Source organism: Biomphalaria glabrata, chromosome 4 (genome assembly GCF_947242115.1).
Source record: "Biomphalaria glabrata chromosome 4, xgBioGlab47.1, whole genome shotgun sequence".
Classification (NCBI taxonomy): domain Eukaryota; kingdom Metazoa; phylum Mollusca; class Gastropoda; family Planorbidae; genus Biomphalaria; species Biomphalaria glabrata.
Genome location: NC_074714.1, coordinates 632,160 through 688,337, shown reverse-complemented (window position 1 = coordinate 688,337; position 56,178 = coordinate 632,160). Strand labels below are relative to the sequence as shown.

The 56,178-nt window shown below is 35.7% G+C and overlaps 2 long non-coding RNA genes across 9 annotated transcripts; one reads left to right on the top strand and one right to left on the bottom strand.

Annotated features, from left to right (window-relative positions):
* The first annotated feature begins 3,118 nt into the window (after positions 1-3,118).
* Positions 3,119-47,699, top strand: LOC129925833 (uncharacterized). Of its 8 annotated transcripts, XR_008777530.1 has the most exons (9): positions 4,303-4,461; positions 9,087-9,244; positions 12,524-12,596; positions 14,605-14,791; positions 17,788-17,978; positions 29,081-29,259; positions 41,243-41,399; positions 43,887-43,959; positions 44,075-47,699. It is a non-coding gene; the product is annotated as an uncharacterized LOC129925833 (long non-coding RNA). The 8 variants fall into 8 exon arrangements; XR_008777527.1 differs by lacking the exon at positions 12,524-12,596 and having other exon boundaries at positions 4,304-4,461; XR_008777531.1 differs by lacking the exon at positions 9,087-9,244 and having other exon boundaries at positions 4,305-4,461.
* A 3,702-nt stretch (positions 47,700-51,401) lies between these two features.
* LOC129925835 (uncharacterized) lies at positions 51,402-54,541 on the bottom strand. Its single transcript, XR_008777555.1, has 2 exons — positions 54,344-54,541; positions 51,402-52,186 (listed from the first exon to the last, which is right to left on the bottom strand). It is a non-coding gene; the product is annotated as an uncharacterized LOC129925835 (long non-coding RNA).
* Positions 54,542-56,178: the final 1,637 nt, after the last annotated feature.

The window sequence follows — 56,178 nt, the reverse complement described above, 5'->3', positions numbered from 1 at the left end:
TGACATTGTGTTGATGTGTATGTGTTTGTGTGTAGAGTTATTCCCCTTGGTAAGAAACCTCCTATTGTTGTGCGTGTTATGTAAGAGTGTGTTATTAAAAGCAGTGTTTCTCAAACTTTTTTGTCTGGCGGCACAGTAAAAAGAACTACAAAAGTTTCGCGGCACACCACGAAGAGCAACAGTTGTTTTATAATAAAAAGAAAAAAAAAATATTACCTGTTTTTAAGTAATATATTTAATGTTAAGGGTGTGCCTGTTGTTGAGAGCAAATGTGATCTAATCGAGGCTCCAAAGTCGACAAACAAACTCACATTTCATCGTCTATTGTAAGAAGTCTCTCTCTTTTCTTAGACTTGATTTCAGTCAGTGCTCAAAATCCAAACTCACAAAACCATGAAGATGCAAATGGAAGAATTATTTTGATTGCTTTTAAACTGATTGCATGATATAACTTGTTGATTGAAATCTAAAACACATCCAGGCTTTTCTCGGCAAAACTTGACTTAAGAACGGCATCGTTGCTTTAAATCAATGAGCTTCTCTGCTTCTTCGGTTGTCAAATTTGTAGCTTCATTGTTTCCAAATGGATAACTGACCCATCCAATCCATATTCATTACTTCCAAGTGTTGAAAATTAATGCCACAATGCTGACTGCAAGTGTGTCAAAGTGTCCAGAATTTCGGGGGTGATTTCTTTAGTTGAAGCACATTCATTGTAAGTAGGAAAGCAGTCGAAGACTCCTTTCGAGATCTTAATTTGCCACAAAGACAATTTTTCACCAAATGATTCAGTTTGAGGATGCAGTGATGATGGTTTCCGATGGTCCTTGAATTTAATTTGTCAAATAAATCAGAGAGAAACGTCACATTAACCACCAGATCTCGTCATGAATAGAAAATCCAACTTGAAATCAATCCCTTTTCTGGCAGCTTTAGGTAGTTCGTAAGTGTCTTAGCTTGTTTATTTTGTTGAGCCCTGATGTTTTCAAAAGTATTTCTTCGGTTGCGCTTTTACAGCTGGATATTTAGTTTCCAAGTGTCTCTTCAATTTGCTTGAAACAAGCGTCTCATTCGACAGAGTTGCATTGCAGATCAGACAGAATGGCAATGGTTCAGAAGATATGAAACCATATCTGGTGTAATCTTCTTTGTACCTTCGTTTGGTTCCTTGCTTTTCATTTAACGCTTTCGCAGTTTCATTCTTGCTAACGTATTTCTCCATGGATAACAATGAATAAGGCTTATTATTAATTTGTTATTATTAGCATACACCTAACCAATTTACTTGAAACACATCGCTTATTATTATCGTTACCAATTCAAGAACTGCTGAGCGTCTGCTAAGGCGGCCTACATTTGAGTCATTATAATAATATATGTATAGTGGACAATTCCATAGCCTGAATAGCTAACACCCCTTTCCGTCATAATGGAAAGATCCACTACTACTACTGGTCATTGCAAGTGGAGATGTCATCGCAACGTAAAATAAACATTCAATAGTAGGCAGACCTGTGTAACGCTGCACGTGTGGCGTTCTAAAAACTCCCGCGGCACACCTGCAAATCTTTGGCGGCACATTAATGTGCCGCGGCACACAGTTTGAGAAACACTGAGTGTAAAGAAAGGACAGTTGAGTCCAGGACAGCAAGAGAAAAACTGTGCAGTACCTTGAGAGTCCTCGAAGATGTAGCTGTACGAGCTAGAGAGACTTGTAGGGATTAGTTAGGCAGTTCTGTTGTGAAGAAAAGCATTTCAGTTAGTGTAGCCAATTGTGTTCATTGGCTGTTGTTGATGTAATTTGTCATTAAACCGCCACTTTGTTTATTGAAGCTCTTGTAGTCAAGTTGTTTTAGATGTGTTGTGTTGTTGGCAGTGTTTGCAGAAGGCCTGATAGAGAAGATCGTAACAATATAAACACACACATACACAATCCATATTAAGGCCACCAAGTGAAAAATAAATAAGCGAAAAGTTTCGCTAAATACTCAGAACGTGCGAAGTGTTTGGGAAACACTGCACTAGAGACACAATAGCGCTGACTTTGATCTAGGTTTTTCTTCAGTGGACAGTGACTTGAAATTCCCATCTTAAAAATTAATATATGAACAAGAACACATAAAAAAATACTTTTTGAACAAAAAAACTACAAAACTTTTTGACCAAACAGACAGAGTTGATATAAGCTTTGTACAAAAAAATGTGGGGGGGGGAGTATTTGAAAATCCCCACGCCCCCCCCCCCCCCATTTGAGAAAGCACCCAAATTAGTGTGTTTTTTACATAAAAAAAATATTACGCAAAATACAGAGGCCTCAAAAGAGGTCAAGCCCAACGATGGAAAATTCCTAGCTACGCCCCTGGTGGCCGCCTGTTCGAGTGATATGCACTTCAATGCTCGTCGTCAATGACGTCATCCCCCCGACGTCACGCATGAGGTTTGGCCTGGAATGAATGATCTTCATTTCAAAAGAAGTGTCCGAAACTTAAAAAAAACCCACATCACTTACACAATAGACCTGTTTTTTACAAAGCGTATACCAAATCTTGTCTGTAAAAAGTTTGAACATGTCATTTCACCCATTCTCATTATTGGATCAAGTTGAGTGAAACTTTTGCACAATTATTCCTTGGCGAAGAAAATACATGAATCAATAACAACAAAATTAACAAATTTGTACTGGGGCGTGGTGGCTGATTGGCTAAGCGCTTGGCTTCCAAACCTTGGGTCCTGGATCCGAATCTTGGTGAAGACTGGGATTTTGAATTTCGGTCCACCCAAATCTAATGGTGACCTGACTTAATTTGGGAAAGTAAAGGCGGTTGGTCATTGTGCTGGCCTCATGACACCCTGCTCGTTAAGTGTTGGCCATAGAAACAGATGACCTTAACATCATCAGCCCCATAGATCGCAAGGTCTGAAAGGGAAACTTTCCTTTTACAATATTGAAATTTATAGTTGCGAATGTGGAGTTCTTCCCCATACCATAGAAAAGCTTTTTAAAAAGTATTTTCATATTCTGCCTTTTTTATGTTCCTATTCTTGTCCAGATAGTGTATCCAGTACTTCTGAAAGACCTTTTTGTTCCAGGTAATTTGCATTGCTGACGAGGAGCAAGATCACTCAAAGTAATCTATGTGCGTATTCTGAAAACCAATATGTTCATTACAAACTTAAATTCCTGTATCTAAATTTATCTATCACAATGACTTTTTCAATGAAAAAACATTTTTAAACGAATCATCTGAACATGTTAAAAGTTAATAGCGTACACAAATTCTACGTTCAAACTATGTCAGCATAGTCTAGGGCCTGGCCTAGACTATTGATCAATATTTGTTTTATTAGTATTCCTTCTTACTTAGATCGATCTCAAATTACATAATTCGAGATAATTTAAAATTTAGAGCATTTAAAGCGAAGACCAGAAAGTGAGAACTTAAAATTATAAATACGAATTACAAAAAAAGATTACTTCTGCAAGAAGTTTATCTTATTGACGTCTGAAACACAAACATGGCAAGCTATAGAGTCAATATTTAACCATTTGACAACTAGAGTGGCCGGGATACGCCGCTACTGGTAGTCAACTAGCCGGAGGAAATTCCAGCTACACGTCGCCTCAGCGTGGCCCTCCGGAGGAAACGTCTAGTGGTGGAAACTAGATAGTCTAAGTAGCTTACGTGTAGCGAACCAGGCCCGGCCGGGCTTCCCTGGGTGAGCTTTTGTTTTGTTTTTTTCTCTCACTCGGGGGTTGGGATGGAAAAAACGCCCGGAACCCAGTCCAAAAAGTCCGTCACGCCGTTCCACAAGGGGGCCGTCATCAGTGTCCCGTTAGCTGGAGTGGCGGTCCTTGTACGGAACAGTGGCGGTTACAGTATTAGTATAGGAATATGAGACAAGCTCCCCTCAGTTAGCATTGCTCTCAGCCACTTGTAGCGAGTGGGGCCCAGGAACGGTGCGCTGTGTAGCCTACACGTCACGGTCCGGTCTGGCCCAGTCAATCGATATGGCCGTCTACCGTTGGGAGCCCTCAGACAGAACAGGGGTAAAGAGCCCCACGTCCAGGCCTGGTAGTTAGAAAAAAGCCTTTTTAACCACCAATGGGATAATGGCGCCTACGGCGCCGACGCCCTTCTGGACAACTAGAGCGTGACCTCAATGTCGAAGGCGCCGACTAAAGTCGCCGATTTTAGGTTGTTTCGTTTACGCACGCACTGCTAGTTTTTAAATAAAAATTTATACCTTTACTAACTCTGACCTAGAAGAGCGATAGTGAAGCTATTTTTAGATGTTTATCTAGATCTATATCTCTACAGCATGGAGTTTTAAGATTTTTTGAAAATTATTTTTTTTTGCTAGCCTTTAAAATGGAACATATTTAGGCTTATGTGTAGGCTTTGATAGAATAAGATTCTAATGGGAATATTAATGTTTATATGGATATAAACAATGATTGGGGTAAGTAATTTACTTAATTTAGAATTTCAATTGAATTTTTTAGTTTTACTTTTAGTTTTAGTTAGATCTAGGTCTCGACTAGATGTACATATATAGATCTAGGAGAATCTAGATCTAATAGATAGTGTTATAGTCTACTTTAACTTTACTAAGTATTGACTTAGGACTAGGCTAGGACTACTCAGGGTCTAGACTAATCTAGAGTTTCTAGAGCCATTTGTAATCCATTTGTATAAATTTGTTGAATTTGTCTCATTTGACAAATTTGAGTTCAGAACGATTTTTTTTAGTAGTGAAAATGAATAAAAAAAATTGATGCTAGGCAGCTAGATTAGAATTCAGTATTGAATATGTTAGATCTAGTGAAAGTGAAACGGAAGATTGGAAGGCAACTAGATCTAGATCTAAATATGACATGATGATGATATTTTAATGTTTTTGAGCTCTGCAGTGGACTGCAGGCCTATTTATGACTTAAAATATGATGAAAGAATCAGTCACCAGTGAATGATCATCATAATAATTAGATCTAATAATAATATCATTATAATCATTCAATGATGCTGAATGTGAACCCTAGGTCTATTGTATTTTTTTCTATTATAAAAAGAATGTTTTTAACTTTTTTGTTAGGTTTTATTAGATCTAATCTAATTAGTTTTTTCCTGTGAAATTAGTCATAAAATTGATTTTTTAAAATTCTGATACATCAGAGTTATAGTTATATATCCCTTCTCCAAGCCTGTCTTCGGTGATAGATAGTTTCTGACAACTGTTTAGTGGTGAAAGGGTTAATATAGACTAGATCTAAAATATAATAATATATAGATCTCTAGAGATAGATTAGATTGATTAGATCTAGATCTATAGAAATCTATACTAAACTGACTAAATGGTATAATAATACTATTATAATGTGTATAAGTAGATCTACTGACTAGATGACTACATTGTCTAGATCTATAACTAGTTAGTAGTGTAACTATAATTTAATACTATAATAATTTAATAAAGTATAGACTCTATAAGTACTATATATAATATAAAAATATAGTATAAATAATATTAATGGACCTCATTCACCAATCGTAAATAAACACATTTAGCCACGGCATAATATTGTAATATTGATAAAACAATAAAAAATATGTATCACGTGACAGCCACTACGGATGGCATACTTTGTATAGTAATAGAGGATATAGATAATCACATGGCTAAATGTTTGTTTACAATTAGTGAATAAGGTCCATTAACTATATTATAATTTTATTTAGTATGAAAAAATATAGTATAAAATAGTAGTATTTTAATTAAGTATAGTCTAGTGACTATAGTGATGGTATAGTCAGACAAATAGTATAGACAGATACTCAGATAGTTTGAGATAGTCATACTATTTTAGTATTATAATTAAGTATAGTCTAGTGACTAGTCTATAGTGACTATACTCAGACTAATAGTATAGATAGATAGTGTGAGATAGTCATAGAATAATTCAAAATAGTTGTTAACATTGACATCCTCAAGGGCTTTGAGTCTTAGATAATTAAAATCTTTCGTGTCGAAGCGACAATAGAAATCATTTAACTCGTTGGCCAATGTTTTTTTGTCTCTTGTAGCAAGATTATTTTTAATTTTGACTTGTGCTCCTGCCATTTTGCTCATGATGCCCCACGCCTGTCTCATGCCACTTGTATTAATTGAGTCTTCCAGCTTGGTGCGGTAGTTTCTCCTCCCTTCCTCAAGAACGACGTTGAGATTTCGTTGAGCAATTTTCCTTGTCTGTCCATCGCCACTCATAAATGCTCTTTTCTTTTTTATTATTTCCCATTTTATTTTTGCAGTGTCCCATGGTTTATTGTTGGGGTATATCTTGAAGCTCTTAGTGCTGACACACATGTTTTCGCAGAATTTGATGTAATTTGTCACTGCGTCGACCCATTCTTCCAGATTGGAAGTGGTCTCTTTAAACAAATTCCAGTCAGTGCAGTCTAGACATCCCTGTAGTTTGAGAATATTGTCTTGATTCCATTCTTGTACGTTTTTTTGAATGATTTTTCCTTCTTTAAGTTTTGTACGGTAAATAGGCAGCAGTTGTATTGTTTTGTGGTCCGATGATCCTAGTGGTGGCTTTTCACGAGATGTGAATGCTCCTTTGATGTTACAATAACATAAGTCCAGAGTTCTGTGCTCTCTTGTCGGACATGAAATGTGTTGATAGAAGGTGGGTAGGTCACCCTTCAAGGTGCATTTATTAAAATCACCCAGTTTAACTACTGGTGCGTCAGGTGTCCTCGTTTAATGTTAGCGAAAAGGCCTTGGCTATGTTTTATCACGCTCACATCTGCAATATTTTAAGTTTCAATATCACTGCCTGGTATGGCAATCTGAGCATTAAAAATAGGAATAAACTTTATAGAATCCTAAATGCTGCTGGCAAAATCATTGGCAAAAAACAAACCCCATTGGGGCAGTTGTTTGAGACAAACATCTCTAAAAAAGCTAACAAGATCCTCGAAATAAAGAATCACCCTTTGTGTCAGGATTTTGTGATTTTACCATCACAAAAGAGATACAAGACACCGATAGCAAAGACAAACAGACACAAACACTCTTTTGTTCCCCCGGCAATCAAATCATTAAATAAGAACAATCTGGTATAAACTTTGTCACATGTAAATTATGAGTGAGTCTGGTGTGTATGTACACTTTGGTTTCTTATAGTTATAATGTTTTTTGTTTGGTGTAATGCACAAATTGTAAGACAAATTTCCTTATGGATAATAAAGATTATTATTATTATGATAATAATGACTATTGTGATTGTCTAGATCTATAGTAATATATTTTATATAAATAATAATAAATTATAATAGATCTTTTATAAACTAGATCTAGAGTAGTTTATACTATTTGGACACCTATAGGCCAAAATTTGACTTTGTTTGACTTTGAAAGCGCGTTATTTGACAATGGTTCGACATAGAAAAGAAATAAGTATCAAAATCTTCTTTAGTTTAAGTTTAAGGAGAATAAGGATGACTACTTATATTTGTACCCCTAACCTATGTTTGTTATTATATTTAATGCAGACAAATTTGACCCACATTATTTTATTCCGGAGACCATTTAATTTATTTCAGACAGTCTCTATATTTAGGCATCAATAAACTCTGATTTTAATTCTATATTAACATTAACTAAATTTTTGTTTTTTTGTTTATTAAATTAATTTAATAAATTTCTAATACAGATGATCTTTTGTAGTATAGTACAGGTTAGGATAGCCATTCTTGCCTAAATAGCTGAATCCTCTATATTCTCTCTCTATAAATCTATCTAGTAGGTCTAGATCTAGGCATTTAACTACATTCAATGTACCAAGCTCACTACAAACATTTGCCCATTTATTCTCTATGAAAAAAACAAACAATATACTCTCTCCATAAATCTATCTAGTAGGTCTAGATCTAGGCATTTAACTACATTCAATGTATCAAGCTCACTACAAACATTTGCCCATTTATTCTCTATGAAAAAAACAAACAAACAAATATAATATATAAGATCATTAACATTGATGTCCAAAACTGGCTGTCTGAAATAAATTTTGGTAAAGAAAATCGTAATTTAATTCCAACACCCTATTATTTTTGTTGTATAAAATAAAACAACTTGGCTTATGAATCAAATAAAACAGCTCCAAAAAACAGAATAAGTATTGCCGGGCTCATTAGCATAGACTTAGCAAACCAAAAAATATAGTCTTAACCCTAGGAAGAGGTAAAGTCATCCGGGTAACATAGGGAAAAACAAAAACCTCATGTAGACATTTGAAATTCTTTTTTCTTACATAAAAAGACAACTAAATGGAAGGAAATTGGGTCAGAATCATTGGAAATGGACATGCTAGTTTCATATTAAATATCAAAATAAAGATTTAATGACCACACAAACAGCTAGTGTCCGAATTCATGTAATGTCCGGATTAAATAAACTACTCTCTATATAATTATATTAGATCTATATTACATTATTAGTATATATAGATTCTAGTTTCTAGATCTATCTCTCTCTATATATATATATTTATATCTCTAGATGTAGTATTTGTGGATGGCTGCCTGGTCGTGCGGTTTGTGCACTGGACTGTCGTTTGAATTTATCGAACCATGCCCACTCCCATCCCCCGTCCTCCTGCTGGTGGTCTTCACGTCTGACCGAAACTATGATATCTAGATCTATATGGTGACTATGACTATGAGTAAACTAAGTGACAGTCTACTAGAGTCTAGATCTGAATCTAGATCAAGTATTACAGTTAGACTACGGTATTAGTGACAGTAAGAAAGCCAAAGTGCTGCCTGTAATCCTGTATTGTTGCATGATGTAGAATCTTAGTGCATCTAGAAATCCAGTCCATTCCTGTATGATTTATGTATATGATGATCAAGTCATGTATATGTATCACATATGATGTCAAGATGATGAGATTTATCACTACATCTAGATCTTATTTAACCTATTTAATACAAAATAGTTATTTTGAAAGAAATACTTAAGACATCGTAAAATATGAATAGAGCAAATATTTTTTTTGTTTTAATGTCATTATTTTTCAGTCATTTTGCAGGAAACACTGTCCATCCATCCATCCCAATGGCACTACAACCCATGGAGGGCTTTAGCTGGCTTCAACACATCCCTCCATTCAGATCTCTCCTTAGCCTTTTATCTCCGTCACTATCTGTGGGTCTTCATACAATTGATATATCTCATGGTTAGTACATGTCCTCCACCCTGTTTCATCTTGTATAGCACCATAGATTTTCCTTAGAATTTTACGTTCCCAAGTATTTAGTATATTTTCGGTTGTCTTTGTCAGCATTCAGGTCTCACTTGCATACACTGCAGCTGGTCTTATGGTTTTGTATATTATTTTCTTGTTTTTTCATATTGTTTTGTTCTTAAGTAAATGGTGGGTGCTATAAAATGCCCTGTTGCCTCCTGCTTTTCTTTCCTTTATTTCTGTTTAGTAGGTCATTTTTTAAATCAATTGTACTTCCTAGATATTTGAATGCTTTGACATTTTCAAATTTGTGATTTATGATTTTAATATATGGTCCTATCTTTTTGATTGTCTTATGTCATTGCGATGTACTTGGGTTTACTGTCATTGACCTCAAGTCCTGCTGGTCGAGATGCTTCTAGTTGTGTGAAAAAACTAGCAATGTCAGAGGTTTCTTTACCCAATAAGGCAATTCATCTGCATAAGCAAGGTATTGTAGAGGTTAGCTATATATCGTCCCTGTTGGTTGTGGAACCATATTTTCTCTCCTGAAGTATTTAAAAAGTTAGTAATATTTCCCCTCAAGTTTATGTGTTTATTTCTTATAACTCTCCAGTGTCAAATTGAAAAGCATGCAAGTAAGTGAGTCACCTTGTCTTAATCCTCTTTTAATTTTAAATTCCAGTGAGTGTTCTCCTTCTATCATGACTTTACTTTTTGAGTTATTTAAAGTCATATGTATAAGTCTTGTCAGTTTGTTAGGTATTCAAAAATTTTGTAGAGTGTCATATAGATATTTCCATTTGATACTGTCATAGGCCATTTTATAATCTAAATAGAGTTGGTGGATAGGTATGCTGTATTCAAGGCATTTTTCTATTATAAATCTTAGTGTGAAGATGTGATCAGTTGTGGATCTATCTGATCTGAAATCAGATTAGTAGTCACCTAAGATTTCTTCTGAGTATTTTCCAAGCCTCTTAGTTATAAGCCTAGACAGGATCTTATAAGTCACATTTAGTAGAGAGATTCCTCTGTAATTGCAGCACTTTAGCTTGGATCCTTTTTTGTGTATTGGGATTATAAGAGCTGTTTCCCATTCTGTTGGTATTACTTCTTCTTCCCAAATTCTGGATATTAGTCTGTGTATTTGGGAATCTAAGTCTTTTCCTCCATATTTAATTAGTTCTGCTGTAATTTGGTCCTCTCCTGGTGCTTTGTGATTCTTCGTGGTCCTAATTATTTCTGATGTTTCAATGAGTGTTGGTTCTCTAAGGGATCTGGTCCTCCAATGTGACAGTTCATATACTTCATTGTCCCCTCAAAGTATTCAGCCCATTCCACAATCAAAGAATTTAAATAATTCAACCGTTTTACTAGAAATAGTTTTACCTTTCAGCAAAGGAAAATGTCAAAATCTGTTTTCACTTGCTTGCCTGGAAAAATGGGAAAGTTTTGTTTGAAAAGATTTAGCATTCACATACATTTCATGTGCATTACCTCCGAAGAAAAAAAAGTTTGAGTCTTCCACTCTTCATTAGAAATATTAGTAGCAAAGTCATAGTCAATGTCCTTCAAGGAACATAACAATTTCTTCCTTGAAATCCTATATTCTTCTCAATATCTTGTCCATGCTAAGCCAGCGGACACTACTGTGGTACCGAACATTGGAATGTTTTATTTCCAAATCTTCAAGTACTTCTCTGAGTTTGAATCTTTAACTGGATCTTTAAAATATTGCAAATAAGAATTTATGCTACGTTTAGTTTAGGCTTTTTAGAATGATGTGTAGAGACTATTTCTTTCACCGCTTCATCATAACTGATAAGAATCAGAAATTTCAATAATTTATATAGATATTTAAAATTAGTTATTTTTTATATATTTGCATTCTTTATATGTATAATCTATGAGCTCACCTAATTTCTGTAGGTATGCGCAGGTCGCATAAAACAGTTAGGTGGGCCTCATGTGGCCTGTGGGCCGTAATTTGCACACCTCTGATCTAGTATATCCGATCCATGTCTCTTATCTATGAGTATATGATCTATTTGATTCTGGGTGTTAAATCGAGTGAGATCCAGGTTACCTTGTGAATACTCTCATGTTAAAATTTAGTGTTGCAGATAGACATTCCTTTTCCTGATGCAAAATTCACTAATCTTATGCCATTATTGTTGGACTATTCATGTAAGCTTTCTTTGCCAATTGTTGGTCTGTATGCTGGTTCTTTTCCAATTTTTGCATTAAAATCTCCTTGGATTTATTTTGATGTCATGCTTTGGTGCTTCATCATACATTCTTTCCAGTCCATCATAGAAGGCTTCTTTTGTGTTACCATCTGCATCTTCAGTAGGGGTATGGACATTGATGAATAATATGTTGAAGAATTTTCCTCTCAAACGTAGTGAGCAGAGTCTATTACTTACAGGTATAAATCCAATGACATTATCTGCCATTTTCTTTTTACAGCAAAACCTGTACCTAAGTTAATGCTTCCACCACTATAAAATATAGTATGTATATACTCCTTAGTTCTGAGAATGTCTTTCCACCTGGTTTCCTGTATGGCCTCAAGAGGTATCCTTTATTTCTTTAACACTTGAGTAAGTTGGGCTAGCGCACCTGCTCTATAAAGGCTTTGCATGTTGCATGTCCTTTTCCAGGCCGAGGCCGTTTTCCTTTGAGATCTGTCCAGGTTTTCTTGTGAGTAGAAGCTTTCATAACAGTATTTGTTTTTTATATGACAAAGTAGTTAGGGCTGCCCCTTTCATCTCTCTGGATAGCTGCCTTTATTTTCAGGTAAGGTGCCATAGAAGCCTTTGTGGATCCCTCCACTAATTTCTCACAATTTATTGAATTAGAATTAGAAAAAGCTGAAAAGAAAGAGAGGGATAAACTTGAAACATATATTGGGGAATAAGAGAAAGAGCAGCTCAACGAGCTCATCAAAAAGAATTAAAAGACTTAGAACTCAAACAAAAAGAAAGTGAGGAATGAATAGAACTAGCAAAAGTAGAAGCAACCAAAGTAAACCCTAATATATCGACCCACAAACATCTCCAAATTCCATAACTTTAACATCAAAGAGGAAACTCTTGAAAATTACTTGGATCAATTTGAACACATAGCTTCAACCTACACAATGTTTAGTGAAGAAATGGCAAAAGAATAATTATTCTGTCTGGGAATCCTCTCTCGATATTAATTGGAAAAAAAAAATATTTGTTTGGTTTTGTATATTGTAATAATTCTGATTCTCTCTAACAGGCCTTCTGTAAACACTGCTCAACAGAACACATCTAACTCAAGAACTTGACAACAAGAGCTCCAAAATAATGTGGTACTTTAATAACAAACAAATAACATCAAATACTACACAATGGACCTCATTCACCAATCGTAAACAAACACCATTTAGCCACGTGATGCTTATCTCTTCTATATAATTTACGATCTCATGTTTAATTCATGATGGTTGTCACGTGACGTTTTTTTTCATAGTTTTATCAATAAGATCACGTGACTAAATGTTGTTTGTTTACGATTGGTGAATGAGGTCCATTGGCTATAGGATACACTGACTACAAATGCTTAATAAACTCAAAATTGCCATACTAAGCTCTCTCTCTATGTCATTCTGGACTTGTGACTGCTTCACTCAAGGATTCACTGTCCCTAGACCGACTTCACGGTAGACTGACAGTTTGGTCCCAAAAAAATCACATGGGTCATATTTATGTGTAACATTCATACCAGTACTGTCCCTTGTACACCAACACAGTACGCTGAACTGTTTTACTGGCCTGGGTCACATTTGTCAGGTTATCACACACAGTTAACCCTATCGCATCTTTCAGAAATAACCATTTCTTCAACCAAGCCCAAACTTCTCGCTGGATGGCAGAGGATGAGCTTGGTTAAAACTTGGAACAACATCTAGATGACAGGATGGTTGCCTGGTTGCTGGTCTTAATGGTCCTGGGTTCAAACTCAGCCTGTCATCATCTCCTGCAATCCTTAGGCTTGGATAAAATACATTTAATATTCAAATCTGAAGGAATATCAGAAACATGTAAAATACACAGCCTGATCGATTACCATATGAACAGGCAGGCATCCATCTGTATTTCTAGTACTCAATTCAATATAATATATCAAAAACTATAGCACTATTTTTAGGCTATATTTTAGATTCTGTAGAACAGAATATTACATATTACACAGCACTATATCTAGGCTACAAAGCACATATTCCAAAGCACAATAATTGAACTCAAAAACATTTAATAAATGAGTTGCCTATCTCTTTAAATAAGTCTCAAGTGTCTCACATTAATGTGATCTCTAATAACACAGCAAAATCTAATCTGTTTTTTTTTTTAACTATCACTCAAGAGGATGCTACATTTGATGTCATCTGTATTTTGTTGATGTTGCTGTTCCTTTATCACTGCATCTCTTTGTGTCAATGTTCAGATTCATTTAGTTTTATTTTGTGTACGATTGCTGATGCAGAGCTATAGCGAGTATCACAAACTTTTTTGACTATTTTTATTAGAAGAGTCCACTTTCTTCTAGACACATTACATAAGCAGCAATGTTTTCATTAGCTTTTTCACGTTTGACATTAAGAACTCTAGCAATTGTTATTATTATTCATATTGTCTGATTTAGATCAATAATATGTCTAATCTGGGTCTGTCGAGTTTGTGTTGATCAGAAGATTGATTGTTTCTGTACACATAGTATTACTCTTATTAACAGACTTACAGATCTTGACATATGTTGGGAAGCATGGCCCAGAGGCTAAGTACGTTTGTTTTGGCTACCTATTAAGTGGGCTCGAGGTTCGACACCCAACTTGAGCAAAGCACCTAAAGGCATCACGGAAAACCTTCTCCCAGATACCCCCCCCCCCCCCCTCCACTGGTCCACAAATGAGATTGGAACATAGCGCTCTGAGCATGCTATAAGCATGAAAGTAGCGCTATATAAAAGCTATTAATTATAATATGTATATTCCAAAGAACAATAATAAATAAATCTGTGTGTGTCTATGTGCTATGTAGCCTAGACTAGATATAGTGCTGTGTAAAATGTAATATAGCCTAAATTTTTTTTTATCAGAATCTAAAATATAGCCTCTAGAAATTGTGCTGTAGAGTTAGTTTTTGACAGAGTGTGAGTTAAATTGAATAAATAATTAGTTATAATTAAGTGACCATGTATTCTCTGACCCAGTTTCTTGAGTTAATAGCTTGCCTTATTTTTTTGTCAGCAATAAACATAAATATACATAGGTTTACATGAGTTAACTTAAGTTTTCTTTTTGATTTCCTTCCTTCAAGTATCTGCACTATTCAACACATTCAGAGAGGAAGCAGCAGCTCAAACTTCAACATTTTTGAGTCTTTCAATTTTGCTGTTGTCACGTTCTCCACTGTTGGCTATGGAGATGTTTCCTCTGACATTTGGCTGGGCTGACTCTTAATGATTCTAACCATTTCCCTGGCATTTGTTTTTATACCTAGCCAGGTAATCATACTCAAGTCTCATAATCTAGTCTAAGAATTTTTAGGATTAGTTCATAATCTAGCTAAGTATTTTTACAGTTATTTCATAATTTTGCTATGTTATTTTATAGTTCCCCTTTCAGACCTTGTGATCTATTGGGAAGATCATGTAAATGTCATCTGTTTCTGTAGCCCATAGTTAATGAGGGTGATATGTGGTCAGCATAATGACCTACCGATTTTACTTTTCCACAACTAATGTCAGGTACCCATTAGAACTGGATGGAATCATGAGTGCCATATGATCCCAAAATAAAAATCCCAGTCTTCACCAGGATTTGAACCCAGAACTTCCCCTGGTTCGGAAGCCACTCAGCCACCATGTCTCAATGTAATGTAATATAGTTGGGCATTATCAAATAAATAATCTTAATGTATTTCATAATCTTATTAATCAATCATATACATATTTCATTATGAAGCTAAGTTAATAATATTTTGTAATGTCTCTTAGTTATACCTTGTTCTTTAACTATACACAAATAATCTAGAAAGGTACACATGGGCATGTATTTGACTTGGCCATTTGACATTATAAATATTTATTTTCATCAGTATTTAAAACTAATCTTTGCCTTTAGATGTGGGATCTAGAGGCTAAGTACGCTTGAGATTGGCAGCACGGAAAACCTTCTCCCAGATAACTACCCCCTACTGGTCCACAAATGAGATTGAGCCAAAGCGCTCTGAGCATGCTATATGCATGAAAGTTGCACTATATAAAAGCAATAAATAAATTAATTAATTAGTTGAAAAATTTGATTTTAGTTATCAAAAAAAGTGTTTCTTTTAAAGTTTTTTTTTATGTTCCTTGAAAAATGAAGTTTATGTAGTAATCCAAACCTCCTCTAGGGTGGTGGGGATCCCAGAGTGCATAACATATGACCAGAGAACCATGTAATAAAAATTAGTTACAAACATACCTGGGAGCATGGGTGCTGAGTCGTAAAATGCTTGGCTTCCAAACTGAGGGATCTTGAGTTCAAATACAGGTGAAGACTGTGTTTTGAACTTCTGGAATCAAGGATGCCTTAGAGTCCACTAAACTCTAATGCCTACCTCATATGGGTTGCCTGAATCAGCAAGGGAAACCAATGACTTAGCAGAGTAATTCACTGATTGACTTGCATGACTAGATTGACATTAGAATTGCAAAGTAATTATCTTGTCTTTTGATGGAACATATATATATATATATAAGCCCTTCGAAGTATCAAACGGGGTAAAACAAGGCTGTGTCCTATCACCTATTTTGTTCAGTATCATGTTCTCCGCTATGCTGACAGATCCATTCACAAATAGAGAAAACAACGGGATAAATATATCATACAGATTTGATGGTGGCCTATTCAACCCGAGGCGGCTTAAAGCAAAATCAAAAACAAATGCAGCAGTAATCAGAGACTTGCTATTTGCTGACGACTGTGCCCTAAATGCCTGCTCTGAAAACGATCTGCAGAGCATCGACAGTGACTTCTCAAGAGCATGCTCAGACTTCGGCCTTACCATCAATACGAACAAGACTGAAGTCTTATATCTACCTGCTCCTGGGAAAGCCTACATGGATCCAAGCATCACTATAAATGGACAGGATATAAACGCAGTGGACAAATTCACATATCTTGGCAGCACACTCTCCAGGAATGGAAAAATCGATAGTGAAATCGATCTGCGTATCGCCAAGGCCAGTGCATCCTATGGCAGACTGTCTAAAACTGTCTGGAACAGACGTGGCTTCACCACAAACACAAAGCTAGGGGTCTATAGAGCTGTCATCCTCCCTACATTGCTCTATGCCTCAGAAACATGGACAGTGTACAGTAAACATGCAAAGAAACTGAACCACTTCCACATGACATGTCAGAAAAATACTAAATGTCAAATTGCAAGACAAAATACCAGATACAGAAGTTCTTCTAAGAGTGTGTCTGCAAAGCATCCACACAATCCTGATGCAGTCCCAGCTGCGATGGGCAGGTCACATCTACAGAATGGAAGACCACCGCATCCCTAAACGACTCTTGAATGGCCAACTAAGCGAAGGAAAGCGCTTGCAATGTGGTCAAAGAAAGCGCTTCAGGGACACCCTCAAAGCTTCTCTGAAGGCGTTCAGCATAGACCCAGGCACCTGGGAGACAGAGGCACATGACAGAGCATCATGGCGTCGCGCTGTGAAAACTGGCGCACAGGTTGCTGAGAAAAAAAGAACAACGCTGGCAGAAGAAAAACGCCAGAAAAGAAAAGCAAGGCAAACGACACTAGCTCCAGCTGGAATAACCTGCCCAGTGTGCGTCCGAATATTCCGGGCTCACATAGGTCTCACCAGCCACATGAGGAGGCATAAAACCCCAGTGCAAAGCCCTCAGCCCCCTGGATGACAAAGTGGTCATCATTGAACCACGATGGACGAACTATGTTATATATATATTTATATATATAATATAAGTGTTTCTCCAGTACTGGTGACAAAAAGTGTCACTTTAGGCCAAAAATTAAAGTGGAATGTTTTGGTTTTATTTTAAGTGTATTCACTTCTTTACTCATTGTACTTTAAGAATTTATCAATCAAAAATGAATAGGAATACATACATTTCCTCAGCAGTGCTGGCAAAAGGGGGTACCCACCTAATTCTAATGGGTACCTGAAATAAGTTGGTCATTTGCTGGCCACATGACACCCTTGTTAACCATTACCACATAAACAGAAGAGCTTTATATCATCTCTCATAGATTGCAAGTACCTATCTCCTAAACTTCACTTTTGAGATCTGAGTTTAAAGCAATAAGAAACAGTTGTAATAAATATAGTTTGTTAAGATGTTGACCATTTGTCTATATTTCAAAAGAAATTGGACTGAAAACTTAATTAGTTGTAAAGAAAAAATTTAACCCAAGAAACTTAAAAATGTTCAATTCAGCTATCAGAATGCTTAACCTTATATATCTTTTTTTTTCAAGAATAGAGATGTAATTCTGCTGTGTCCCCGTGAGTTGGAAACCAGTAAGCAAGTCTTCTAATAGAGGTCTGATAGAGTCATGTACATCAAGGGATCAGCACTAAAAGATGTGGACCTGATGTGGTGTCAAGCTGATGAAGCTTTTGCTTGCTTCTTTTGGCTGTTCGTTTAACACAAGACAAAGTACAGACTGTAAGATTTTTTTCCATTTTATGTTAGATTTTTGTTTTAAATTTCTTTTTAAGATTGACTTCATGTTTCTTCACTCAACCTCATGTAAGTACGACTGTCTAAAACTTTGATTCCATGAGTGGTACTCAGACATTGGTCTTTGAATGAAGCTTGCAATAATCTCCTGGTTAACTGAAAACACAGATTGCAGTCTCACTTCGAAACTGAATGATGCATATATATATTGCATATATAAAGACTGTTTCTGGGGTTACTGGTTATTGCCCTGCTTGTTACAGTCCCTCATTGTGTTTATATAATTCACTAATTTCTCTTATAAAAATGTGGACCCTAGTGCTTCACATATGCTATATGTATGCATTGTTCATTGTTTCAGCATTTAGCGTCACGTTGAAACTGGCAACAAAAAAATAACTAAGAATTAAAGAAGCAAATTTGTTCAACCTATTATCCCACAATATTTTTCTTTCTCTCTTTCTTCCACTTCTATTGAACATGCCAAATATTAAAAAAAACAACTCTTTGGTGTTTAAAACAAGAAACACTGTTTTTGTGACTGTTCTAAAGCCTGAGCTGGATTATGTACATTAAATAAAAATAAAATTCATGAAGATTTTCTAGTTTGTATGAGACTTCATTGAGTTACTGAAATTTTTTCAATTTTATGCTTCAGACTTGTAGCAAGAGCACTAAATTATTTATGTAACTACACTTGAACCACTGAGACATGATCTGACACCATTCTCTCTTTTTACTTAGAAATATAATAAACACAATAGTGAATTAATAAAGGAAATTTCACAGAAGTTAATTCATCGCAGACAGAACCAATTACCACAAAATAACCAAGACTGTATGGCAGTGTAGAACAGCTAAAAAGTAAACAGCACATTTTTTTCTATGGGACAGGTTGTGGTGACTAAGTGGTAAAGCACTTGGCTTTCAAACTGAGGGGTCTCGAGTTTGAATCTGAGTGATGACTGGGTTTTTAATTTCAGGATTTTAAGGGCGCTCCTGAGTCAACAAAACTGTAATGGGTACCTGGAAATAGTTGGGGAAATGTAAAGGCCATTGGTCATTGTGCTGGCCACATGATACCCTCATTAACTGTGGGCCACAGAAACAGATGACCTATACATCATCTGTCTTATAGATCACAAGGTCTAAATGAGGAAAAGTGGGCAGCTAAAGAGCTTAAAGCTCAGCAACAAAAATGTGGCTAGAAGAAGAATGAATTAAAGCTCTCAATTTATAAGGTTACATCCTGACAAGTTGATTTTATAAAGAAACAATGTTGTAATACAGAAATATAAGATCACAATATAGTTTCTCAATACATTGAGCCTCTAATAAGAAAGAAATGTAACAAGCAAAATTAAAAATAAACAAAGCTTATTAAATAGCTGCACATTTACAGGCACATATCTCAATACTGTTAGTTCTATTTCACTTTTCACATTCTTCTTCTAGCCAGCTTTATTGCTGCTGAGCTGTGAGCTCTTTTGCAGACTTTGCCAAGGAAAAAAAGTGTGCTGTTGGTTATGTTGGGCTGTAGTGGAAGTAGTGTCTGCCTTAGGTGGATTAGGGAGGGGCATTCAAAGAGGATATGGTTTACGGTTTCAAAGGGGTGGGCGCAGTGTCTGCAAAGGGGTAGTTGTGTGGAGTTTATTTTTTCAGGTGGTAATTTAATAGTGGTGTGTGTCCTGTTCTTAGTTGGAAAATTGTAGATTGTTCTTTGCGGGGGAGGAGGTTAATACTGTCCAGTTTGTTAGGCGTAGTCATTTCTTTGTACATGGCTCTGCCTGTGTTTCCTGATGCCCATTGGTTGAGCCACTCCTCTTTGTGATTGTTGACTAACATTGACCTTAGGGTGAGGTAGTTAACAGGTCTATCTGGTTGTTCCATAGATGAACCTGCCTTTGATAGCTTATCTGCCTTTTCATTTCCCATGATGCCAATGTGTCCAGGGATCCACTGTAGTGTGATATTGATATTTAATTTTGATATCATCTGGTGGATTATCACAATGAGTGTTGTCAACTCTCTTGGGCTGTTTGAGGTGCTGCTGTTAAGTGCTTGCAGAGTAGATTGAGAGTCTGTAAAGACAACAATATCTGATGGTGGTTGCACTCCTTCATATAATTTGTTTTGTCTGAAGTGCTATGGTAATTGCCTCAATTTTGGCTTGGAAGTTTGAGCAGTAATCGCCACAGGGTGCGCTTATCTCAAAGTGTTTATTTTTAGGGAAGACCAGGAAGGCACCAAGACCAGCATTGATGGTAGCTTTGAAAGCCGATCCGTCTTTATAAATATGGAAAGCTGTTTTTTGATAGCTTTCGATTGTTTCAAGCGTGCCTACTTTGAGCTCCAGTGGATTTGATTCTTTTGTTAAGGTGTTATTTAGTAAATGTGTTTTGATGGTTGGTTGTTTGTAGTTTAGTCCGGGTGTAATGTTTGAAAACCTGGTAATTTTTTCTCTGTTATTGGGTAGGTGGTGTTTTAGGGCTAGTTCGTCAGTAAGTTGGATCAGAGTCCTTTGCTTTTTTTTGGTTGTTTTTCCTATATTTCCTCCAACCTTCTGTATCTCTCAATAGCTTCTAATGCTGCTCTGTTGCGCCTTAACTTAAGAGGTTCAATATTGGAGTCTATTTCACAGGCTGCTGTGGGAGTAGTTCTCATACCTCCACTAATTAGCCGCAAGGCTTGGTTTTGGATTGTATCTAATGATGATTGATAGGTTTTGTTGGCAGCTACTTGTATGGAGAGACAGTTATCCATTACAGATCTGACATATCCAGTGTATAACTGTCTTAAGATTTTCTTTTCAGCTCCCCAGGATGTTCCTGCTAGGTGTTTTATTATGTTTAATCTTTGTGATGCCTTTTCTTTTAAATCTGACATAAAGTGTTTTAGAGACAGTCTTTGGTCTAGTTTTACACCAAGATATGTTGGATTTTCTTCTTTATTTATTAGCTGAGAGTCTATTTTTAGGATGTAGTTTCTTTTTGCTGTTTTGTTGCTGTGGCTAAAGATTGAATAAACTGACTTTTCTTTGTTTATTTCCATTTTCCATAATTTTGAATATGTGGAGATAGTTGTGAGGGCTCTATTTAGTTTGGATCTAGTCAGCACTGGATATTTCTCTGTAGTCCAAATTAAAAGGTCAGAAAGAGAGTGCAGCTAAGGGCTGAACCTTGTGGTAGTCCTTCTTCCAAACTTTTTTTTACTAGAGATGACACCTTCGAATCTGGTTTGGATGGTTCTGTTTTTTAAGAATGCCCTGATCCAGCTGTACATTTTTCCATGGATGCCCATTTTTTTCATCTTCAAAAATAGACCTTTTCTCTACACTCTATCATAGGCTTGCTGCAAATCTATAAATACTGCTGTAGTGTGCTTGTTTTCATGAAACCCTTCTACTGTGTCCTGGATAAAACGAAAGAGGTGGTCTTCTGTTCTACTTGCTTTCCTGAAGCCAGCTTGTGCATTGTGGAGTGAGCAAGTACTTTCTAGCCACCAATAAAGTCGGTTATTGATAATTTTTTCTGCCATTTTGCCAATGTTGGATGTTAGAGATATTGGTCTATAACTTTTTGAGTCTCCAGGTGGTTTATTTTTCTTTAAAATGGGTATTATGTTTGCAGTTCTCCATTCCTGTGGTATGTCTCCAGTTTTCCATGTATGGTTGATAAAGTTAAGTATACAGTTTTGGGCCTGTGGTCCTAGTCCCCGAATCATTTCATTTGTTATTTTATCGGGTCCAGGGGATTTTCTTGACTTGAGGCTTTTTAGGGCAGTATTGTGCTCATGTAGAGTGAAGGGAGTGTCAAAGATCTGACAGTTGACTGTTGGAGCTTTTTCTTCTTTCTTTAAGATATTACTGAAGGCCTGGTCCAGTTGTTTTCTTGGCTTTGACTTGTTAATGCTGGCAAAATATTTATTGAAGGTTTCAGCCTTTTTTAAGGTTTTCTGTTATTATGTCGTCAGTGCCTTTTATAGGTTGGGGGTTTGTTATTTGTTTCTTTCCTGCTAGCCGGTGCAGAAGGGTCCAGGCCTTTCGACCATCCTTGTTTAGATCTAGTTGTTCGCATGTTGTGATCCACTTTTTCTTTTTTTCTGTTTTAATTTTGTATCTTATAAGCCCTGTCAATTTGTTGTAGGTTGTCTTGTTCTCTCTAGTAGGTTTTTTTTCTATAGTCTTCCTGGCCATGTTTCTTTCTTTTACTAATTTATCTAATTCAGGTGTCCAAAAAGGTTTGTATTTCTTAACTTGGCCTCGAGGGATGTGTTTTTTTGCTGCTTGTAAGATGTTGGAGACTATAGTTGTGTAGGTTGATTTGACGTCTGTGTCAATTATGCTTGATAGTCTTGTGTCTGTTTCTTGTGAAAAAGCTGCCCAGTTAGCTTTTTTATAGTTCCATCTAGTTGTTTTGTTGGATTGGTATCTACCTGGCGTTCCAATATTGAGGAGTATAGGCCTGTGGTCACTACCTATGTCTTCAAGTACTTTTATTTTAGAAGAGTCGGTAATGTCTGTAGAGATAAAAGTTAGGTCAGGTCTGCTAGTTGTGTTGTGTGCTCTGTGGAGGAAAGTTGGAGGTGAAGTTTTCTTTTGCAGAAGTTGTAGGTTAGAGGCATTTGTTACATCCTATATTTCTTTGCCACGCTTGTTGTAGTGTGGATAGCCTAGGGAAGGTGTGTGTGCATTGACGTCGCCAGCTATTATTGTCCTTGTGTAGTGTGGTAGTTGTATGTCTATTTCTGCTGTTGATGATGGTGGGCTATAGTAGTTTTTGATGGTGTACTTTGTTCCTCCTCTCCAAAGAAGTATTTCCTGCATGTCGATATCTGTATTGTTCTGTATTTGTTTTACTGTGGCTTGTGTGTCGTTTCTTATGAGGGTCATAATTCCCTGGCATTTGGTGCAAAGGCATCTGTACTGTGTGTAGCCTGTGATGTTTATTTTTTTCTTGGGCAGTAGTGTTTCTTGCAATAGCGCTATGTGTATATCATGCTTCTTGAGTATGTGTTGGAGTTCTGTTGTCTTGTTTTGTAGGCCTAAGATGTTGAGTTGCAAAAGGTTTAGGTGTTTGCTGCTAGTCTGTTTTTTATTTCCAGTAGCTGACTTATCACAGGCACACGCTAGTCATCAACATTTAGTTTGTTCTATTCTGCTAGACATAGACCACTGTCTTTTAGGTCTTGTTTCTTAGTTTAGCTTGAATTTTCCATTGTCCTCACTCTAAGTCTCTCTTGTTTTTTTCCTTCTGTCCCTCTTTCTTTCACTATTCTTGTCTAGGTCAGTTTATTGTTCTCATTCTAAGTATGCAAGTAACATAAAAAAAAGTTTAAAAAAAAAAAAAGACAATTCCTCCTTTATGAAGCTGACAACTTTTTGTAAGAATGATTACTTTGCTCGTAACTCTTAATAACTAATTCTTCTTCTTCTTCTTCATCGTTCTCATTGTTATGTTGGAGTGTTCATATGACTAGACCAATACATGAGATGAACTGCGCAGTGGTTTCCAAATCAGGGAGCTCTCCATATAGTTTTCTTTCTATTGGGGTGATTTGGGGCCAATGTCTTATATGGGCCTCTTGGTAAAGAGAGCAGTTTTGGAGGACGTGGTCAGCATTCTCTGGTGATACTCCACATGGGCAGATTTCACTGGCTCCAATTTTGAGCTTCCGGTGCATGTGTTGTCGCATTCTGTTGTGTCCGGTCCTGAGAAAGATTAGACGTTGATCTTGTCGGGATAGCTTATAGTAAGCTTCATCTTTCTTGTGATTTGGATGAGAGCTCGTCCATTTCTCATTTATTTTGTTTACAATTAATTTCTTCATTTCTTCTGGATAAAGTGCAAAGTTTATTTGAGAGTTAGTTCTCCCACTCTTGGCGAGTGTGTCAGCCTTCTCATTTCCTTCTAGTTGTATATAGGCTGGTATCCATTGAATAACAGTTTTTTTGCTGTTGTTGTTGAGCTTTGTAAGTGCTGTTCTGAGGTTTTTAATATAAGAGGAATCAGAGTTTTGCAAGCTTTGGAGGGTTGTTTTTGCATCGGTTAGCAAGACAATCTGACTGTGAGGGGAACTTGGATGATTTGCTAGCATGGTAGCAGCTAGTGCTAGTGCTTCCCTTTCTGCTCTGTGACTGTCAGAGAGCTCTCCAGTTGCAATGGATTTTTCTAGTTTTCCTCCATCTGGCCATTCGATAAGTATTCCAGCTCCTCCATTTGTGGTGGCTTTATGGGATGAGCCATCCGTGTAAACTCTGATCCACTGATTGCTAGGGTAATTGGTATGTAGAAAACAGTTCACTATTTCCTTGAGCTCTGTTGGTCTGTAATCAGATTTTCTTTTTATGTTTTCAATATGGTCCCTTATAGTAGGAAGAGGGCTTTCGTCACAGGGTGGAGATTCGTTATAGTGTATCGAGGATTCCAGAGTAATTTTTTCAAGTTGGTGTTTCTTTTTTAGGTTTAGAGATTCCTGTATGAAATTGGTCCTTTTGAGACGTTTTTTTGTGCCAGTTTTGTGGATTTTTGTTCTGAGTGGGTGCCTTTCCAAGGTTTCCAATTTAGTGAATTGGGAAAGGATTTTTATTTCTCTTCTTTCATCCAGAGAGATCAGGGCAGCGGTTTCCTCCATAGCTCTTATGGGTGTTGTTTTGATTGCTCCTGTCATTACCCTTAAACCAATATTTTGAACCTTGTCTATTTTTCTTAGGTTGGTTTGGGCTGCCGAGCCCCATGCTGTGGCACCATATTCTAGTACATGTCTTACATAACTGGTATAAGTCTTTTTCAGGATGTTGTGATTAGCTCCCCAATCTGTGCCAGCTAATTTTTTCAAGAGGGATAGTCTCCGGATGCCTTTACTCTGTGTTTTATCTATTTGGTTTTTCCAGGTTAGTCTCGGGTCATAGGTGACTGCAAGATATGTAGGGCTGTCATTTTTTTCTAAAGCTTCCTTATCTAATGTTAATTTTATTGTTTGTTGTTTTGTTGACAGTGAGAATATGGTATATGTTGTCTTTTTTGTGTTAATGGACATGCCCCAGTCTTTGGACCAATTATTGAGTTTATCGAGAGCATCCTGTAATCGAAATTTCGATGTTCCTACATATTCTTCTGTGCTAATTAAGGCAAGGTCATCTGCATACATGCTGCTTTTAACTTTTCTTGGTAGGTTTTGATTTAGATCGTTTATGAATATTAGGAACAGTGTTGGGGATAGGACTCCTCCTTGGGGGACGCCATTTTTTATACCCACTGTGTGGCTTCTTTGTCCTTGCATGCAAACTAAGACTTTTCTATTATTTAGATATTCCTTTATCCAGTTGTACATTCTGTGGGATATGTGATGCTGGATTAGCTTGAGCAAGAGACCTTGTTCCCAGACTTTGTCAAATGCTTTTTCTAAGTCAACCCACACAATTGTTGTTGGTTTCTTTTCTTGAAAGCCGTCTTCTATTTCTTGTGTGATGAAGGCGATTTGATCTTCTGTTGATCTGCCTTTTCTAAAGCCAGCCTGGGCTTCAGTGAGTAGGTTATTTGACTCAAGGATCCATGTCAGCCTTCTATTTATCACTCTTTCCATCAGTTTGCAAGTACAGCTAGTGAGGCTGATGGGACAGTAGCTATCCAGTTTATTTCTTGGTTTGCCGTGCTTTAGTATAGGTATCATTCATAATGGCTTTTTTCCAGATGTTTGGAATTCTGCCAGATTTCCAGCTAGCATTGAATATTTGTAGCAGTTTTCTTTTGGCTTGAGGACCCAAGTTAAGAAGCATGTCATTAGATATTTTGTCTGGGCCCGGGGCTTGTTTTGGTTTGAGGACTTTTAGGGATTCATCTAGTTCCTTCATTTTAAGATTAGTGGTCATTTCCAAGGAGTAAGCTGGATTGTTTTCTTTAATTTTATCTTGTATTTCTGAGCTTACATCTTTATTTCTACTTTCATTAATTTGTATTTGTCCTACGCTTTGGAAAAACTTAATGAATTCATTTGCTGCTTCTTGGCCTTTCAGGGGTTTGTTGTCCTTTTCTTTTACTATAGGAGTTGTTCTGTTTTCTTCCTGGTTGAGACATTTGGCTATACGCCAGAGTTTGTGGCCGTCTCTATCTACGTTTAGTTGTTCTGTTTTTTCATGCCAACTTTTCCTCATGGCGGAAAGGTAATTTTTCCTGAAAACTGCGTTAGCTGCTTTTAGATTTATGTTATTTTCTATACAAGGGTTATTTTCTACTGTGTTTCTGGCTTCAATAGTGGCAGTGTGGAGTTGTTGAAGGTGATCAGACCAGTTGGGGATATAATCTTTTCTTGCTCCTCTGGGAATTGATTCCTTAGCTGCTAGGAGGATTGCTTTGGAGAAAGCTGAGAATGACTTATTAACCTGATTTGATTTGCAGTTTATTGAAGTTGTGTATAGGTCTGTGAGCTTTGAGAATAGGTGCCAGTTGGCTTTTTTGTAGTTCCATCTGGGGATGGTGGAGTTTTCTGATATTTTGAAGAAGGTATCGATACTGATCAATATGGGTCTGTGGTCACTGGTGGCTAGCTGGTCTGCAACTTCTCTGGTGCACTTTTTGGATAAGTTGTCAGTTGCAAAGGCTAGATCTGGAGTGGTTGATGTTAGCCAGGCTCTTGAGAAAAAGGTTGGTTTATTAAGCAAGATAAGTCTGTTCTCTGCTTGCCATTCTTCAATTTCTTCTCCCCTGGCATTTAGGTCTGGGTATCCCCAGCTCTGAGAGTGACTATTCATATCTCCTAAGATTAGACAGTCTTCTTGGTCAGGTATTTGTATGTGGTCAATCTCGATTTCCTTGTCTGGTGGGAAGTAGCAGTTAAATAGATTAATATTTCTATCTGGGAGAATTAGCTTAGTTCCCATTATTTCTGAGGAGTTGGGCATAGTTATGTCTGTGTTAGGGATGTCATTTTTAATGAGGGTTAGGATTCCTCCTTTGGGTCTGATTTCTCTATCTTGTCTGATGCAGGTGTAGCCTCTAATGGAGAAAAGAAGATTACTGTTCAAATGAGTTTCTTGGATGCAAGCTACATCAATTTCTTTCTCATGCAGAAATATTTTTAGAGCTTCTTTTTTCTTTTGGATGCCCTCTGCGTTCCATTTAAGATTTTTAGACTTTTGGTCTTGGAGTGTTGGCCAGTAGTATTTACTTTCTTGTCCCTGCTCCTTCGAGGCGGAGAGCCCGGCCCCCTACCTGCGCAGCGGGATTCCACAGGCAGGACGCCACATCTATTAGAATGGTTACTGAACTCCAACATAGATGAGGTTGCGTGTCAATGTTATGCGCCAGGAGGCCCATTGACTCCGACTTCAGCCTGCTTTTCTTTCTGGGTGTGCTCCCATAGCCTTTGATCATCCAAGATCATCTGCAAGGCAGCAAGTGTTTATTTTCTGAGTTTTCTCTCCTAGATGAACTGCTATCCCTAGCTAACGAGTTTCATCTACCCGGGTTTAGAGTTAGAGCGCCCTATACTCGCTTTTTGCAATCATTTCCATGGATTTCTGAGATGTTTTTAGTAAATATTCTAACCACTGGAATACTTCATCTCATCCTCCATGACTGCAAACCAGTTGGTCCGCGGCTGTTTATTTGCTATTCACAGCTAACCCTTATATCTAAGGGTCTTTCTTCTATCCGCCACCTGGGGACGCGCTTAGTAGAAGGTGGTAACTTCCCCAAGTTAATAACTAATGAGTTATAGATTTTTAAAAAGTACAATTTACCCCCCCCCCCTTTTTCAATGCACATCACCAAAACTTCTTCCTTGTTCTCATTATTATGTTGGAGTGTTCAGATGACTAGACCAATATGTGAGATGAACTGCGCAATGGTTTCAAAAATCAGGGAGTTCTCTGTATAGTTTTCTTTCTATAGGGGTGTTTTGGGGCTAGTGTCTTGATTGGGCCTCTTGATAAAGTATGCAGTTTTGAAGGACATGATCAGCATTCTCTGGTGATACTCCACATGGGCAGATTTTGATAGTTCCAATTTTTAGCTTCTGAAACATATGTTGTCTCATTCTGTTGTGTCTGATTCTGAGGTGAAAGACTAGACGTTGATATTTTTGGAATAGGCATTGTCTTTCTTGTGACTCAGATGAGTCTATTTCTTGTTTATTCTATTCACTCTGACCTAAACAAATCCTGGTTAAGCCCAAGTATTAATCTAGAGTGTATAAAATTCTAGCTTGATGATGCAGATCCAGACATGGCAACATTAAAAGACAGTAGTCCAGACTACAGTACTGTGATATATGTTATGCGCTTCCGCGGTGATGAGTAATTGAACTATAAACAAACTCAAAGGCTGCATACATTTTGAAATAAAATTCAAGTTTGAATTCAACCAATGAAATATTTTCAAACCTACATTATATAAAAATTAGCTTAACCAATATTCTTTATGACTATTCAAAGTCAAAGTTACTATATATAGCATTAGTCATTTATTAATTGAAAGGGGCACTAATTTTTCCTTCTAAATTCCTTATTTTTGTAGTTAAAATATACTTAACTCTCTCTGGAGGCGGCATCAAGGTTGTTCTACTGGAGATGGGATTTATTGTTCCCCCCTTTTAGACCTTGTGATCTATAGGGCAGATGATGGTTAAAGAGCAGGATGTCATGTGACCAGCACCAACCGCCTCTACTTTTCCTAACTGAAGTCAGGTACCCATCAGAGTTGTGTGGACTCATGAGTGCCCGAAATTCTAACTCCCAGTCTTCACTGGGATTCAAACCCAGGACCCTAGTGCTTATGCACTCAACCACCACGCGTCATCAATTCTTCCGTCCTTGTGGTTATGCAAATCATTTATATCGATGTTTCATTAATTTGACTATTTATGCCTACAGTTTCCCTAGCTAGCTATTTAACCTGTTACTGATGTAGGTGACATTTGATCAACATAATGATCCGTCTTTAATTTCTTCAACAAAAAAATACTCAAAGGGAATCCTGAGATTAGGAAATTTTCTGATTCAAATTTAAAAAACAACAACTCTAGGTCCATGGCTGTTATCTGTCATGCCTGAATATATTTTATAAAATCCCTGAACTTTTTATCCCCAGATTCTAGTGAAGAAAGCTACTGTCAGGAAGTACCAGATGTATGGTCACCTGTACGAAGACTTATGTCGACAGGTAGGCAAGTACCATTTGCTATCTACAGAACCCAGTCAGTGGACAACCTAGAGGTATATGATTCAAGTTCTTCTGGACATAAAGCTGACCACAACAGTTAAACACAGGTAAATATCAAATTAATAATTATAAATTATTGTCATCAGATTTAAAGATTGCTAAAAGAATCAACACATAGACAAGAAAATAAAAAAGAACTGGATCAATTTCAAAGCTTGTTTTCTTAGAAGAGTCTGAAATAATTGATCTAAAAGTATGTCAAGTTGATTAACTTAGGATAAATCCAGAGACTGTCTCTTGGGCTCATAAAATGTCCTAAGTTAATTAACCTTCTTATTTAGTAATACTCTTAATCTCTGCTTGACATTTACAGACTGTAGTGATTTACATCATATTGTATAGATTACAGATGTTATCTCAAAAAAGAAGATAATTACATTCATCACATTTCTAGTCATTTATGTTAATCTGTGACTTAAACTCTGCTAAGTGGTTGGGTTTCCTGTACTGGCTGATTCAAGCCATTCCATTCTCTACTGGCACTAGGGAAGAAGAAGCACTTGTAGGACCTAGCCTATGGAGTAAGATATGGGCCTCTATCATTGTGGATCTAAGTATTTGAGTAGGTTTGGCTGATCTAGTGGAAGGCATGAATTTTTTTAGAACAAAAAAATAATGAAGACCAAATTATTTAATAACAAAAACAAAAATATGTCCAGAATTATTTAGCATCATACCCATAAATTAACATTTATTAATGCTTTTATTTAAAGTCTTTAAATTTAGTCCTGTTCTTTCACTACCTTCTTTTCATGTAAAAAACTGTTTTATCTTGTGCCATGTCCTCCACAAGTAGTGGACTTCAACAAAATGACTCTGAAACTAGCTCAGTCTCTTTCCATGGCATTTCACAATAAACAGTAAGTGGGTTTGAGAGTAGGATACCTTCTATTTCTGGATCTTAAAGTAGAGTTCCTTTTATTTCTGGATCTGAAAGTAGAGTTCCTTTTATTTCTGAATCTGAGAGTAGAGTTCCTTTTATTTCTGAATCTGAGAGTAGAGTTCCTTTTATTTCTGGATCTGAGAGTAGAGTTCCTTTTATTTCTGGATCTGAAAGTAGAGTTCCTTTTATTTCTGGATCTGAGAGTAGAGTTCCTTTTATTTCTGGATCTGAGAGTAGAGTTCCATTTATTTCTGGATCTGAATGTGGTGTACCTTTTATTTATGGAGCTGAGTGTGGTGTACTGTCACCACCTCAAAGTTGGTGCCATAGAGTAGAAACCCTAATTCTGTATTGTGTATGTTAATTCCATATTGTGAATCTTATTCACAACCCATGTTGCACTAAGGTGAACACTTTTGACCTTAGGTGAACCAGAGAGTTAAAGGCAGTCAGTCCACATAGAGATCTTGTAGCAAGCACTTGTATTGAGTCACTTAAGATATAAGCAGTAGAGTTAGATGTTTAAAGTAGTTGGTTATAGAATAAGTACTAAGTTGTGATATTCGTATATTACTGTTGGATTAATACTGACCATTCCTGGGTCGAATTGTATGGTGTATTCACTATGTGGTGTTATATTAAACTTATTGTGTCTGCTACACCCAGCGTCATTTCATTATTCTGTGATTTGTAACAAGAACCCAATGTCACCACCACGCCTACATTGATAACCACAGCCACATTCATAACATATAAAATAAACCGGTGACATTTATGGTGTCAGAAGTGTCCAAAGTGCAAGTCATTTATTGTCAGAAAACGACATTTAATAGTGTCAGAAGTGTCCACAAACAGCATTTATAGTGTCAGAAGTGTCAGCAAACGATATTTTATGATGTCAGAAGTCAGAACTGCTAACTTAAGGGATTTATGAGCACCAGAGGAACAAGTCAAGAATTTTTTTCTATTGCTGTCAGAAGTATTTTAATACTACAGTTACTTACAGTAACATTTATACGGATATTTTTGAAGTTGGCAAGTGAACTATTTAGTTAACACATGAAAAAGTAACTCTAAAAAATATTTGTTTACACAAATCATGACGCCACTCAACGAGCAAGAAAGCTAAAACCTGATTATTATAGACTCTACTATTTTTCTCATTTGGTCGTTCAGCGACACATTCAACATTATAGAGATGACCTAGATCTACATTTATTGAGACCAGCACACAATTTTTCAAGTGAGATTCACGTGATCCAAGAGTGACATTATTCATTATTATTATCTTCAGCTAGTCTAACACTACTAACAGAAAACAGAGCTGAAATTGAAAGTTAACTGTGCCTACTATTTTAACTTGTACTTCAAGATTGAACTTTACATGAATTGCAACTAATCTAGAATTTATTAAATTGTTTTGACTACACACTTGGTATCTAGAGCTACTACTACATGTCACATTGACCTGCCATGACACAGTTACCGTTAGCGAGCTATTTTTTCATCTGTGATGAACTGAACAATTTGAACTGTTCCTGTGTGAGCTGTATTTTCAACTTTTCCAGTTGACTACTGTCCTAAGTGTCATTTATCTGGAAGCCTGATTTATGTGGTTCTACTTTTACACCAGTTGAGATAGCTTTAGGAGCACAGCATTGTTCAAAGTTACTTTAACATCCTAAGCGAAAGAGATCAAACATGATATGCTGAGACAACCTGGATACTACAGCCTGTGTGGGTGAAACTAGACAACCGTGATACTACAACCGGTGTGGGTGAAAATCTAGTACTACAAGTCATTCAAGTCATCGTTTGAAGACAGCTGATATATGGTCAGTCGAAGTAGCTGACATATTCAAGAATCATCTACATCGAGTGCTCGTCATAATTCTAATGACACACTCCTATTGTCGCTGTCTAACAGCACAGTTAATAAGAGAGCGCTCTTACTCTTAGACCTCTCTTGTCGTCACTACCTAAGGTCATTTTTAGTTATTTATATTTGTTTCAGCAACTGTATGAAAATGGATTACTATTGTTCAAGGACTTGAGTACCGTATCATTTAACATTGTACTGTGGATTTAACAAGTGGATTACTTATGAACTGTACCATTGTGCTGTGGATTTAACAAGTGGATTACTTATGAACTGTAACATTGTACTGTGGATTTAACAAGTGGATTACTTATGAACTGTGGATTTAACAAGTGGATTACTTATGAACTGTAACATTGTACTGTGGATTTAACAAGTGGATTACTTATGAACTGTGGATTTAACAAGTGGATTACTTATGAACTGTACCATTGTGCTGTGGATTTAACAAGTGGATTACTTATGAACTGTACCGTTGTGCTGCGGATTTAGCAAGTGGATTACTTATGAACTGTACTGTGGACATATTTTATGTGGAGCATCACCGGAACTTTATGTACAAGTCAAGCATCAAGTGAATATTTAAGGGAAGTAACTTTAATTACCCTTTAGTATTAATGAATATTGATTAGTTCTCTTTGAACTACACCACAATTTTTTTCATTGTTTACATTTGTATTTATATATACATTTGACTTTAGGGACTAAATTTATTTATCTATTGAGTCTGAGCATTTATATTTTTTTTCAAGTAAGCATCCAGGTATTGGTAGGGACTCTTTAGATAAAGTAAATACTTGATCGTATAGCTGTATTAGTTAAGTTTGTATTTCGTCAAGTATCTATCATATTGTTAAACTCTTGTATTGATATTGTCTTGTTTACATCTGTTGAATTTTCTTTTGCGTCATAGTTATTTCTCATTGTAATTCTTTTGTCTACTATTTCTACTATCTTGTAATGTCTCTTTAAAGCAGACTGTTTAGTATCTATAGTGTATTTATGTTTGTCTAATTACTTATTGATATATATATTTATTTTACTTCTTATTTCAACCTATTTTGTATTATTATCAACACTACACTACACACTTGATACACTATGGGATATATTTTGATTTGAGATTGTGACAAGATTGATTGTATATAATATATACTTTGAGCACATTGAACTATTTTGATACTATTGATACATTGATCACTATTTATCAGACTAATAAGGCTCACATAATTGTGAATTACTTGTTGCAATAAATTTTTACATTGCAAGTGGAGATACTAAAAATACATAATCACATAATTGATCAGTAAAGTATTACATTACGAACTAGACAAAGTACCAAGAATAACTTAAGATACCTCATAACCTCAATTGTTTCGCACAAAATATATATCTACTATTACCTGCAATTACTATTTGAGCTATAATAATTATTTATCGTACAATATTCATTTACAACTACCTAGTGTACACATATCTATTAATTAACTATATTACTAATTTGAATCTTTGAAAATGGCTGAGTATTAGAAACTAATAGAGATAGTGGATAAACTAAAGTTAAAAGAAGAGGATAGAGCTGCATTCATTAAAATTGAAATAGATAGAATTAGAGTAGAAAAAGACAAGCAACGGGAAGAAAGGCTACATGAAAGAAGACTGAGAGAGAAAGAACAAGAAAACTTAGAGAAAGAAAAAGAACGCCAGCATGAAATAAAATTAAAAGAACATGAAGAAAAAATGGCAAAACTAGCAAAAGAAAATAAAGACAATTCAGCAAGTCAAACTTCATCTCATCATCAGTATCATAGCAAATTTAGGAACTTTGACCCAAAAGAAGACACATTGGAAAATTTCATTATTCAATTTGAATACATCTGTCAAACAGCAAATATGAATAGTGCACAAATGGCTCAACAACTTCTAGCTAACCTAAGAGGTGAACCACTAAACATCATCGACACACTAACTATGGAGCAAAGAAAAGACTACAACACAGTAAAACAAAGACTAATTGAACATTTTGGCAAAACGGAGGAGCACTATCGAAAACTTTTTAGGGAAATAAAACTAGCCAAGAATGCAGATTTAAAAAGAACAATACATGACATGCGCCAGAACATGACAAAGTGGCTACAACTCGCAAACTGCAACTTAGATGACCCCAAACAGATCTTAGATTTCTTTCTCATTGAGAATGTGCTAATTAATGTTACAGATGCAGCATTCTCATTCCTGAAGGAGAGAAAAATAAAAAATGAAGCTGAATTGATATCAAACTTAACAACATACAAGGACTCCCACCCAAACATCACCATTGACAAAAGGGAGTTGTACAATGTAGCTGCAACAGTGACAGAAAACCATCCAAGATCTACAAATAAATTTAAATATGCCAAGAGCATACAATGTTTTTTCTGTGGCATATTGGGTCACACCAAAGCAGAGTGCAGAAAGAGAATGGCATCAAAAAAACAGCAACATGTAAATAGAAACCATAGATATGGAAGAGATAGCAGAACTTTCCAGAGCTTCAGTCCTAACTATAATAGATCCTATCAACAACAATATAACAGAAGAACATGGCAAAGCTACAGTCCAACTAACAGTAGATCACATCAAACAAACAGAAGATGGCAAAACAACAGAATGTCTAGAAGAGATCAATTTCAAGATAGACAACATACTTACCACAATACCAATCATACCAGACAAAACATAGCAGCTGTAGCAACTGAAAGACCAATAGAATATGAAACAGTAGCATATATACAGACAAAGGTAGCCAAATTAAAAGTGTATCCTGCCTATGTGGATGGCATTAAGGTATATGCATTACGTGACAGCGGCTGCACCTCAATCATTGTAAAGAAATCACTAGTAAAACCTGAACAGATACTTGAAGACAAAGTCACACTGACTTATGCGAATAAAGACTTATGGGAAGTATGTGAAACAGCATTAGTTTTCATTGAATCACCATGGTTCACGGGTCAATACAAAGCCATAGTAATGAACAACCCAGCTGAAGAACTAATTATAGGGAACATAGAAAACATAGTTGAACTGTCAGAAGAAGCCTTAGTAAAATGGGCTAATAGTGTAAATCAAGAAAACATTGAGTTAGCATCAACTACTAATTCACATGATTACAACAATGTCAGTATACATGAAGCAACTAAACAGTCAATTACAAATGCAAATAAAATAGATGTAGAATGTCAAACTCATTTGCTAACAGAAGCATCTAAACTAAATAAAGATTGCCAAACAATTAACACACAAACAAATGATAGTGAAATACAAACAGATGAAATACAAATAGATGATAAAGATAAAGCTAAAAAACAAGAAATACAAAATGACATTAACACTAGCTCACCTAAAATAATAATAACAGAAGAAATATTAGCCTTGACATTTAAAAACAGCAAACAGATAGAAGTATATGATCTAGAAGTCAATTATCAGGATGTTGTATGCATAGTTGATGAAGAATCCACAATCACTTTTGTAGAGCCCAATGTAGTAGAAAAAGAAGATTATTTGAATGATATAGCCATTGTAACCTTACCAAACTCTAGAAAGATAGAATGTAAAACTGCCATAGCTGAAATCAAATCACCATTTATAAAAGGGAAAATAAAAGTTGTAGTACTTGAAAATACTATCAGTCCAGTAATTATTGGATCTTATCCAAAAGTTAAAGTGCATCAAAAGCCAGTAATACATAAAACAATATGGTTTTATGACCTGTCTGATTCTGATTTTCAGAAAGAAATTTTTCAAATAGTACAGGATATAACTTGTGATTTTGGATATAAAAAAGTTTGGAAACATCCAGAACTTGGAGAGTCAATGTGGGTACAAATAAAAAACTTTGGCCATTACAAAGAGTTATTACATAAAATATATGGAACACCAATTAAGGGACTCACAATTAATATCAGTGTTGTTGACTTAATACATCGCATCTGGTAAACATTGAGCATTATTCTGTAAACATTGAGCATTATTTTGTAAACATTGAGTACTATTTTTAAACATTGAACTAGAACTAAGACTTCATTTTTAAAAAAAAAAAAAAAAACTCTATTTGTAAACAAACTTTGGAATTTGATTACTACATTGTAACCAACAATTTTTTTCACATTCTTTTGTCAACAAGAATAACATTTTTGTACTCAACAATGTAAACAAATATTGATTTTTTTCCCAACTTATTCAGTACCTAGCTTAATTTTTTCCATGCAATGTAAACATTATTTTTTCTCATTGTATTGAGAACAACTTGGACAAAAATTTTTTTCTACAGCTATTGTAAACAAGATTGGAATTTTTTTTACTATGTCATTTATCACAATTATATAACTTAGTCACATTTTTCAATACTATTGAAAAAGGAGATTGATTCATAATGTAACTTATTTATTCAATGTCAATTAGTGTAATGAAATATTGACATACACTTGTATTTTTTTGAAAACATTTTTGTCAAACTATTCTTATGGACTATATTTTTTGTAACAATCATTGATGTCAACAAGAAGATTCTTGTAAACACACTTTTTGATATTTCAAGTACTGAAAGAAAAACTTGATATTATTCTTTTAAATTGGACTTACACATTTTTTCACAACAGATTAAAATAAATACAACTAAAACCATTATGATGTTATGCTTGTATATATATGCTTGAACAATGTAAACTCAAAGATTGTATCACAACTGACACATTTTCTCAGTTGAATCTTTTTTGACAAAAGAGTTTTTTGAACTTTGTACACAATAATTATTTGATAAACAATGTAACATTAAACTTTTGCCATTACTAGCTACAAATTATTTGAACTGTCATATGGAGAAATACTTAATTGAAACATAAGGTGCATGTAACAAGCACTATGAGGGATACTTATTACTTTGATTTCATGTTGATACTTTTGATCCAATATTTTGATACTTGAATTATACATATTTACTTGTGTAATATTAATGCACAACAATTTTTTATGGAGATATCAAACCTCATATTGAAGTAAACAGATACATTGAATTTGTAACAATGATCATTAATCAATTTGATGTTGAATTTTGACACATATTTTGAATTTTTCTATACTTATCACTTACATATTGAGACTTACTTGTAACATTTTCTACATGATTTGTACATATTGTACTATTGGTGTTAAAAAAAAAAAAAAAAGACTTCTAACATTGCTATAGTGTCAAAGATTTTTTTATAAATAGATATTGTGAATAAAAACTTGTATTAATTTTTCACATTGTGACATAGGAGATTGTCATTGAAATTTTTGTCACACTTTGCACATATTATTATGAAAAGACTTGTAAATATTGAACACATTTGAACATTGATGTATATATTAGAACTACATGTAAAGAATTATTTGAGAGGTTAAGTATTTGACTCAGAGAATTATTTGAATTGCCTTACAAGAATATGATGAATTAGAGAATTTTGCCCTTGTATGAATTTTTTTGATTCAGCAAATATTTTGTGTAACACCGTCATATTATATATTTTATTGCAAGTTTGTAGTTCTATTTGAACTCTGCAATTGTATGTCGTCAAGCTAAAAAAAAATTTTTTCAAAATTTTTTTTCAAAAGGGGGGTGATAGGTAATGTCACCACCTCAAAGTTGGTGCCATAGAGTAGAAACCCTAATTCTGTATTGTGTATGTTAATTCCATATTGTGAATCTTATTCACAACCCATGTTGCACTAAGGTGAACACTTTTGACCTTAGGTGAACCAGAGAGTTAAAGGCAGTCAGTCCACATAGAGATCTTGTAGCAAGCACTTGTATTGAGTCACTTAAGATATAAGCAGTAGAGTTAGATGTTTAAAGTAGTTGGTTATAGAATAAGTACTAAGTTGTGATATTCGTATATTACTGTTGGATTAATACTGACCATTCCTGGGTCGAATTGTATGGTGTATTCACTATGTGGTGTTATATTAAACTTATTGTGTCTGCTACACCCAGCGTCATTTCATTATTCTGTGATTTGTAACAAGAACCCAATGTCACCACCACGCCTACATTGATAACCACAGCCACATTCATAACATATAAAATAAAATAAAATAAAAATTTTCTTCTTTGAAAGTATCTTAGTGTTCTATTTGGCTAATAGTCAAGTTTCTATATCAGATGGTAGAAGCTACCAATGCTCAATTTTGCTCATCAGCATTGCCCATTATATTTATCCTGGTTAACTTTTTTATATAACTTCCATTATCCCTTCCACCTCAGTTAATAAAGACTTGTGTTAAAGTCTTTTTTCATCTTCTTATATTTCTTGAAATGTTAAAGCTGTATTAGTATTGATATATTTTTTTGTTATTGTATCCATGTCTCATAAATATAATGTCTCCAAAATTAACCTGTTAGAACACAATGTGGCATCAAATTTTTTTCTTATCGTCTAGGGTTCATCTAGCTAGTAGCTAGATCTAGCAGCTAGATTCTAGACTAGAGTCAGATCAGATGAGAGTGTCACTAAGAACTCATTTATTTAATTTTAACTAAGCCTAATGATACATTAAATTAGATCTATTTTTATAGAAAAAAGGATGAGAAATTCAGAGATACCATCAGTTTTTTCATAGGTCAGACCGTTACGGTGCTATAAAAATCCAAACATGAAAATTCCTGCCTGCTGGCTTAATAATTTCGAACTTCGCACTTTACTCTATGTATATTATAATATGATGTAGATCTTGTCTCTATATCTTAGTATCTAGTCTACTAGATCTACTATGATCAGTATGAACTATCTATGATCTAGATCTATCTAGTGGACTAGTCAGTCTTAGATCTAGATCTAATTATCGACTTCTAGTAGTAGTACTACTACTAGTAGATCTCTAGTCAGATCTAGATATGATTATTAATGATAGAGATAGAATCTAGATAGACTCTAGAGACAGATATATAGATAGTGATATAGCCAATATACTGAATATTATTGAATATACTATAAGGCCTACTATTCTACTTTACTGTCTTTAGTTTAGGGTGGAGGCCTTAGAGTATATTATATATGATATATGGTATAGATTATATTTCTAGAATTCTAGATGTAATAGAAGATCTACTTAGATTCTGGAATCTCTCTCTTAGTTTTAGTTTTATAAATCTAGCTAGATTGTGAAGTAGATGGGGCTTAGAGTATAGTGTAATATGGTCTATATAGTATAAGCTGCTATATAAAATTAAACTATTCATGGTTTTACTTTCAAATTCACTTCTAGCTTTATGATTCAGAGCTAGATTTTATAGATTTAAAGACAGCTATTGTTAATAAAAACAATCAATGAAAGTGATATCCGCTGAAATAGGTAACTGATATTGATAATGTGTTATACATTGCAATTTGTTTTTAGAGATTTTAATTAATTCCTAAAATATATAGAGAGAGTAGTGCAAATAGGCTTATTGGTTTACAAGTACTTTTTTACTCTTTAATCAGTTACTTTTGAATTTGCTAAATTGAAAAGGAAAAAAAAATACATTTTTATACATGTTTATGGTAATTCAATATTTATTTCTGCTCCTGAAATTGAATATTTTCTCCTGAAAAACTCCTGGAAATCTCCAGAAATCCTGATCTCAGAATGGTGGGTGAACCCTGGATACTATCAGTCACCAACTTCTGTATGAATGGTTCTTTAAGTCAACAACATCTGTATGAATGGTACTATTAGTCACCACCATCTTTATAAATGGTACTATTAGTCACCACCATCTGTATGAGTGGTACTATCAGTGACTACCATCTGTATGAATGATACTATCAGTCACCACCATCTGTATGGTTCAGTGTTTAATGTATTGCTAAGAATGGTACTGTCAGTCACCACCATCTATATGAATGGTACTATCAGTCACCACCGTATGCATGAATGGTGCTATAAGTCACCACCATCTGTTTGAATGGAGTTGTCAGTCACAACCATCTGCATTAATGGTACTATCAGTCACCACCATCTGCATGTCACTATCGGTCACCACATTCTGAATGAATGGTAATATCAGTCACCACCATCTACATGAATGATACTATCAGTCACCACCATCTGTATGAATTGTACTGTCAGTCACCACCATCTGTATGAATTGTACTATCAGTCACCATCATCTGTTTGAATGGTACTATCAGTCACCACCATCTGTATGAATGACAGCATCATCATAGCCCCAGAATTATGCAGAATAGTCTAGTATATTGTAATAAAATAACCAATACTAGAAAACCACTATATTGGCTTTATTCAACAAGATTAAGCTACAGCCAACAATGAACAAATATAAGTACATCTCTAGTTGTTGAAATACTATAGACACACACACTGAACATGACCTTCTGGCACACTGGACTCATGCAGAAAATTAATAATAAATATACACTACATATATGTTGTCACATCAAACCTGGTATGTATTGTCACATTAGAAATAGTATGTATATATGGCCTCCTTTAGTGGCGAAGCGACTATGAGATGAGTGCCTGGGCATTAGTTATGGTTGGAACGATGTCGCCCACACATCAGTTCCCCCCACTCCACACAGCTGATGTATCCAAAGGAACGGCAGTGCCGATACAGTTTGGGGTCAGTGGCCTTACAGGTTCTGCCAGAGTGTAGCACTGGGTGCTGCAAACTGCCTTAAGGTTGCCAGCTCCTGATTTTTCCTCAGGGTTGACTCCCAAAGCCTTTCCCATGATTGGGTATAGCTGCAAGGCAACAGAGGTTTGAATTCAGAGTTTTCCTTCTCCTAGGTGGGTAGCCAGCCATGGCTAATGAGCCCCTCCTGCTCGAAGCTTACTGGTTATGGCGCCAGTTACTCACCTTTGCCCCTTCTCCTGTTAGTGAGAACAGTTTTCCCTTTTAAAGCCCTGTTGGCTATTGGTCAAGAACAATTTTCACTACTGTGATATTAACCAAAATATGGACCTTGCACATAAACATTGCCACAGGTAACTCTAATGTAGTTGACTTTATTTTGTTGGTCTTTGCATTGTCAGCTCTTTATTTTCGAGAATTCAATATAGTTGGAAAAGTTTTAAAAATTGCAAGAATTCTCACTATGATTTGAGTCTCCCTGCCATTAGCTATGGAAGATGTTTGATTATGACTGCTAGATATTTATCATTGTTGTGGTACAACAGATTATTGATTGTTGCATTTTCTCCATTATGTTGCCATCTATTTACTAAGTTGTATGTTTTTCAGAAAAGTGAAGACTGTGTGTGGAAGTTTGCCAGAGCCAAGCTTTGGATTTCTTTCATAGAGCAAGGGACAACACTCTCAATACATTTGATATCATTCCAACACCTATAGCTGTGGTGAGACTATTTCAAGGTCTCAGGACTGTATTTCTTATCAATCGGTAAGTTTGTTTATTATCCGCTTTTGCAGCAGCACCAGAGTTTCCTCTCCGGGGCGCATTCCTGGGCCTTGGATAAAGGGGTCATGGGTGGCCCATGCGTCATGATCCCTCTCTCGACCTTGCTGATGTGATCCAAAGGAACGCATCGCATTACATTTGGCACCAACTCAGTTGCAGAAGCTGCCGGAGGGAATTTCATAGCTGATACTCCCAACGCCTAAGGGGCTTCACTCCTGATTTCTCCTCGAGGTTGTCTCCTGAAGCCTCAGTACCGCAAGGCAGCGGGGGTTTGAAGTCAGAGTACCCCTCTCCTAGATGAACTGCCTTACTAGGCTGACGAGCTCCATCTGCCCGAAGCTCCCGGTTTTGTGGCGCCAGGTATCCGCCTTCACCCCTTCACCTGTTAGTAAGAGCAGTTTCGCCGGGCTTAATATCTAAGCCACACGAGCAGGCCAGGTGCTGGACTTAGTTGTCAGAGGCTATTTGAGACGCATGCCATTAGGAGTACTTTATAGACAATGGGAGCTTAACCCCATTGACACCCCTGGCCATGACAACCTTTGTTTATTACTGTTACTAAAATAGCTCTGTTGGTAAATAAAATTTTAATTGAACATGGACACTATGTCAAATAAACATTAAGTGGGTAAAACATGCAATTTTATTTCATTCCTTTTTCTAAATATAGTTCTACTATAAATGTTCACATTATTTTCTTAGTCATTTACAAGAGAAAGTTTTAGTTTGAATCAAATCAATATCAAGTTAATTCTTTACAAAATACTAACACATATTGCAATAACTAGTTCAGATTTGTTAAAAAACAAAAACTAAATTTTTCTTTAAGTTTATTTCTATTTCAATTTGAAAGTATTCTTACAAAAAGGTAGCCATGCAAAATGATGTTCTCTTTTGGACTGAAATGGATTGTCTCATTTTGTTGTTTAGTTACTGCAATGCAAATTGGAGTTTGAACAAATTAAAGTAAAAGCATAATAAATAGAATGTATGTATAGTATTTCATAATTTTAATGAATTTTCTCAATACTGGCTTTTATCTTTCAGACTAAGTGTTTTTAAGAGTAGAACAATCTTCCTTGTCAAACTGTTTTAAACCAATCTTTTGAAGTAGCCTAAGTAAATTGAATAATTTTTTCATAATATTTTTAAAATCAATGCAAAGGAAGAATCACATTCAATATCTTTTTAACAGGATTTGTTTCACTTTTCACTGCCCAGGTAGAACAGAAGAAAACAAAATTGAATGATAGTAACATTTTACTGAAATCCAAAAGGGAAAATAATTTTCTTTCACTAAGTTGAGAAAAATGATGACCTTCTTGTTTAAAACTTATTTAAAATGTTATTTTTTTCTTTGTTTTATGTCAGTTTTGCTCTAATTTAGCCTAAATCGTGTTTTACACAAAGCTGATTAAATTAAATTACTACTATTATGTAGATGCATTTTTTATAAGTAATGCTGAAAATGCATATTGAATTCTTCTTCTTATTATTGTTTTTGCATTGCATTGAAAGAGAATGTCATAAGAAATAGAAATGGTTTTGTTCCTTAAATAGCTATTGCATAAGATTGTTTGACTATTCTCGCATTCCCTGTGTATCAGTCCCTCCATAGACCTTCTATAGTTCTTTGAAGTATATTTCATATTAAGGTATATATTATCTCTTTTCAATGTAGGAAGGGATTTATTTGCAATGGGTTTTTCATTATACTAGAAAAAGTATCGCCATTATTTCCTTTAATTTTAAGAAATCGGTCTAATTGAAATGGTAAAAATTAATCTAATTTTATGAATTACAGATGTCACTTTAAAAAAGAAGATGATTAAGGCCTATGCATGTTTCTAGGTCAATCTAGTCATGCATGTTGATCATTGACTGAAATTCTGCCAAGTCTTAGGTTTTGTGACTCACTTAGGCAGCCCATTCCATGCTCTAGGGAAGAAGGAGCATTTATACAAATTTGCCCCTAGCGTATGGAACAAGAAATGTGCCTTTATCTTTGTGTCTGAGTATTTTATTGGGTTTTGTTTTTGTATTTGAAGATTATGGTTCAGTGTTTTATGTATAATTGCTACTTTTAAGTCTTCTATCCTGAAGGCTTTCTTAATTAAGTGATTTTAGTGCCTAAGAATTATACAAAGGCCCAGTGGCTGAATGAAATAGGACTTTCAGTGTTAAAATTCTATAATATTAGGTTAAAAACAGACAAAATGCAGTAGGCTATATTTCAGCTTTATCCAATACCACACAGGAAATATTTTTTTCTTGAGCACGAGAATCTTGCCATCCACTCACTACATAGAAACTTAACTTTATTTGAATATTTTTTGTATTTTGTCTAAATATTGTTTAAAGAAATTAACACCATAATATTTTTTAAGATGAATGTTTGCTGTTGTATTTAGAAATGGTAAATCTTCACAGACATTGCAATGTTATCTTTTGAATTTATTCCCTAATCAGGTAATCATGCATCACGTGCCCTCAGATATGTACACAAAATGAAGTTTGAGAAGAAAGAGAAAGGATCAAGATGGTATACTTTGAATTCTACAAATTAAATCCTGCTAAGCTTTATTCAGTTAAAAAATTGAGTTTATGTGTAACTACTATGATTCTACAAATATTTTTTGTTTGTTTGCTATGCACAGATTTACAAGACACTAAAGAAGTTATCTATCAACTATACTCAATGTATGGACGACTTGCAGCCAGACTAGAATTATAGAGTAAGATGTTTTTCTGCTGGCTAAACATGTATGGGTATGTTTGTCTGTCTTTCATTATGTCTATCTAAAAAATAATTGTTTTTGTTTGTAATGTTGTTACAGTGCCTTGAGCTTACATTTTGTTTGTTAACAGCGCTTTATAAATAAAATTATTATTATTATTGTTATTATTATGTAATACCTAGGATTCTTCAGTTGTAATACCTAGGATTCTTCTGTTGTAATACCTAGGATTCTTCTGTAGCATCTCAATTCCATTGCTAGGATCCTCCTCTCTAGCTCTGCAGTCAGCGTCCAAGACTCACATCCATCCATCCATCCCAGTGGCGCTACAGCCCATGGAGGGCTCTGGCCTGCTTTAACACATCCTTCCATTCAGATCTCTCCTGGGCCTTTCGTCTCCACGCCCTAACCCCAAGCTGCTTCAGATCTGCTTCCACGTCATCTATCCATCGCATTCGGGGTCTGCCTTTGAGTCGCCTGCCTTTTGGTTTTTGCCTGTATACGATTTTCACCCCTCTGTTGTCTGACATTCTTTCAAGGTGACCTGCCCAACGTAGTCTGTTCTTTTTTATTTCGTTCACTTTTGGTGGGTCTTCATACAATAGATATATCTCATGGTTAGTGCGTGTCCTCCACCCTGTTTCATCCTGTATGGCACCATAGATTTTCCTAAGAATTTTTCTTTCCCAAGTGTTAAGTAAATTTTCAGATGTCTTTGTCAGTGTCCAGGACTCACTTCCATACATTGCTGCTGGTCTTATTATAGTTTTGTATATTATTTTCTTGGTTTTCCTTGAAATCGTTTTCCTTGAAAGTTTGGATGTTTTCAAATTCGTGGTCTTTGATTTTGATATTTTGTCCCTCTGTTTGATTGTCTCTTGTCATTGTAATGTACTTGGTTTTACTGTCATTGACCTCAAGTCCTGCTGGTCGAGATGCTTCTTCTAGTTGTATGAAGGCTCTAGCCATGTCAGAGGTTTCTTTACCCAATAGGGCAATGTCATCGGCATAAGCAAGGTATTGTAGAAATTGGCTGTATATCATCCCTGTTGGTTGTGGACCCGTGTTTTCTCTCCTGAAGTAGTTAGTAATAGTTCCCCTTGTGTTTGTGTGTATATTTCTTATAACTCTCTCCAGTGTTAAATTCCAGTGAGTCTTCTCCTTGTATTATGACTTTGCTTTTTGAGTTGTTTAATGTCATATGTATAAGTCTTGTCAGCTTGTTGGGTATTCCAAAATCCTGTAGAGTGTCTTATAGGTATTTCCTTCTGATAAGTCATTTTATAGTCTATAAAGAGTTGGTGGATTGGTATGTTGTATTCATGGCATTTTTCTAGTATACATCTTAGTGTGAAGATGTGGTAGGTTGTGGATTTGTTGGGTCTGAAACCACATTGGTAGTCACCTAAGATTTCTTCTGAATATTTTCCAAGTCTCTTAGTTATAAGCCTAGACAGTATCTTATAAGTCACATTTAGTAGAGAGATTCCTCTGTAATTACAGCACTTTAACTTGGATCCTTTTTTGTGTATTGGGGTTATAAGAGCCGTTTCCCATTCTGTTGGTATTACTTCTTCTTCCCAAATTCTTGACATTAGTCTGTGTATTTGGGAATGTAAGTCTTTCCCTCCATATTTAATTAGTTCTGCTGTGATTTGGTCCTCTCCTGGTGCTTTGTGATTCTTCATGGTCCTAATTATTTCTGATGTTTCAATGAGTGTTGGAGGGTTCACTAAGGGATCTGGTCCCCCATGTGGCAGTTTATATTCTCCATTATCTCCATCTTCAGTGGTATTTAGGATCTCCTCAAAGTATTCAGCCCATCTCTCAATGACCCTGCTGTTTTCTGTAATATAGCATGCTTTATTATTTCCCTATGCTCATTTATGTTATTTTCGCTGTCCTTTTCTAATGTTGTCAGTTGCGTTTGGAGTGCCATTCTATAAGTTTCTGCAACAAGTGGATCCTTTGTGAGTTTTTGACTATCATATTGCTGTGCTCTCTTTCTTTGGTAATTGTGTATGGTACTTATTCTTTGTCTAAGTTTAGCTTTTACTAGTAGGTGGTCTGAGTCAGCATTAGCTGCTCTGAAACTTCTAACATCTAGTATGTCTGATCCATGATTCTTATCTATGAGTATATGATCTATTTGATTCTGGGTGTTGCTATCAGGTGAGATCCAGTTAACCTTGTGAATATTCTTATGTTGGAATTTTGTGCTGCTGATAGACATTCCTTTTCCACTAATCTTATGCCATTATTGTTGGTCTCTTCATGTAAACTTTCTTTGCCAATTATTGGTCTGAATGCTGGTTCCTTTCCAATTTTTGCATTGAAATCTCCTAGGACTATTTTGATGTCATGCTTTGGTGCTTCATCATAAATTCTTTCCAGTTCATCATAGAAGGCTTCTTTTGTGTTATCATCTGCATCTTCAGTAGGGGCATGAACATTGATAAATGATATGTTGAAGAATTTTCCTTTCAAACGCAGTGAGCAGAGTTTATCACTTACAGGTTTAAATCCAATGACATTACCTACCATTTCCTTTTTAACAGCAAAACCTGTACCTAAGTTGTTAGTGCTTCCACCACTATAAAATATAGTATACTCCTTGGTTCTGAGAATGTCCGAGTCTTTCCACCTGATTTCCTGTAGAGCTACAAGCGGTATTCTATATTTCTTTAACACTTCAGTAAGTTGGGCTAGCGCACCTGCTCTATAAGGCTTAGCACGTTCCATGTCGCAAAACAAAAATCATGTCCTTTTCCAGGCCTAGGTCGTTTTCCGTTGTGGAGTTTTGATCTCCCATCGAGCGCCTCCCCAGGTGGTGGATAGGGGAATGCCCTCTAGATATGGTGGGTACCGGGGAAATAAAATACCCGGGGTGGACCAAAATCAAACCTGCTGCCTTGCAGGAAGTGGAGGGATCCACAAAGGCTAGGGCACTTTACCCGAAAATAAAGGCAGCTATCTAGAGAGCTGAAAGGGGCAGCCCCCCAGATGGTTATGCACAGGGCTAACAACTCTGTCATACAAAAAATACTGTTATGAAAGCTAATACACACAAGAATTCCCCTATCACTAAGACTTTAAACACATTATCTTTTATTTGTCAGCTGAATCCCTTCATTATCTCATTAACAGTTGTTCTGATAAAGATGCAGACCAAGTTCTCTAAATTAGATCAGCATACAGACTAATGAAATAATCTCCTATGAGTTACAGGCAAAACTTAAACTCTACATAAATTTTTTTTTCTTTTGGATAATATTACAAACAGGAATGGAAAATATGGCCAACAGATCTTGTGTGGTGCCCCAATGGTCCAACAACTAAGGGATGGGTTAATATGATAATACATAATAGGTTAGCTAAAACTTACAGGTTAATTCAGGAAATTAAGTTAACTTTCTAATTATTATTTTTTTTTGTACTAAAACTTTCTTTTTAAGTACTAATTTGATTAAACTATTTAAAAAATAGCTTTCAGTTCCAGTGTCTACACTAATCTTCTTTGTCCAGGTCATTAATTGTAAATGTTTTTCAGATAATGATGCATAGAATTTCCTGGTGATCAAGAATTAGGAGCTGCACACAGTTTAATGAAACCATATTTTAGGAACAGATAGAAAACAAAGAACTGCAGCAAAGATGGCCTGTTTTTATTCTTCCTCATGGCAAGTAGATTTTTTAAAGCATTATGATATAGTTTCCCTTTCAGACCTTGTGGTCCAAAGGGCAAATGATGTAAAGTCATCTGTTTCTGTGGCCTACGGTTATGGTATAGCTATTTTAAATAGAACTTTCTATCTTTGAATGAATGCATAATAAAAAAAAATAGGCAACATAAATTAGATAGAGCCGCATCAGTGCTTTACATTCTGACTCTGTTCTGGGCTATTCCCCATCCATTTCCATCCTGCCAACTTTCCTTCTTGGTCTGCAGGTTTGATCTATGTTTGTGTCACAGATTCCTTATTAATAACTCTATAGAATCTACCTTAGTTCTCGATACGTCTAGGTGTCCCTGGTTCAGTTCTAGTTAACGAAATAAAACAATGAAACCACTAGATCAAACACATAAACTTTAATCAGCTTTACTGCATATCACACATGCTGGTCTCTGTCTAACAACCAACACACTTAGGTTATTCGCGCAGATTGTAAAAATAGATTATACATACATACACACATTCATCCGTGACATCTCGCCCCTCCTAAAATTATAATCGATTTTTACAAAAATTACTAAATAAAACGATTATAAAACAAATATCAAACATTACACCAGAATACAACAAAAACGTTCGTTCGATAGGCCACAGTCTCTGAATATGCCACACAGGCGTTTATGTATCCAAACAAACTTGAACATAGTCACACAGACTTTAATGTAGTCACACAGACTGCAATGTAATAGGCACACAGTCTATAGTTAAGACACACAGTCTTAGAAGATGAAGACACACAGTCTTAAAAGCTGAAGACACAGTCTTAAAAGATGAAGACACACAGTCTTAAAAGATGAAGACACAAAGTCTTAGTTGTAGACAGAAAGTCTACCATCAAGCAACAAAGTCTAAACTGTTGAAGACACAAAGTCTTTGATGAAGCAACACATGCTTGTGAGAAGCCACGTAGGCTTATATCTATGATAAGCGTGGCAGAATGTCCGCTATGATGTTTAGCTTTACCTGGAATATGCTGCACTTCCAACTGAAAGTCCTGAAGCATCAGGTCCCAGCGAGTTACCCTGGAATTCACCGACTTGTGTTTAAACAGCGTAAGGATGCGTGATCTGTGCGGAGTACGGATGTTCTGCCCAATAGATATCTGGCCAACTTGGTTACTGCCCAAACAACTGCCAAGCACTCTCTTTCTACTGTGCTGTATCTTTGTTCGTGCTGTCCCCATATGACCCACAAAAGGTGAGTCATGACCTAACTCCAAAATTCTTTTTCTTTCGGCGGCAGGGATGACTAGCTGTAGTTTCTCTTTGTTATCTTGTCTCATCAGAAGTCCATTTTTCACTTTAAATTTACTGGTGGGACGCTTCGCCAATTCAAAAAGTTTAACCAATGTTTAGTCCTCCTTTTGTTTCAATGCATAACTGGATGTTAATTCTGATTCTGGCTGTTCAATCTATGTAGGATCGGTTGTCCCATGTTTTCTATTACACCAAATTGAGATCTAGTTACCGCATTTGTAACTTCTGACATTGCTGACCTTTGCCACTTGTAGATATCTGTGATGGTAGGCTCAGTTATGCCAATCACGTTTCCTAGAATCAAGTCAGCTGCAGGCCTCTCCAACACACATGTTTCAACTTTCCCAGATAAAAATGGCGTATCAATGTCAATGACAGCTGTGGGATATTCTTCAATTGTTCCTCCAAATGTCATACATTGGACTTTCTTACCCGTCAACTGGTGAGGGTGCACATGTAGTCTCTTCACTCCAATTGCGGTCGCTCCTGTGTCTCTCAAGACCCAAATAGATTTCTTCCCAACGAATCCAGGATACATTTTTAATTTCCCGGCGTCACAAGTTACAGCTCCAGCCATCTGATCAGATTCATGGAGTTGTTCACCATGTTGATAGTCTATGCAAACTGACGCATTGTATGGATGTCCAGTTGGTCCCCTGTTTTAAACCGTTTTTATCCGTTACAGTTTGCATGGGTCTCCTAGACTTTCTCTTCCTCTCTGGGTTCAAGTCCAGTCTTGCAATGTTGTCTGCTGTTCTTCCCAGTGTGTGCCCAATGCATCCCCATGTGCATCATTTGATTTCTTGTTCTATCTGTTTACTTTTTTGTTTCTCATAGGCTGTAGTTTGATATTTTGGCTCAATGAATAAGGTTTATACCGTAATAATTTCAGTATTCTTCTCAAAAGGTTGGCTGATTGTTAAAGGGCTTGGTTTCTGAATCTAAGGGTCTTGGGTTCGAAGACTGGGATGGAATTTCTAGAATGACCCTGAGCCCTAATACGTACCTGACATTTGTTGTTGAAAGTAAAGGTGGCAGGTCATTGTGCTTTGCACATGACACTCTTGCTAGACAATGTTGACAGAAGGTGTTATGTGTACTCCTCAAAAGTTTTTTATATGAAATAATTTGTTTTTTAAAACAAAGCTAGACATTAAATTTCAGTTGTGATTGATTTCAGCCCACCGACACAAGGGACATACTTTTAGACTTAGATCCTCCCCCTCTGGCACATTGGGTAGCAAGCTGTCTCCAAAAAGATCTGTCATTGGCAGAAGCCTCTTCCCTCATACTTATAGAAATATAAAAATATGCTGACTTCTAGAAAAGAGAAAAATGGAAAGACAAACTAAACTTTGTCAATGTATTTAAAAAAAAAAATGTTGAACCAGCTAATAGTTTATGATGAGAAATGTCATCAGCCAGCCACCTTGGCATCAGTACCAAGATTGACTGCTATCCAAAAAACTGCCAAACCAAATGTTAGGCACTATCATCTTTGTCTTGTAGATGGCATTCAAAGAGGATGCAGTTTTTAAAGTTTCATAAGGGTAGCTGACAAAACATTAATGGGGAAGTGGACTCAAGATATGGATACCATCATTTATATTTATTTAACTTCTGCATTATACTTTTTATATTTTGCATTTTAAAATGTAATTTTTATTTGCAATGCAATTTATCCTAACCCTATCACCTTTTTTTTTTTTAGATCAAAGGAATGTACATGCTGCTGATATAGAACAAGTTTCTGACTGCTTCCAGATCAGTGTTCTTAGTTCCGCTAATGATCTACTATTACACGATAAATAAGCAAAGTCCTGAAAAATCTGCAGAATCTTGAAGCACACTTTAGTTAATAAGCAGGGTGTCATATGGCCTGCACAATGTTCAACAGTTAGCAGTAATGACATACTTCAATGAAGCAGTTCTACTTACGCCAAGATGACAATGTCTTTTTTAGTACTGTATTGTATATTATTTTACACCTTAATTGGTCACTGTAAAAAAAAAACTAAGTAAAATATTTTTAAAGCTATAGCGAGTATAATTTATTTTTTTAGAATCCAATGTAGATAGTTTGTTTTTTTAGGTGTTATTATTAATAGTAGTAATAGTGTTATGAAATAAAAACTAAAGAATTATGTTAAGACATATTTTATATGGAAGCTCTTTAATAGCATTCAACAAATTACATAATCTACTAGTAGCAAATAATGGCCTACCATTATCTCTAATATAAAAAACAAAAATGATAAAAAATACCTTTTAATATTAATAGCATTGTAACTAACTAAAAAGCAATTAAACTATTATTGAAAACACAACAACAGTATTGACCATCACTGTATCCATAATAATAGTAATGGTCTGGTTGTACTTTTTGTTATGGCTGCTCTTGTGCTATGATATTTTGAAGTGATACCCAGATGTAGTGCCATCCGGACACAATGTGTGATTGTTATCCTGGTCAGAGCTCATCATTGAATATTAGGAGCATTTTTGGCACATAGCTTACAAATATTTTTTTTTTCAATTTCGACCCTTACAATGTGTGATGCACACAGGTTCTTGTTGAAACAATGTGGTCATGGAGATTATTGTAGTCAACTGCATTGAGTTTATCATAGTGTGCATCTTCAAAATCGACACTAGCGGCTGGGAAAAAGGTGGCACTAGATAGATCCACATGGAGAGAGAGCATAAAGGAAGGGTTTCCGATTGCAGATGCCATACACAACAGCAGCAGGAAGAAAGGTGACAATGCAATGGTTGCTGGTGATTACATGTAACCACAGCTGTGTATCAATTGGCCTCTTTAACCACACAAGAAGTTGCAAAGGGAAAATATCTTTTCTCGAGACGTAAAATGCCACAAACATGAAATCTTCAGGCAGCATCTAGATCTAAATGATGTTGTCAGCATTAGAATATATGTAGTAAATTTAAAGGCTGTTAGGGTTATTTTTCTTTCAGCAGCACTTGCAGGTAGTATTATTGGAGTTTCAGAAGTTGTTGATCTAGTTGTATTCAAAACAGGGCTGCAATCAAGAAAAAGAAATACAAAATGTTAATAAAAGAAATAATTCAATTGTCTGAAAGTAAACATCTAAATATAATGTTCTTTAAAAATCTATTGTTTATGCGTGAAGAGTGTTGAAATTTTTACAAGTCTATAGATTGCATTTTAAGAATCATGTAATAATAATCAAATTAGAAAAGTCTAGATTTAGAATTAATAAATAGAGATAAAGAATCTAGATCTAGCAAGACCAGCAAGTGAAATGTAGGATACTAAACAAAAAAAAGTTCAAGTCAGTTTTTAGTCAGTACAACATGGGTCATACTCTAGAAAATAGATCTAAGCCTAGATTCGACTAAACACCTAATCTAGGCAAAAGACAAGAGAGGAACGGTCCATTAGACTAATTGTAGTTCTTTAAAAACAATTGTTTATGCGTGAAGATAGTTGAAATTTTTTTTACAAGTCTATAGATTGCATTTTAAGAATCATGTATTATAATAATAATCAAATTAGAAAAGTCTAGATTTAGAATTAATAAATAGAGATATAGAATCTAGATCTAGCAAGTAAAAATGTAGGATACTAAACAAAAAAGCGAAGCAGCGAACAGGAAAACAAAATGTCACGAAATTTAGGAGGGACTGAACAAAAACAGTAAAAAAAAAACTTAGCGTACCAGCTGTAAAGGACCTCACAACTCGGCCAAAATTAAAGTAGTTTATTCTACTTTGGCCGGCCACTTCGCAAAATGCCGGGGAATCCCTGGCCAATACCCAATTTGCGGATTCAAGTCTGTTAGGTTGCTGTAGCGATAATTTTCAGCTTGCTGCTTTTTCAAGAAAATGCCCTGCCCCCGTCATCTGTGTGTGTGTTTTTTACTGCAGTTTCATTGTTAGTGTTATTCCTCGGCTCGTGCGAAGCAGAACGTTGTGACACCGGACATCTTGGTGCTAAATGTATTTGAATCATTATACATTTTCATTTATTATGTCTTTTAAAAAATGATCCTTTTCAATGTTTTGTATGTTTGTACGCCTCCAAGCGAGAGTGTGGCGGAAATGGAATAAATCGCCCTGGCTGCCTACAAAGATCAGTGTCTATCAAGAAGTGGTTCTCCCAACTCTTCTATAAAGATCGGAGAAATGGGTACTATACAGAAAGCAGATACTTCTTGAACGCTTTTCCCAATGACTTCTGCGCTCCTCCAGGAACATACGCTGGCAAGAGCAGTATTGTTCTTGTGAATGCGGTATGGACATGATATAGGTATTGCTTATAATAGTTTGACAGCGACGCTGGGCATGGCACGTATATCGTACTGGGGACGACCGTATGCCAAACGCAATCTTTTGGTAAGATGAAAGATGGTTGGAGTCTTTGGAGCAATTATACAGCCATGCTTCACGCCATTCTTTACAGAGAAATAAGCTGATATGTCACCATTGTATCTGATTTGACTCTTTTGAGACTCATGCTGTTGGTTCAAAATAGTAACTTGGAAGGCATCCGATCCAAGATAGTATCCTACACACGCCATCGCGTACTCACTATGTGTCAGATGTTTTGGTAGTAGATTCTAGTAGCAGTAGTTTTTGGTAGTAGATTCTATATTTATAGTAAATTTACAATAAAGGTCATTCATGCAAGAGATACAAAACATTGTATTGACCGGGTTTCTTAATGTGTTAGTTTGATTTTTACATGAATTGTTTCAGACACGGAAAAAAAAGTTTGACCTATTTTTAGTGAAAGTAGACGTGTTATCATTGCAGTTCATGCGCACACATATTTCTTTTCGATCATTTACTTTTTGTATAGAAATATGCTTCAGTGAAGTTCAGATATTGGAATAATTAGATTCTTCAACAGATTGGATTATTATAATCATACGGGTATTACAGGCAAAGTTTGGATTATTTATTACGCAAAGGTAAGATTCTTTTTCTTAGAAGAAAAAAGAAATGACATGAACATCCAACTTCATGAAAAGATCTATTAAAAAATGTAGGCTTAAGTCCATATAAAAAAGACAACTTACAAATAATGAAAAAATAATAATACTGTATAAATGTCTCTGTCTCTCTTTCTATGTATAGGCCTATATAAAGCAATATATATATTGTCAACCTGGTGGTGACACAGATGGAGGTAGTGCTGTGTATTTTTAGCCTACCCAAATCGCCACTGTCCAGCGCAGGAAGAGCGGTCAACTGTGACCAGTGACAGTACTCGCCAGTTCGGCAACGACCTGTGTGTAAATATTACGCACGCAAGTCACGGCGAAAGTGATCAACTGGAGTGGTCAAGAAGGTTCGAGTAGGCCAGTAGAGACACTATATAAGAGCGACTGTGTTAGTAAGACTTGACTTCACGTTACCTCGCAATGTGACCAGTACGAGGCGAGAACCAGCACGGTGTGTGAAGTCAGGCGTAACAAGACTAGGTTTTTGTAAAGACAGTGTTAATGTTGTTGCCAATTGCGATGTATTTGTCATTAAACTGACTGATCTGATACTTTGGAGCACTGAGTTGTGAGGTTCTTTAAGTTCGTTGTGTCGTAAGGTGCAGTTAGAAGAGAGCCTGAACAGTAGTAGAGACATAACAATATAGATCTATATACGCAGGGCTTTTTTTGTGACGGAAGGCATCGCTACGGAGTACCGGCACCTTTTTGGAATGTGGGGGAAAAATTATTACTTTTCTTGTATTTTAACGTAGATCTATATTATTAATTTATTAGTAGTTAAAAGTTAGGCAATCAATCACTGAGTACCGGCACCTATTTTTTTTAATAAAAAAAAAGCCGTGATTCCTTCATTGTGAAATGCTTATTGTTCTATTATAGTACATTATTGACACGAGACATGAATTCGACAATTATTTGCATTACAAAGAGAGCAAAAGATTCTGACGATGGCATTGATTCTCATCTTATAAATTACTGACGTCACTTCAAAAGAAAGATGATGATTACATCTTACGCGTGTCAATCTAGTCATGCATGTTATCCAATGACTTAAATTCTGCCAAGTCATTGGTTTTCCTGACTGACTCAAATAACCCATTCAATGCTCTAATAGCACAAGGAAAGCACTTACTTTTAAGTCTTCTATCCTAAAGGTTTCTAAATTTAGTGATTTTACAAAAGGTGTCTAATCAAATAAGAATATTCGTTTGCTATGAATCTCGCTGCTCTATTTTGTGTCTGTTACAGTTTGTTCACTTTCTTTGAGTTGAGGGGTTCCAAACAGATGCATATATTCTTCTATTCGCATACTATGAATAACAGCACAATAAACCACTTTTTTTTTAAAGGCAAAACAAATCTAAGTCGATTAAAACTATTTTGTCATCTCAAAAAATTGAGAAACTATTTTAAGCTTACTTTATGTATCATCATTTGTAACTGTAAGTGTTCTTACATAGCTTATATCAATTCAGCCTATCTTAATGTTTTCTTGAGTTGATTGCTGAAACCTAACCCTTCCTGCCATAAATAGGCTTACTGCCAGTGGAAGTGTATTTTCAATGTACATTGACAATCAGTGAGCGAAGGCTTAAGCTAAGCCAGAAACATAAAAATAGTGATATTTCTCAAATACAACATGCAGCCCTGATTGATAAACTGACAGTAGTCCAATTAGCTACTTTATATCAATAGTCATCCCTTTTACTGCTTCGATGCTATGTGTACTTTAATTGCAGCAATTTGAATGTTTCGTGTTTGCAATAGCTAGTGTGTTGTAATTTTTTGTTTTATCAGAGCATTCGGGTAATCAACCCTAGGGAAAAAAATGTAACACTTTCATTCACATCCCCCCTCTCTCTGCCCTAGACTGAACACTAAAAGTTGGACAGTAAACCATTAGTGTGTTGGTTTGGTCAGATAGACCTAGCTTGTATAGTCGATGTCTCGATACGTCGACTAGTTGCTATAAATGATGAAAAGACTGCCTTGTATTTTTCCTTGTGCGTAATACTAATAGCGTTGAGTTGTCTAGCTATCAA